Source organism: Amblyomma maculatum, chromosome 3, assembly GCF_055883805.1.
Source record: "Amblyomma maculatum isolate TAMU_Amacu chromosome 3, ASM5588380v1, whole genome shotgun sequence".
NCBI lineage: Eukaryota > Metazoa > Arthropoda > Arachnida > Ixodida > Ixodidae > Amblyomma > Amblyomma maculatum.
In genome coordinates this window covers 196,798,128-196,861,023 of record NC_139346.1, presented here as the reverse complement: position 1 = coordinate 196,861,023, position 62,896 = coordinate 196,798,128, and the positions used below count along the sequence as shown (strand labels likewise).

The following is a 62,896-nucleotide window of genomic DNA, read 5'->3' as shown; positions in this document are numbered from 1 at the left end:
CATCAGCAGACTCGTTGAAATGAAGGCTCCTGTGACCAGGAACCCAAACTATCGATTGAACATGAGGAGGGATGAGAAATTAAAATGTGCGAGCTAACTGCGACTCAATAGACTCAGATAGGGAAGTGCACGTCGATAATGAATCGGTAAGTATTAAAGCCTTTGAATAAGAATTTGGGAGTCTACGCAGGGCAAGAACTACAGCTAATAATTCCGCTAAATAAATTGGGGTGAAATCTGGAAGACGGAGAGAAAATGCCCAACCAAGGGACTGAGAGAAAATGCCCACGCCCGCCTTTTCTTCACTTACCGAGACATCAGTCGTAATTATAACATGTGAGCAAAAGGTCCTCAAGTAGTCCTGTAGTATGCCGTTTACCAAGGGGAAAGGTAGTAATTTGGCATTATGTGGATAAATATCATCTGCTATTATGTTCACTAGGAATGTGATTGGTCCTACCGGAACAATGTCAACCATTCGCACATTTAGTGATCCCAGCAATTGGCTTCAATTAAACAAATTTGAGGAGACTGAAATCGAGACCAACTTACACTAAACAATTCCTCTGGATGAGTAAGGGAAATAAACTTGGTTCGAATTGCATAATTTTAAGAATGTTTGGACTGTCAGAAGGCGAAACCTCGAGGTAAGAGGTGGCACCCGTGCATCAAGGTATAAAATATTGTTGGACACAAACTTAGGGAGTCCCAAACAGAGACGAAGAGCTTCTTTCTCTAAAAGCATATAAGCTGACGCAGTTTATATGCAGCGGCTCCATAAAATAGGACACAGCCAAATTATAAAATAGGGTGAACGTACATTTTGTAAATCATGAAAAGAGCGTGTCTGCGCATACCACACCGGGGGCTGCTAAGCCTAAGCAGCATTCCCACCTCCCTGACTCATTTCGCAGCAACTTGCTCTATATGAGTCTCAGAGAGGCCTCATATGTGACTCAGAGATATTTTATATAACCCACCTGAGGTATCACATTATGCCGGTAAGTTAGTGAAATGTTACCAATTGCTGAGCCTGATTAGAAACGGGGAATACTAATAATGCGCATTTATATACAGCTAGAATCAACATGAAAGGGAACACGGGAGCGCGTGGCTCCCGAGCTTTGCAAAGCGTTGCTACTAACACGCGATCAGAAAGGATGGCATCAAGGGTATGCTCGGAAAGGGGAGCTTACCCTTTCTGTGAGGATACCCACGTTGGCAGCAGTAAATTTTTCTGTCTGTCAGAAATGCTGACATTCATGCGATAAAGCCTAGAACCTGCAGTCTGTGCAGCAGGAGCCCATGCTCAACACTGTCGTACGTTTTATTAATGTCCAGAGTAACTAGTGCAGCATATTGGTGATGTCGGCGGGCTAATCGGACACGGCTTTGTAAATCAGTATGCGCACACCATATTGAGCACCCCGGCCTAAAACAAATTTGGCAGGAACTCAGCATCCTCCTTTCGGTGATTAGGGGCATGACTCAGCCATATATACAGTACACGTTCCACCAATTTTACCAGATTCGAAGTTAAAGAAATTGGTCTAATATTATCTAGGACTAACCCTTCACTTTGCTTTTTAAGAAGAGGGACAACTTTTGATAGACGCCAGGCATCTGGAATCCATGGTGCCCTAATAGAGTAATTTGCAAGCTTCAGTAAATCTCTGGGTGATTCGTCAAAAATTAGTTTAATCATCCCAGAGGTAACCCTGTCAGGGCAAACAGCCAATAGCAGGGTCGTGCATTTTCTTTTCCTTCTTCCTTCAGTCGCAACAACGACAAGATAGATAGATGGATTTATTGAAAGGAAAGGCAGAGAGGTTGGCCGGAATGATTAAAATCTGGCCTGCTACTCTGCACAAGAACAAGGCCAGAGTAAAGTTATCGGTTCTGGCCATGGCTGCCGCTGCGATCCAAGAGATCCCTGCCGACAGGGGACTAATTAAGAGTTAGCGTTGCATGACTCCCTGTGAAATTCTAACTGGTGAGTTATTTCTCTCGCTCTCCAATGATCGAAACCACCCGATGCACCGGCACGCACGCGCATTGAGCCATGCTCATTGAGGGAATATGGGTTTGTTTGCCAGCAGCTTTCAAACGCATTTTCCCTGCAACGCAACGTTTTTCATTAAAGATGAAGCACAAATTCCAGCAATGCAGTGTGCTTATATGATACCACAGTACGTTTTTCAGCTTCGTATTTTGGCACTGTATAAATTTCCCGCCAAGTGTCCTTCATGTTAGCGCAAACATTTCTGGTTGGCAACGCTGCTTTCTATTTTTTCTGTTCTTTTCTTTAATTTTTGGCCACGCCTTTAGCTTTTTTGAAGTTAAACTCGTTAAACCATCATCACATCACCAGCATTATTTGTGGTTTTTGGTTTTAGTTACGTTGTCGCTATTTTTTAAATGATTTTTTTTTTTTAGTCACTGTTGTTCCTGTAGGCAGTCACTTTCACACTTTCACTTCTTGAACCTCCAGACGCCTTAGCAGAGTCCGTAGTGTCCGTAGTAGCATGGTAGCATCGTAGCATATCTAGTGCTGCAAACGCTGTGTAGACTGTAGAGATCTTTTTTTTTTTTTTTTCTCCCCCATACGCGCATACGCATAGAGAGCGCTGTGGGAACCTGCCGTCTGTGCACTGTCACTAATCTGACGTTATCGTCACGCGGGTTGTACCGGCTGTTGTGCACATTTCGTTCTTTTTTAACCTCTGCAGTGTAGTGTGTAGGTGCAGCCCTCCGTCCACACCCCCTGGACAAAAACCGACGCTTGGCGGCCTAAAAGAAGCCTCCACTTCTCATATCGGAGTGCTCTTTCATGATGGCATTAGGTAAAGTAGCGATTCGTATGTTGTGCGCGTGAATTCTGCAGTATTTTGCTGAATTTCTTTTTCCTACATGCGTCTTGCATCTGTGGTTGTGCATTCCTATTCATATTATGTCTTACATTTGCCTGCCTCGCAGAGCGGTCAGCTAACCGCTTTTGATACGTGTGCTAGGAATGGGATTTACATGCCTGTGAAACCCTTATTTTTCGAGAAGTAGACTTCTTGGTTTTGGTGCTCTGTGCAGTACAAAGGCCTACAACTTTGTCTTGCTCTTTGTGGATGCCGAGCCGTGCCGCCTTGTAGCACTTCCTGTGGCCTTATGTTTAAAACCGACCAGCATTTTTTTTCATTCTTCTCTCTTGCGTATCCATGCAGCTGTGGCACCACAAGAACGACAGAAAATACAAGAGCTTCAGCTGTAGAAAACATTTTTCTTTAGTCAGTTTCCGCCAAGTGGCACCTTGGCCTAAATGATTCTATGCTCTCATTTTACAGTTACACACGCCTGTTCATCTAGATTCAGTGATAATGCTGTAACTTTTTTAAAGGTAGATTATGGTAGAAAACTGTCGCATAATGAGCGGTGCACAGTTAACAAGCCCGCTAGAGCTGCAGTCATGATACTGGGCTAACTTTGCTGCAGGTCAAAGTGAAAGAAAATATATAGTTCACGAGATGTTCTCGAGAGTTTAGTTGCAGTGCCTTTATTTGTCCACTGGCTGCGATACTTTTAATGCCTTGCTTTTGTGTTTGTGGCTTGCAAGTGTCTGTTCTATTTTTATATTTTGAAGACTGTGCAACTCATACCTTGGACCGTGCCAAAGATTCGTATGACTTAATGCCGTCCAGTGAAGGTATACGCACTTGTACCATGATTATATGACCATTAACCTGATACTGATCGGGGGCCTGTGTCTGCTGGTTTTCAGGAACTTGCTTCTGGTGGCTAATCGGCAATAAGAAAGCTCTTGCTTATATAAAGGTACCCGGTTGCTAGAATAGCGAGGCAAGAGGGGTTATTTTATGACCATTAGAACAAAGCTGTTCATAAGTAAAGAGTCTACTCTTGATGATGCTAACCTTAGAGATTGAAGTTTTGCTTTAACTGTGTTGACCTTGAAATATAGGGAAGCCTTTTCAATGTTACGTTGTTAACTCGAATGCTGAGTTACTTTAGTTCGGTTTATGATGTTTAACATAAAGCGACTCAGGCTGTGAGAGATGCCACCTTAGGTGTCTGACGAGTTTGAATTACATGAACGGGATTAGATGATTTATGTCTGCAAAACAGCTTATGCATAGCAGAAATTCAACTTGACCAGTAGGTTTGCATAAAGCTTTGTGTACTACAGGCACGGTTTGACTGACAGAGTTTAAAGGGACATTGAGGACAAACTGAAACTGTCCTGTATTGATAGCGTACTACTTTTTAGACGTATTAGAAGCAATCTCGTCAAAAATGGAGCTTTTGCAAGCTAAAAAAGACCAAAAGCTATAAGGTGCTTTTGCAACCACCTGTGCAGTTCGCAAACAAAATGCATGCGTCGGCACTTGTTTTTTTTTTTTTTTTTCTCGCATCTCCGAGACTACAGCTCTATTTGCAATGGAATGATAGTAACTAATTCTTCTCGGTAGGGCCATCATGAGTTTTGAAGATATCTAAGCCAAATTTATTTTTTTGAAAACCAGTGCTTTTGCTACTGAACAGATGTAAACATTCCCGGAAAGAGCCAGAGAATTAATTTTTTGTTGCTAACAGTAATTGGCTAGATTTGTCCTCAGTGTCCTCTTAAAAATTAGTCTGCTTCTGCTTATGTTACTTCGTAAAGTTTTGTTTACGTGTCGTGCTTAAAATCACTTGCAGCACTTAATTGTTACATTCAGCAGCTCACCATGTGAATGCATGTGGAAGTGCGACGTAACTCTACCTAACACAGACTTGTCCAATTGCAAATTCTAGTCATTCTTTAATGCTGTGACATCCTTGGGTGTGCTAATATGTAGGCTTTTTGTTACAAAAATCAATGCATTAGTCACCTCCATTTTATAGAGCACTGGGGTGTGAGTGCCGTCACTGTGGCTTGCAGCTTCTGAAGGACTGTTGATGGAATGTGATTTCATTGTTCTTGCCACTATGCTGCCTTGATTGCACACTACGAGAAAGCCTAAAGGGTGCTCCTTGGTTGTCCAGTTTTGCGTAGGGAGACGCTCGAGAAGTTCCAGAAGGAATTCGAGAAGGACCCCAAGAACCGGCTTGCACAAAATGTGTGCACAAAAATTGACCTCAAGGACCTCTGTCAGAAGCGTACATCAGCTCACTTGAACCATGTTGTGTCGCATAAGGCAAGTTATTGTTATGCTTGCTTGTCTGTTAGCTGCTTGTCTAAAGCGAACTGCATTATCCTTTGAGCCTGCTCTGTCGCAAAACATTGGGATGGGCAACAATCTTGGCTGCGACATCATTGGTTGTGGTTATCACGTACCACCCTGGCTTGTCCAAGATGACCAGGGCAAGCTCATCGGTGAGGAGCACGTGACCGCGCTAGACAACTTGGAAAGCAGATTAATAGGGTCTGCTTTGAACAAATAGGCATAAACAAACTTTTTAAAGAACTAAACTCCACTCTTGTCTAGATCTAACCAGAAGGGAAGCAATCGATTATCATTATTTTTTTAAATTGTTGCCTTGACACAAACTTGCTACAACTGCAATAAACCAATGCGGCTTGCTTTTCTGGCATTGTTATAGTTTTCAACAGGAGTTGTTTGTAGAAAATGTCGATTTTGCAATGTTTCCTCGTGAGGACGTCAACCTCTACATTGAACACTCTTAATGTAAGTGGTAGATAGTAGGGCAATGGTAGGGAAGTGTTTTACCATACGAGCACCTTGCACATCTGCTCGTAGTTGCACAATGATTTGATGCCAGTTTCCATGTTTTCTGTGAAATGCCAGGCTTCATTTTGGAGCTGTGAAAAGGCACAGTTGACAAGGCCATTGAAAAGCTGAGAAACTAATCTGTAGATGTTTTGATTGAAAATCAGGCGTGGCTTCTGGTATGAAACCATGTCAAGGCCGGTTGTCTTCCTTCGGCCAAAGGCTAGTGGAGCTCTCCTGACGACAGGCAGCCATGCGCACTGTCGTGAGGCCAAACTGTTTGGTGCAATCACATTGTTGCAGACGCTTCGCCCCTGTGCTTTTTTTTTACAGGGAAGTAATTGATTACCAGTAATCAGTTACAGAAAAAATAATTGAATTACTCAGAACATTACTGTTTGAAAAAGTAATCAGTTTATTAAAGTTACACAAAAATTGAATTACAAATAATCAGTTACCTACAACTTGTACAACTTTACATGCAATGAATGCAGTATGTATGACTGTCAAGTTCATTATAAGTGAGCTCTACTCTGTCTCTCTCTCTCTCTCTCTCTCTGTGTGTGTGTGTGCGTGCGTGTGTGCGTGTGCGCACGCGTGTGTGTGTGTGTGTGTGTGTGTGTGTGTGTGTGTGTGTGTGTGTGTGTGTTCATGCACTACAGCCATGATCATAACTTTAACTGGTCCAGAGTGTGCATGCACAGATAGCTGATGGGGAAATAGCATTAGCATACACGCACACACTTTTGAAAAATTGCTATTACTTTTTTCACAATTAGCAGGAGAACGTGATGGCACCTCTCCTAGTGAGAGCCGCCCTCTTCAGCTGCATAATCACTCATTGCATTTCTGGTTGGATTTTTTGCCAGTAACCACTGAGTTGAAGTTTTGCGACTGGTATGTTGCCTTTCTCTGTGACTGACCTTGCTTCGACAACTAAGTGCAAGCCATAATTCAATTCACTTTTCGAGGTGCACTCTCTATTCTAGCATACTGAGGACTAATAGGGCCTCTCATTGTCTTAACAAAAATAGTTAAAGCTGCAAAAGTATCTTGTGCATTACACTTCATGTAATATGATTGAAAGTTTTCTTTATCACGAATGAAATTTAGCATTCTTTAAATCAATGGTGCCATTTTTGTTTCACATAATTTTAATTGCCAAGTCACTGCTGGAAAATTTTGCTGCAGAAATAAGGTTGGTTTGGTTTTGTGGGGTTTAACGTCCCAAAGCGACTCAGGCTATGAGAGAAGCCATAGTGGAGGACTCCGGAAATTTCGACTACCTGGGTTTCTTTAACGTGCACTGATATCGCACAGCACATGGGCGCCTTGCCTTTCGCCTCCATCGAAAAGCGGCCGCCGAGGTCGGGATTTAATCCCGCGTCCTTGGGAACAGTAGTCGAGCGCCGCAACCATTGTGCCACCCTGGCAGGGTACTGCAGAAATAAGTGTCACTGTATTAACTGGATGCAAAAGTCTAATAAATGATATATTTGCTAATTAGTGGCAGTGGCAATAATTTAAAAAAGGGTCTTTTGCCACTGTGCAAAGTTGATCGCATTTCTTTTTGGAGCCGTATGCTAAATCACTTTGGAAGCAAGTTGCCTGGGGCATGCTAATGTAATTTTCCTTAGGTTCGCTATTATGCTAATGCTATACTGAATCTATTGTTTGCGCAGTACAGTATCACACATAGGGTTTGTCCAAAGCAGCAGCAGGGGTCTGACAGTTTGCCTAGTGGTGAGGAATTGAATAATTTCAACCATAAGAGCTTTGTTTAGTGACCCCAGACCTGGTATAGACTTGAAAATAAAAAAGCCCACTGCATAGACCTTACTGTTACGGTTGTCTGTTAGACATGCTGGCCTTGTAAGATGGTCTCCCTTTAAAAATTCTGGAGAAAGGGACATTTCATTTGCGAAGGCTTATTGCCCGGACAGCTTAAAGAAATAGAATTAAAGAAGGCTTGGCATGAAGAGAGGGGAAATCAGCTGATGCGGATCGCTAACTCTTTAGTCCCAACAACAACAAAAAAAAATTAGGAGGTTCACATTCCTGATGTGTTTCCTGACAACTGCAGGAATGTAATGTTTCTTATTGTTTTCTTTTCTTTTTTACCTAAGGCTGGTAGGGGCCGTTCAATGTGCTGACATCCCACAGCCAAGGCCGCTCGATGGAAGCACACTAGGTGCGGCCTGCTACATCGCCCGAAACCGGCGGGAGGCGCCTACTTCCAGTCGCCACCACCGCGGCGCCACCGTTCGGGGACAGCCGCGCGCGGAGAGCTGCGCCTGGCTGCGCTTTGAGGGAGGCGTCGGCGTGGTAGAAGCCTTTTATTTTAAGGATATAAGAGCTCCGCTTCACACAATTTGGCAACACAAATTAGTATAACTGTCATGTCTAGTGTGACCATGTCAGCACTTAGCGCTTGCTCGGCAAGGATGTATCCTGGAGTGTACCCCGAAAAACTTATAGTGACGGTGGTTCAAGGTCACTCGATTGGAGAGCTCGCATTACCGTGATGTTGCATTCGGATCCAGTTGTTTGTCACGTGAAAATGTGACCCGGCTGTGAACAATTCGAAGCTTTTCAGCTGCCATGGTAGCCTAATGCATATTTACTCATTCCTGCATACAGCTTTTATACACAAATTGACGTCAACCTGTTCTAAGCTGCCAGCGCTATCAAATTAAAAAATGTCCTACTATGAGCAACCTCTGTGAAAATGCGACATGTAACCAACCTTTCTATCTCATTCTGACAAATATTACGGTGGAAATATGAAGATGTATATTAGGTTAAATCTAGATGATAACCTAGGATCTTCGACTCAGTTGGAGACCTTAAACTTTGTACGCCAGAACGCTATCCGTCATGGCTTCCCGCATTTTGCATGACCGGACAAAGTAAGCGTGCTTGATAGAGCCGGTCTGCCTCAAGGTGCTACGTATATGCGCTGAAAGTTTTTATTACTATTTTTATTGGCTGCTCGCAAACCCATACAATTTTGCTGGTTCGTAATTTTCAATGGAAGAACGCGCATCGAGTGTTCCTGTTGTGAAACTCTTAGCTGCGATCACAAGAATGCTCACGCTTCAGAGCACAACTGCAGCCGAGATTCAGCGAGCAGCAGAGTACGCTTATTTATTGGCCACGCAAAAAAAGGAAGAAAATAACCAATCGCAGAAGGGAAATCTTTATTGACAGAGGTTTATGCCATAGCCATAAACGTCGCTCTACTGTTGAGTTGACATTTCCAGCTTAGCTCGCTATCAGTGGGGGCAGCAACTTAACGATATCTTGCATAGCGCCTTAGCATGGGCACGATCATTGTTTTTATATATTAGCTGCAGGTACTGTGTACAGTGAGAAAACAATGATGAAATCAAAAGTTTACACAGCTTGCTACTTCGCCGGACCTCTTGAGACTTCATCATCGTGTTAATGAAGGTGCTCGTAAGCTGACAAAGCTTGATTACTTCCTTTGCGGGGTACATCAAGCCTCCGTTGTCCTTGGTTTTCATTAACCTGTAACTGGTCCAGTTGACTCATATTTTCTGCAACAGGCTCTTGCACGACTGACATGTCGCCTCAAAACCATTACCAAATATCGCATAAATTAAGCAACAACCTGGTAGTGATAAACAAAACTTGGGGTTCTTAAGTCTCCTTGAGGAGCCTCGTTAGAGTGCCCGCACTTTTCTACCTGCTTATTCACCGTATCCCGTAATTGCTGCCACTGTCGCATATCATTAGGATGCAGCCTTAAGCCACCGCATTATATGAAATAGCACCCTACACATAGCTATGTAAAGCCCCTCTTTGCCGAAGCCGTACGAACGTGCCCTATAGGAGTATACTGTGCCTGACTTGGGATCTAAGGGTCCCGCTTTCAATAATTCCCATTTCATCCTTACATCTTATTGACTCTCTCTGGTTTGGCAGCTCCTGCCGCATTGAACATGTCATGTGTTCTCATTGCTCCAAAGGTGTCTGGCCATATCGCCAACTAAAGTGCCTTTTACCAGAGAGGTTTTTTTCCGATTTTCCGCCGACATAGCGGGCGCCGGATTTTTTGTGGAACATGGCTTTTCATTTTATCGCATCGGCTCAAACAGTCTCAAAAGTATAAACAAATGTTGTATGCACAGGCTCCTTTACTTGCAAGGCCACTCAGACTAGCGCGGCAAAATTTAGAACAAATTGCATGCTTATATAAAAAATACCCTTCGTAGCTTTTTCTGATAAGTCCTCGCAACATAACCTGCGAGAAAAGCTTCTGGTGCTACCTCATCGTAATGGCAAAGCGGGCGAGTTGGTGATACATGGTTTGAAAATAAAACAGCGCAAAACACACAGACGAAAGAATAGAAAGAATAGAATAGTGAGTTTACCTCATCGTGTTCATCTGCTTCACAACACATCGTTAAAAATCCTAGTTCACTAGCCAGCTCCCTGGTAACTAAATAGGTTAAACAACTCTTGGAAGAAGGCAGCAGAGCAGGTAACACCAACACAAAGCACAAGAGGCACGCACACAAGGACAACGCTGCACTGACAACTATATTAACTCATCGTTCGACTCTATTAAGGTTAAACAACGTGACGGGAACACAGGAAAAGAGGCCGACACATCTAGCGCGGTTGTGCAGTCTTCTCCTGTGTTCCCGTCATGTTGTTTGCACGGTTAACCTATAATTAATCACCAACAAGTCCAATCTGCTGTCCCTTGTAGCAAATTTAATGGCAGCTGATGAGGTATTAGGTTTCAGCATCTGGACTTTTTAACCTCAGCGCCGCTTTCATTTCACAGGAAGCGAGTGCATTTCCACTCCTCGCTGCTGCCTTTGCCTGAAGCGAGCTCAGCAGATAAAATTAGAGGGTCTCTTAGATGTCTCTTAAGCGGAGGACGGCGAAAGCCTACCCTTCTCCTATCATTTGCCTCTCATCGTTTCCCACAGTTTGTCATTTCAAGTCGTCGTTTGATATATTGGTCGTTTCCCAGTCATGATGAGTCTGCCTGCGTAGTCATTGTAGCCCTTATCACTCATAACTAAGCAGGTTACTCATTTAGAATCAGCAGTGGTCATTACATGTCGTCGTTTCACATATTGGTCATTTCGTAGTCATTAATGGTAATGATGAGTCATGTCTAGCTGTTATAGTCATTACCACACATCGCTAAGCACTTTTACTCATTTCTAATCAATTGCGGTCATTACATGTCGTAGTTTGATATACTGGCCATTACAAATCATTTTAGTCATTATTAACCATTATTAGTCATTAGCATTAGTCATTACCTCTATCAATGTCTATTTATAACTTTTATTGATTACCTATCACCATAAATCATTTTCATTCTTAATCTCCCTCCTTGCACGTCCGCTTTTGCGACTGACACACCAGTGCACAGATGCGACGCACAGATTACAGGCACAGCTTTTGCGCACAGATTTTCGCTCCATGAGCCTGGAACGGCTTTCGCCTTAAAAAACAAACGCATCCCGTCTCAACGTTAACGTGCTTGCACACGCGCACACAAAAAAAATTTGCGTTTACCACGCAGACGCGAGGCGAACGCGCCCAGAAAGGAAGCAAACCGCGCACTCAGAGCCGGCAACCCCGGCGGTGACGTGTCCCCGAACAGTGGCGCCCTGAGCAGAAATAGCGGGCGCAACTGTAAACTCCCCAAGGACGCGCTTGCCCATTGACGGCGGCGCGACGCAGCAGGCCGCACCCAGTGCGCTTCCATCGAGCGGCCGTGCCACAGCAGACTGTAAGGTAATGGAGGGCAAAAAAGTAAGAAGGATGATCAAGTGTCACCTTAATAGTAAATGCGATAGCATGTTGTCCATTACCCCGCCGCTGCGGTGCAGTGGTTAGGGGGCTCCACTGCTGTGCCCGAGGATGCGGGATCGGATCTGGTCACGGTGGCCACTTTTCAATGGAGGCGAAAAGCAAGGCGCCCGTGTGCTGTGCGATATCAGTGCGCATAAAAGAACCCCAGGCGGTCAAAAATTTTCAGAGCCCTTCACTAAGGACCCTCCATAGCCTCAGTTGCTTTGGGACGTTAAACCCCATACACTGAACCAAACATTTAATATAGCATTTTATTTCTACATGGTTTTTGTTTGTTTGATTTTTATTCAAAGAATGCGCAGCATGTCTCATTCTCACTGGACACCTACACTTACAACTACAATTAATGGCATACAATTGGAGGTACCACCTCGCTTAATACGACTTGCATGTCTCACTCTCAGTGGACACCTACACTTACAACTGCAATTAATGGCATACAATTGGAGGTACCACCTTGCTTAATATGACTTGCAATCAGCGAGCACACAGCCTCAGCATTTTTCAGAAGCGTGGCAGGGCCGATGAAGGAATGCCTGAAAACTAAGTGGAAAGGATTCTGATGTTCCAGCAGCTAGGTGCACCCCCTGCATCGTTTGCGCAGCAAAATCTAAGCTTGTTATTTATCACAGGAGCCGGCATGGTTAGCGTTGCTGAGGTGGTGTGTTATACTCGGGCCGATTGTTTTATCTGAAAAACCAGGTGCTAACAAAATAAACGAAGCAATATCAACATGCGCCTAGCACTCGGAACGCAAATGCCGGCGATGCGATATTGCCTAGTCACTGCCATGAGCAGACAGCACAGGGGAGAACGCCCAATGCTAGAACAGCAAAATTCTTTTGCTTTCGTTTGCAAGCACATTGCTTGTCGCCACCACTGCGCTGCTGAGAAGTGCTCTTACCACGGTGCCTTCAAATCCCTCTCACAAGCTAGCCGCCAACTTGATTAGCAGATGGACACTAAATCTGAATCGAAATGGGTTGAAACCATCCTGAACTCTGCACCAAGACTTGTCACAATTTGAGTGCAAAATCACCTGCATGTTTTTTCAGGCACGTTTTTCGCAATTCTGCAACACGTTTTGCTGAATTCTGGGGTACGAGGTTCGTTTTTCAGCCGAACGAGCCTATACGCTATTTCGTAATATGAAAACAGTAGTTGGCACAGCTAGTGTTTGATAGCATAGCCTCGTAACGCCAACACCTTTTTTCCACATAGGTCTTGGGTGAGAGAAGGCAAACACTGGCATTTGCATTCCTTCTGCAGAAGTTTGTTGGCCGTTTTTTTTACATTATTGGTGTACTTTTTGGGTGCAGGTTGATGTGGAAGGGAGGCCACCTTCCAACCAGAAGGTGACAGGACGATGCTGGCTCTTTGCCTGCCTGAATGCGATCCGGGTGCCAGTGATGAGACACTTCCAGTTGGATGAGCTCGAATTCAGCCCAGCCTACCTGTTCTTCTGGGACAAGGTGAGCTTCCTAGGCAGCGAAATAACGGCATATAATTCGTTAAGTTGAGTCACATATTTTGATATACAACGAAATGACGAATGTGGAAAACAATCTCACGTAAATCATTTTATTTTTCTATCGTTCGACATCGCAAGAAGTGTCTCATGGCACATGCATAGCAGCCGCATGTGATGTGACGCCAGCAGATGCAATTTAGTCGGCTGAGAATTCAGAATGATAAGCAGATGCTGATGGTGGGTATGCTGCCTTGAGAACTGTGCCAGGAGTGAGGCTCCAGTGTTCAAATGTGAAGACTGGGTGGAGCAAGGAACTGAGTGGAATTGCTTTATTTGGTGTACTATTGTTTCGGCTCGTACAACTATGGTGTCGGAAAAAAAATATGTTTCATCACTTTATCCACCATCACTGATGCGAATATTAGACAGTCTAGAAAGGTGACACCGAAAGCTTGAAGTGCAGTATTGAGGGGAAACGTAACTAGTGGGTAACCTGGTATACAGGTTGCATGGTGAAAAGAGAGAACGGGACAAAGACCTTGAAAAGCAGGGAGAGGGGCTCGGTCCAGGGGACCGCAGGAACCTGAGGCTAAAAGAAAGAGGAGGGAATGGCAGTAATTGTGCAATCAGTGAACTGCAGCTTGAAAAACAGATAGAAAAGCCAGTGAGGCAGCAGAAAGACGCTAGCTTGAAGAAATAAAAGAAGCAAAAAAGAAAATAGTAAATGGAGTCTTCATTCCAATGACACTCGTGTGGACGGCACCGCTTACAAAATACAGGGTCCCCGAAACTGTCCCCGTTATCATTTTTTTTTTTTTTTGACCTCATTTGTACTGGTTCGGGCAAGGTGGAACCGGTTCAAACCAGAATAGAATGTTTCCGGAGCCGAAGCCAAACCCATAAGGTATAAACCCGAACCGGACTTGAAAAAATTCCACTTCGACACCCTGTATAAAACAGAGGGTACGGGAGGGCGGTTCATGTGTGCTTAATGACATCAAGTGGGTTCGAGCTAAATGACGTGAAGATGTTGGCTTTTTTGCTGTGCACATTTGCGTTTGACCTGTGCCCTAAGACTACTGCACTATTTGAGAACGCTGGCACAATCTACACAATAAAGCTTTTTGCTTACAAAACATTTGTTTGACCAATATTGGGAATGCACTGCGGCAGTGTGGGATCCCCGGACCGAAACCAACAGGCGTAAAGTAGAAAATGTCTCAACACAAAGCAGCCGGGGTTATCTTTATTACAGTTGGAAAATTCTCCAACAGCCCTACTGCAAACCGCAGGACTTGAACAGCTGGCCATTCATCATCGCGAAAGATTAAAATTCTACTTATTTTATCGCAATAAAACAAAAGTTGAGTTCATATCTCACTGCCCTACACGCGCCTATCATTTAAAAAAAAAGTTGCCACGTTTTTATGTAAAACTCGTGTAGACTTTGTCCATTGCGAATCAGGGAATTTTCTTCAAGTTCTTCATGAAGCATAGGGCTCGCACGCGTCCCTGTTTTGGGCAAAGTTTGATCTTGTCAATTCTCTGCCTTTGTACTCCATGTTGTAATGTGTTTTATGTTCTGGTTTTGACTCTCTTCACTTGGTACTGTTTGAACGTGCTTCTCGTTTTGTCATTATATCTGTGCCCCACTCTTGCCCAATGCCTGTAACGCTTCTGTTAAGTCTTGATGACATTTTTGTCAACAAACCAACATTCTTCTTTAGGTCTAGGAGTGGCTGAATACTAGTCTCTTGAAGTGAAAAGTGAAGCAGTTTTATCATTTACGGTCTCTGCCATAAGTGAAATGAGACAAATAAAATGTCAGATGCCCCATTTATGAACAGCAGGAGGTCTGAAAAAATTCTAGTAACGACGACGAATTCACTCTGAAGTAAGAGGTCGTGCTTTGAAGGGTACCACGGTGTTAGAAACGTTACTTTAGCTTACACAACAGTTGCGCACACTAAACTCCTATTGAGTGCATGTTATTTTGATTTTAAAAGTGTTTGGATTGCAAAGACTCTTATTTGTTGTTGTTTTTCATTGGTTTTTTTCCGAGCAGACGATTTTCTTATACTTTTTTGCTTTTGCCTATGATTTCTCATTCATTAGGCAGAAAATGAAAACCTTGCTATAGCCTCATTAGAACGGCAAGAATTGGTTTGCTACGCTGTTTTCAAAACCTGCTGCCAGAAGGTAGATTTCAGGCCATACTATACGAGCTTACCTTTCATGGCATTAAAGTTGGCCCATTTAGCTGCAGTCTCAAGTTTGTTGGAATGTCTATTTTACTTCACGACCAAAGCGGTAGAAGCCAGGTGGGGTGCTGTGAAGTGAGATATTGAATTGACCTTGCGAGTCTAGCATAGCGAAAGCTTTTCTAAGAGTCAAACCTTTGGTGCACAATGTCCACCTATGATCCAACAGTCACCACTCTGTCCTCCATGGTGGACGTGACTCTTTGACATCAGGCTGCAAGTGCTAGGTGGAAAATAAGGAGAAGCCACTAATCTCGTATGACACTTGTTTTTTCCCAGAGCACCCCGCTGCAATGGTGCAGTGGTTATGGCGCTTGAAATCTGTGCCCAAGGATGCGGGATCGAATCCCGGCATCAACTGCCGGTATTTTTAAAGGCGAAAAGCAAGGCGCCCGTGTGCTGTGCAATGTGGTTAATGGTGTCGTAGGTATCGCATGATTTTCTGCTCTACATACGGCTGTCGTTTATCTCTGATAGACAGTCTGGTTCCTTTGTTGCAGCATTTCATAGTACAAGTAAATTACTACCAAGCTAAATCAAGCTAGACCAAGTAAAACCAAGCTATATATAAAGGGCTTTCGCTTGGCAATTTTCGATTAACCGCGTTTTAATCACTTTTCTTTTTTTTCTTGCCCAGTTGAAATTGAAGTGTTCGACTAAACTGAACTGCGATAGTAGTTGGGTTCGCACGATGATCTGCATTTGACTGCGCAGATTGAGCGTAGCAACTACTTCCTGAACAATGTGGTGGAGATGTGGCGCCGTGGGGAGCCCGTGGAGGGCCGGCTCTTCAGCTTCCTGCTGCGGGAGCCACTGGAGGACGGTGGCCAGTGGCACATGGTGTCGAGCCTCGTGGCCAAGCACGGCCTGGTGCCCAAACAGTGCTACCCCGAGTCCACCAGCTCCGAGGCCTCGCGACGCTTCAACCAGCTGCTCACCAGCAAAGTGCGTATGCAGTTGTGTTGTCGCTGCGCGTTGTCAAATAAGGTCGAAGAAATGTGCCAGTGGATGCAGTCATGTCATGATATCTAAGCGGCATGACATAAATTTAGAACAGTGCAGGTATTCAGTAAACAAAGGAGTAAATGAAACGAAGAATGTGGCAGTTAAGTGAGGTAACCCTCACGCAGAAATTCGTGGGTGTAAGTGTAGTTCTGAAAATAGCATTGCCTTGCTTTCTCTGTAGTGTACGAGTTGAGTGAAGGGGCGCATATCATTATGTGTGTAAGCTGGTGACTGTGATGGAACTGCTGATAAACCTCTGGGATAGCCAGGACGTGAAGGTTTCTTTTGTGACACTCATGCATGGTTTTGCATCAGTGTCCTTGCGTTCAAAAAGTGATTCAACCATGTAACGCTTTTAAGTTTACAAAGCGAATAGCGCCACACTGGCAGACAGTGATTGGTGAGGAATTGTGGTCTCTCCTAGTGTACAGAGGCCTGTCGATGCACTGGCGCTTTTGGCTTCCGAGCAGTTTTGTTTTCTTCTGCGATTGACTGCTACTCAGAGGACAGCAAAAAGTGTGCGGTTGAGATTACAAACTCTTCAAGGATCACGTGGATTCAGCTGGCACAGGACCGGGTTAATTCGAGGGATATCAGAGAGGCCTTTGCCCTCTAATGGGTGTAGTCATGCCAGTTATGACGATTACTACTCGGTGCCCACCTGCTGGTACAGCGTGCATGCCAAGGATACTGACCTTTTTATATGATCAAAAACAGTGCTCTTATGTGTAATTTTCTTTTTTGTTTTGTTTTAACAGGAAAAAAAAATACAAAAACTCTCTTCTGTGGCCACTAGTACCTTGCTTTGCAGCAGCCCTGATGCACGGTTCCTGAATTTCTTTTTATAATCCAAGTTTTGTGAAGGTGCAATTTCTGCTCTGCTCGCTGGTTAGAGCAAAAGTTGTTATACATTTTAGAGCTACCTATGTTGGAACAATGTCCTGAGGTATTCACCCAAGAGAAATTAAAGCATGCAGTACCTCAAATGCGCCTTTTATTTTCATGTAGAGTTTAAGGGAGTACGCTAAAGGTAAAAAACTAGCCTCAATTTAAAGTGCTATAGCAAAAGCATTGCTGGGGAATGTTTTGAAAGTTTTACAAGTATAATGTGCCTTTTTCTTTTCTTTTTTTGAGGGGGTGGGGGGAGAAAATTTTTTTTGTTATTTAAATGCTTTGGTACAATACCACCCTGTGGCTTGGTCCAGAAATAATGCTGACTATTGCTTACTTATCCGTTGTGTGCACGGTGAAAGTGGGCCTCATTTGTCACAAACATAACAGAACTGAATGATAGTGGAGTACTCTAGAAGCTTGATGTAATTAACGCAGAAACTCAAGTTGGCCCTGCTCTAAGTAGTAGACAGCCATTAGGGAATCAGGTCATTGAACTAGAGAAGTCAAGCCCATTTGTGGACCCCATGGTCTTGATTCAATGGCATTAGTGGAAAAAGGTTTGATAGTGAAACACCTTTAGGGCTTATCAGCTGCACTGATCATGTTGCGCGTGGTAAACCGTAGCAGTTTTTTCTTCCATGCAGTAAGCTTTCTTTCGTCACTGTTCACAATTTGTGTGTACTTAAATTGATATTCTTTTTACTAAAGTAAGCTTCCTGACTTCAAAAAAAAAAAAATTTGTATTTCATGTTTGCTGTTGCTGCTGCCTCCTGTGTGTACGTTTGGGGCTAGCCAGGCGACCTTTGCGCAGTGCGCAGTCTAAGCCTCGCATGAAACGTGGATGTGACGTCAGTGTGGACAATGCTTTGAGCAAAACTACTCGAGCAGATTTTGGAAAGTAGCAAAGCAGGCTACTGCAAAACCCTTGCAACGTGACCACTGCCTGTACGTTTGACCGTCCCCTATTGGTATGAATAAACAATAAAGAAATCTTCCGTTGGTCCCACCAGGTTGGCCGCTATGAACAAGAGTACAATATATTGCGTGCATGCCGATAGCTGTGCTGCCTTTCAGCAGTCGCGCAAAGCGCATGCTGGCTACATTTTTGACGCATCTCCCAACCAGTTCCTGTACGTTATTGCATTCACTTGTTTTGACAGCATTATGTTGTGTGTACTGTCATTGGGTCACAAATTTATCTTTGTGAAGGCCTTTGTTAACATGAAGAAACATTTCTCTGTGTAGTTAGTAGCAGCTGCAAAATTATTAATCCAATGTCAGCGCAGTAGTGCAACTGAAACCATACCTGAAGCCAAATACGCCTCAATTACTTTGTGTAGAAACGTACGTAATGCTCCATCCCCCATAGCCTTGGCCGCATAGTCACAGAAAGCAATCCCCAAGTGTAGACCCATCTCCCTACAAGGTGGAGTGTACAGTGCTTCCACTGATTATGGCTGGGTAATGATTAAGTGAAATTTATAGTTCATAAATCAAAATTCACAGAATGATGATTCACACGAAATTCACAGGACTCACTAACCCGCCTTGCTCATTTCCTTCTTGGCTGGATGATTGTGCTTGCTTTAGTCTGTGGACATGTGATTATCCAATTTGCTCATAACGACCTTATTCTTCCTTGCTTTGCAGTTGCGGGAGTTTGCACGCGATCTGTACACGCTGCTTGCAAAGGGATGCTCTGATGCTGACGTTCAGTCTGCAATCGAGCACATGATGGAAACTGTGAGTGGTATCGAAAAATACTACCATGCTCATGCATTTCAACTTTTTTTTCTTTGTGTGTGGTTTAATTGGACTTGTTCATGAAAATATGCATGTGCCAAGGGAAGGGATTGTTCATTACACCGGCCCTTCTCTTCTAAACGTATGTGCTGCCTTTTAAATTATCTCTCCATTAAAGTGAAGTTACATTGTCATTGAAGCTGTTACAGCGTTTAAAACGCCCATGACCACATTTGTGAAACAAGAGTAAAGAAAATTGTATGGGCCATAGCTCGCATGGATCTGGACACACTGGAAACCTAAAAAAAAGTGCTCCAGGGAGTCCCGGGGTTCTGGAGTACTCATATACCATCTAAAACAGGCAAACATAACAAGTGCTTCAAGGAAGCTAACCACTTATTTCTAAAGATGCGCTTCTTGAGATACGGAGACTGCTTCTGCGACACAGTTGTACCAGTGTTGGTGAACGATGTCATGAAAATGGGAATAATGTTAACTAGTAAGCTGAGTAACTAACCAGTGATGGTGATTTGGTGTCATGTGTCGCTTTTACACAATAGTTCTTTGATCTCACTGTGCTGAGAAGCCGTTGCCTTAACTTGGCATCGCGCCAGCAGTCTCTAAACATGTCGGAAAAATTCCCAATTGGCCGTCAGTCATGATGTCGCAGCAACATGACCTCTGGCGGGAATTTGGAGCACTCCATGTTCAAATAAAGCTGATGAATTTAGGGAGGGTCCAAATAAAGCCAAAATTTGAGAGGGGTTCCCTCTAATTGGGGTATTTCAGAAAATAGAAGGAACTCGATAAAATACTAGATTTGCCACCATTGATGTTCGAACCCAGGCTCTCTGCATGCCACGCGGGTAACAAACGCATAGGCCATGAAGGGCCATTAGCACTGGGCCCGTTGGAGGGGTACATAGTGAACATGTTGTGATGTGCACAATAAAAAAAGGGAATAAAAAATGGGGATAATGAAATAATAATTACGAAAATAATGGAACATTTGCCATTGTGTCGGCTCTTAGGCAGAGCATGGGTCTTCCAAGTTTTGAATTTCTATACATAGGCAATAGCACGCTAATGTAGCATGTTGTATAAAGCTAACCCTAACTTGACGTACATAGTACCACATGAATCTCATTGATCTTCGGTGCAGCTTTTTCACTCTATGGGGTTTTAAATAAAAGACCTAACCCAACTAACCTAACCTAGCCTAGCTTAAAGGCTCCCTACTGGCCGCACTGTTTGGCATTCAAATGGGCACTCTATTTGTATGCCCCCCAGTTGCTTCTTTGCCCTAGAGGAAACTCTTTGACACCTTGGCGTATTGCATCCAGGTGTACCGTATCACATCCATCTGCCTGGGCACACCACCGGCTACTTTCACTTGGGAATACTATGACAAGAACAAGGCTTACAACCGGCTGGGGCCGATCACTCCGTTGGAGTTTTACGAGAAGCACGTAAAGCCCCTGTTCAACTTCGATGACAAGGTATTGAATGATTCCATCCACGTGTGTAACGGATTATAATTTGTTTTTCTTTTTAAGCAGGTAGGGGCAGTGATTTCCTAGTGTTCCTATTTTATGTACAGCTGCTGATAATTGATTTCTAATTCATATTCTGTGTTGGTGAAGCTGAATTGCAAGACTGGGGAAAAAAAAAATATCAGCCATGTTGTGCAAGGAAGTACAATGCTCAAACAAAATGAATGACTGAATGTGCAGCATGATACGCGACAAAGGGCAACCTTTATTGGAATGTTTAGAATAAATGAATGAAATAATCCCGATATGTTTATCAAGAGTTCAGCAAATGAGAAAAAAAAATATTTCTCAGATCTGTGTTTGCTTATCAACTTCCTTTATGTTTATTTCCCAAGTAGTTTATGTAGCAGGCCAGTGTATTTTGTATCTCTGGCTGCTCCTGTTAACCATGTGTTTTTTCTTTGCCGCAACATCAATTTGTAGGAAGATAACATTTTACTCTAGTGTGAATGTGCTTTAATGCTTCTACAGCAATATCCTCATATGAATAGCACCTAATATGCTCATATGGCTGTGCTGACTTTCAGTTGTATTTGGCAAGGCAAGCACAGAGCATTGAGATGTTGCTGCTTGTTTGTATTTCGTGTGAAGGAATAAGCCTTGTTGAGAATTCTTGTGGAATCTTTGGGGTTCGTGTCGCCCATGAAGGTGCCTTTCGGCTGGAATAAGTGCTTCGCATATATTACTGCGAAGTCATTTTCAATACCTGCGATTTGTACACCCAAACTAAATCCTCACTGCACATGAAATGTTCATGGCTGATTGTGTAATTACTTAATTGGTGAAAGTGGCCAGCATATCCATATCAGTGTATTTGATTATGCACTGTGCACGCAATTGTGCACATTGGGAATTTTCTGCCTCTTTTGAGAGTGTGCTGCAGCCTGCAGTCGCTCTCTAAACACAATAGATCTCAACTTTTGTGTTCCTGGATTCAGAATTGCTGTGAGCCAGTCCCGTTCCCACTCTTGTGTCGAAACCAATGCAGTTCAAACACATTATCTTGCAATTTCTTGTCATCCCAAGCATTGTGTAAACCATGTTCACGTTTTCATGGTTCTGCTGTTTATCTCAAAACAAGGAGCTTGGTGAAAATCCTTCAACATACTTGGGTAGACGTGCTAGCATCATGTTCCTTTCAAAGAAAACTATACTGTTCTCGGACCTCTCAAGTGCTCATTTGGCATATCCTAGTGTTTCATTGTTACATACTGAAGAAGTTATGCAAAGCGGTGATTGAGAGAGAAAAAGACAGTGCTTTGCGGACAAGCAGACTACGAGCTGGCCCACCACCACCACAAAAAAATTTTTCAAGTATAATAAACACAAGACTGACTTTCATGCTTGAATTCCGATGACTTTTAGTCAGTGTGGATATAAAAAAAGCCTCTTCATCTACCGATCGCCTTGTCAGTCTTGAGAACACTGTTTGGGAAGCGTTCATCCGCAACCAACAGTCTATCGGACTCTTCTTCGACTTGCAGTGGACTTACAATACCACGTGGAGGTTCGGTATCCTCTTTGACCTAGCAGACCTAGGTATCCATGACAGCATGCTGAGCTGTTTGAGTGACTTCCTTGCCAACCGCACATTCAAAGTCCGCCGAAGCGCAACCTTCTGCAATACTTTCACTCTAGAATGGTGGGCTCCAGGGGTGCATCCTGAGCACAGCACTTTTCGTAGCTAAAATGAACTCTGTAGCAAAAGTCATACCTAAGTCCATAATGTACTCGGTTTTCGTTGACTGTCTACAAACAGTGAGCATCTCTTCCAGCATATCTACTTGTGAATGACAGGTGCAAATGACAGTAAATAAACTGGCTACCTGGGCAGATAAAAATTGGTTTAGATTTTCTCCCCAGAAAACTGTAGCGGTCCTGTTCTCTTAGTGACGAGGCCTGCAGGCTGATCCCACACTGTATCTTAACAAAACCACACTATCACTCAGACAAGAACATAAATTTTTAGGCCTCACTTTTGATAAAAAGCTAACATTTTTACTACATGTAAACGGCCTAAAGGAAAAAGTGTCCCAGGCCCTCAATATCCTAACACTACATTCTCGAAAGCCGTTGGGGGTCTGACAGCGCATGCGTATTACATATCTCTTTCTCTCGAAGTTAACCTCGCACTAGCAGTTTCAGAAAACGCACACACCACATGAACCCATATTACAAGAATACCTGACACTAGAGGGAAAATATAGCAATTACTCTGCATTTTATACAGAGTAGAGCTGTGCACGGGCTCAGGCCGGGCTGGGGCCGGACAACCCGATCATGAACGCGATCAGCGTCTAGAATGCGCAGCATTTGCCTGCGTCCTCCCCACGTGAGAGCTTCAGAGTTCTTTCGTGGCGCCGATCCGCCACCTCGCTGCGAACAGATGTTTGGTAGCAGTCAGTGAACGAGCAGAGGGGCCGCTTGTGGGCTATTTAGTTTCGAGTTCAGCATCTCCACTTTGGTAACACCAACGCTGATGTTTAGGTATCCATTTTTTGGATTTGGATTAAGAATAATGAAAGAGCAGATGAACAGCAGAAATGAAAATTGTGAACATGCGACACAGGGATTGCATGAAATTAGTGCACAGCAAGCTAAGAGCCAAGTGGCAGGCTGGTTGGGAAAATGAAACTCTCTGCACTCTATTAAGTCAATATTAGGAGAGTGGAAATTGTGTCAACACTAGGAACACTTCATCGAAGCAGTCTTATGCCATCAAGAATAGGGCACACACATCCTACGCACAATTTTTTATTAGCAAAGAAAGATAAACCTGCGTGTGAATTCTGTGGTGATGAGCTCACTGTAAGTATCATTTTAGTGACACGTGCAAAACTCTAAGACCTGAGGAAAAAATATTTTACTTTATTTTACAGTCAGTGCATCCCATTTCGTCCAGCATTGCTTTTTAGAGAATATGCGCTTGTTCATATTTCACATTTTAACAGTTCTCAAGGAACTGACTGTCCATTTGTTACTATATCGCAAGTTTTAAACTGACTGAGAAGATCGATAAATATCATGTAAAAAATCTCATTACAAATGTTTACTGAGGGCAGTAATTTGATAGCATTTTTTTTTTCCAATGTTTACGCGTATAATAATACAAGGCGTAATTTCGAGGCTAATAAAGTGTTCATTTGCACTACATTTTGCGGTTGACCTGCGAGGTGTACGCACTCCACTCTCACTTCCAATGTCACCTTGAGCCGGGCGTCACAAATAGGGCCGTTCAAGCCAGATGGATTACTTGGAGCAGCAGGAGCAGCAACAGTCATGAAAGTTGGTTGTGTGATACCGCACAAATGGTGCTAAAGAAGGCAAGAATGTTTGCTAAAGGTGACACTAAATTTGACCTTTTGAAAGGGGTATTTAAGGGGGTGCCATATTCAGTTCTTGAGGATGTGGCACTTATCCACTTGTTTTCCCTTTTTCCCCCTCTGCATCAAGGTATGTTTGGTGAATGACACCCGACCGTCAAACCCCTTCGGTGACACCTACACTGTGGACTGCCTAGGCAACGTTGTTGGAGGCATTCCGATAGTCTACAACAACCAGCCGATGGACGTGTTCATGCAGTCTATTGTCGACTCTATCAAGGGCAATGAGGTATGCACTCTAATGAATGCTGGAGGGCTATTTTCATTCCGGATGACATTGCCCATGCTTGTACGGCGCATTTAGGATTTCGAAATCAAGGAAAACCTGGGATCATAATTGATACTGGGAAGCCAAAGGTGATGTAATTGGGCTGATGCTAGACATTTATGGCACTGAGAATCCAGCTAGTCCTTGTAAATGTATAACGCTTAACTAAGTGTTACTACTGCTGTCGCTGAGCAATGCTTTCATACTCTGATAATGTGGACGCGTACTGTATTCTGGATTTTTTTTTTTTTAGGAACTATCACTTGTACATAGTTGTTCTCAGTATATCGGATGCTGTAAGGCATATTTTACACCTTCAGATCGAGTGAAGGAAAGATTGAGTCAAAGCAGCCACAATATTATGACCAACCATCTGCCCTGTTGAAATGCAAGGCTGCCACATTATTATGCTGGTCTGGGTGAAAGAATTCGGAACACTTAACTGAGTCTTCCACAGTCATTCACTCATACCTCGTAGGCACTTTAGGTGGAGGGCTTTACAAGAGGGGTAACCACACCTTGACCGGAGCAGTAATGTCCCAAGTGTGAACGTTGCGTATCAGCCAGGACGGTAATTGCTAAATGAATGCTTGTGCCGCAACACTTCTGCGCTGTGCACTGCAAAGGTTTCGCTTGTGAAACAAGTGTAATGAAACAGAATGGTTAAGTAAAACTGAAGCCTGCATTTGCCTTGGGAGTTGGCGCAGGATATGTAAGTTGTATGTCCACTCATCTTTTGCCTTTCTGTTTCAAAACGAGATTGACATAAGGTTCGCTAATGTTTACTTTTCGTACAATAACCAGCTATGGTAGCTTGCGCTACATCATCTGGACCATGATGTAGTTTCTGTGGCATTGCATTGCGTCAAGAATTCTGCTCAGATATTGCAGAGATCTTTCGGGTTATACAGAACAGCTCAAAAAAAGAAAATCTTCAAGTGAAGTTTTGAGTTGCAGAGGAAACTTGGAAAACTGATCGTGGCTCTTTGTACATAACTGCACAACCAATGAAATTTGGCTAATCAGGCAACCCTCCCTCCTAAAAAAAAATTGGCTGAAACCTGAAGTCTGAAGCAGAATGACGGCAGTAAGGAGAATGAACATAATTTCACTGTATGGCAGGGGCACTCTGAACTTCTCAGCTAGAGGGCCAGATTGTAAAACTTGGTTTGTGAGGTTTAACGTCCCAAAGCAACTTAGGCTATGAGAGACGCCGTAGTGGAGTACTCCTGAAATTTCAACCACCTGGGGTTCTTTAATGTGCACTGACATCGCACAGCACACTGGTGCCTTGCTTTTCGCCTCCATCGAAAAGCTGCCGCCGAGGCCGGGATTCGATCCCGCGTCCTTGGAAGCAGTAGTCACCAACCCCACTTCAAGTGGGGTTGGTAAAAAATTTACTTTGGACTAAAACACTGTTCCCACTTTTGAAGTGTTGATCAGCATGGCCTTGCCATTGGCTTAGTTGTGAGAATGGCTGCCCCAGCCCAGAACAGGTGACTATCCAATGTTTGAGCCCTGAAGCGGGACGAAATTTGTTTTCAGCTCTGGAGTTTTTAGTATTTGGATATGGAGAGGCAACACTGTCTCCTGGCAGATGCCACACTGCTTTGTCTTGTCACTGCTGAAAGCTGCAACTGGCAGCCTGCTGGAGCTGAAGTAGGTGTTTCACTTTCATTATGCCTCGTTGTGAGCAGCTCACAGCGACTTCGTAATTGGATTATTCAAAGCATCTGGATTATCCCTTCATCTTGACTGCAGCAGCAGGTTGTAAAGGTGCCCCATGCTAGGGACATTACAGGAATGATCTCTCTAGCTTTCTTTGTAGCTGCAATAGCCAAACTTAAGTGAATGCCGATAAGTATTCTTTTGCCATAAATCCACTACACATCGGCTGAAACTGGTGGCTTCATTTGCCATTGTGTGGGCTGTGTGCATTTTGGCATTGTGCTCCTTTTTTCTTTTTTTCAGCCTGTTTGGTTTGGCTGTGAAGTCGTGAAGAGGTGCGAGATAAAGCGGGGAGTCTTTGACACGGACTTGTAAGTTGGCCGTTCGCTATTATCTGCAACTAAGTTCTTGTCTTCTGTGTTTGTTGATGTATAAAACAGCCCACATTTCATTTTTTTTTTAATAGTATTTGGTTGGGCACGAGTTCTTCCCTAAAACACACCTTCTAAAGAACATCTTTTTGTTGTGCGCAAAGCAGACACAGCACTGTTTTTTTACTGTGTCTGCATAGAAAAGACGTATAGACTCTCTCATTTTCGGCGGTCTGTTTTCTTCTTTGTATTGATGCACTAGACACTGTACTGTACATGGATCACCATATGGTATTCATCTACAAGTGCGAAATAGTTTAGTTAAATCCCTTCCATCACCCGTTTTAGTTTTGGTTTCAACAACAGCTTTTATACTCCTTTAACCATGGTTTAAAATTTCTTATAATGCTTGTTAAGGATGAGTTCGATAACTATGTGTCAGAGGAGGGAGGTCCTAACAAGGGTTCTAACCGCATGGCTTAAGATGCCAGACTATTGTGCCAGAGTACTCAAGCTTAATCCCGACTGCCGCCGGCTGCATTTCGATGGAGAAGAAACGAAGATGTGTCCGTGTGCTATGTGGTCAGCAACTATATATGATACAATGTCAGAGCTTTATAACAAGTAAAATCATTATCTTTAGTTTAGAACTCGCACTACTGTTCCCTAGTTCGCTGCCATATCGACTCCCTTCGAAAAAAATGTGATTTGTAAATTTATGCAAGTTCTAATAATGGTTCTAACCACACGGCTTGTTTTAAGGGTGCGCAGATATTGAAATTTTCGAGTGCGAATCTAATAAAAATGGTAACGAAATCAATAAATATATTCCTCTTAACATTGCTCCACATTGGACAAGTATGAAAGAAAATTGATTGAAAAGCCTGATAGGCAGATGTTATCCTTACTTTTAGCTGTGTGTTTCTTTGCAACCAAAATAAATAGCACCAAACTAACTTAGTGCTGCTTGATTAGGCACCGTAACCATATGCAGCCTGTAACGTGGTCATGAAAAATTAGTAACAAAATGAAGTCCATCAATTGGAACTAAATACAAGCATGACGGGTAGTCATATTTTATCAATTCTAACTTAAGGGATTGGACGAAATGCATCAATTATATGAACCGTGAGTTGTAACATGCCCTCTGTGCGCACGGAAAAAAAATATATATATCGGACGACGCTACCTCAACAAATCTAGTGTGTCACTGTGGGTGGAGATGGTGCTGGTCAATGCATACCTTGGCCATCATTATGTAACCATTATTTTCCTTTTAGCTTTGATTATGAAGCACTCTTCGGCACCACTTTCACATTAGCCATGTCAAGGGCAGACCGCCTCATCTATGGAGAATCCTGCATGGGCCACGCCATGCTCTTTACAGGAGTGTCCGTTGATGTAAGTGAAAATCATCTCTCAGATCATCACTGTGATCATTTTCTAGAGACAACCGCATTATATCTTCTGCTTCTTATGTAGAGACTGTCTTGACTTGTTAAGGGCATAACTAGGATTGGGCATATTAAAATTAACTAAGATATCTGCTTTGACGGGAGTGCTTGGTGTATTTGGCCATAAAAAAATATATCTGGACTGCTGTCTTTTTGGCTGTTCTGGTTTCAAGGAGTGGAGCATTGTAACATTTATTGTAACATTTGTATTGTAACATTTATTGATGCCTGTGCATTACTAGGCAGGTAATCATTGTTTCTTATGCATATTAGGGTCTGTATCTGGATTCGTTGAGGTTGTTTATTTAGCTTAGGTGCAGTTTGTTTCTTCGTGTAATGGTCACACGAGTTAGAGAAATGGTTTTAAAAATGCCTAATTGTATCATTTAAACTTCTTTGCCCCCTCATATCACTCAGACTAAAACATTGCCCCATTTGTATGGCTCCTGTTAATATGGTATACTCAAATTGTGGACAGTTATTATTTGTGAGTTGGAAGGGGGGGTAAAATTTGTGATAAAAGCAAAATTCTGTGACAAGCTGTCTGACTTGGGATGAAAAGCAGGCATGGTGTCCGTAGAAATACATGGAAGCAAAAGTTTTCAAAGCAGTTTTCTGATTTCACTGTGTGCCTATGATGATGTCCTCTAGAATGGGTTGCAGAATTTTTACTCAAATGTAGAGTTTTTGGCACACTGCAAAGCGTGTGAGGTAAGAATCAGGAGCGCGCCTCTTAACTCTTTTAAAGGAAACTTGCAAAGTATGTTTCTAGTTTCACATTACCAATGGAAGCAGGCGGGCATTAAAAAATGGCGAGTGCTTAAAATAAAAATTTGATAAGGCGTGCTAGGCACTATATCATTTCGAAAGCAATCTATATTTAGAATGTGCCGTTTTCATTGGTGCCTCTGTGAGGCTAGAAAAATATTCTGTCAAGTTTTATTTGGATGAGTTTTGAACAGGTCTTGCTTCCAACTCGCGGCTCCATAGGTTTTGCAATGTCTTAAGAACCCACCCTGAAATCTGAAAACTGTTTTAAAACCTTCAGTTTTCACGCATTCCTCGCTCGCAGTGGACTGTGGCATCTGCAAAAGGCCGCTTTTGTTTGTAAATGCAGTGTTACTTTACATGGAAGCTTGACATCCTGAAAATGAATAATCCGAAAATGGGCACAACTCGTCAGGGCCCACATTTATTCCTTTAGGGATGAGAATATCATCTCTGCTGCTTGCAACAGGATGTTGTTAATCCTCAATTTTGAGAGCTGACACCAGTGAAAGGCAGTGACGAAGCCCCATCATTTTCCATTTGGGAATTGCAGAGAGCTAGGAGAACAGATGAGATGGAGGATTAGATGGCTATGCAGGCTAGAGATTATGAGGACATTATTCTGAGAAAATTCACCGCAGTCTCATGGAGAACTAGACATTTCCAACTCCACTGCGTAGTTTTAAAGATAATGCATTGTCAGCTCACAATATTTTGTCCTAAAGGTATTTTTTTTATCCTAAATCCTTCTAAACCTTTAGTGTGCAGGCATTTTTGGAAGTTTTAATGAAATGCCATAACCTTGTAGACTTGTAGAGTTTGACGCTGAATGCAAAAGTGCGGTTGCCTTTGATGTTAGCATTCAGACACCACTTCACAGATGCATTCTTTATGCTGTTGAGGTTTGTCTTTCATTGTTGTATGTTGCCTTTCTTCCTCTAGGCTGATGGCAAGCCTGTGAAGTTTCGTGTCGAAAACTCTTGGGGAGATGACACAGGGGAGAAAGGTAAGTGTTCAGTTTTATCTTCTTTAAAAACATTTATGCCAAAAGTTATTACATGTCATATGCGCTTACATGCTTTACAGATGGATGATTGCTGCTTTTGCCTGTGTTGTGTTTACTTTCGGTGGCAGCAGGTTTTAAATTTTTAAAGTGATAACGCAGAATTTCCAGTATTCTGCAGGCAGCCTTCTGCATGCATAAAAGGCTGCACACTTCTGTTCAGTGACCTAAAGTAATTGAAAAGTTTGCTTTTTTTCATGGTGGATGAGATCACTATTAATATCTCAAAGACGAAACAATGTAGTATAGCCATGCAGGACACGACATTATGAACCATAACTTTCAATTTTTCTGTGCCGAATCTCGGTCCTGAAGCCTCATTCTCCTGCTCGCAAATATCTACCAAACCGTGACGGACTTTCCTGTTGTTGGCTAATATGTTATTTGAACTGTGCTGGAAAATTTCATTCATAGCTTTCATGCCGTGCATTTCATAAAATTTTAGACGTAATATTTTTTCCTCAAGAAAAGTCTAGTGGAAGCCTGTTCCATATGCAGTTACAAAGAATGTATTTGTTTCCCGTCAAACGCCTTAACTACAAGAAAGTTGTTAGCTGACGGCATCGTGGTGGACTGACGTCTTAGAAGCTTGTGTTCTTGCCGCCAAGCAGAGCTGGCACGCGGAGCCCAGGGGTTTTGGGAAGGGTTGTGCATAAGTTACTGCGTCCGACAGCACACTGAGGGTACTGCTTGACGACAATCAAACGCCGCAAAGACATATAGGGGCAGATGGCAAAGGGTAGGAAGAGTGGCTTGGGGTACAGCAGTGTGCGTGATCTCTACTGCGTGTTTGCCTTGCGTTTCCGCTTTGTTCATATCTCTGTGTGTCTGTTAAAGGCTTAGCAGCTTCGCAGTATGCACTCTGTGCTCAAAAGTAAAGCACCTCGTGAGCACCTACTTACCATTGCCTCCTTCAGTTTTAAAGAAAGGGAATCTGGAAATGTGGTTGACTCAGAGGGGCCGGGGCATTTGTAGGGAACTCGGGCGGTACTATAAGCCGAGCTGTCTTGGAGCCTGTACTACTGTCTGAGCGAGCGCCGTCAACCCATTTGCACAGCGGTTTCAATATTTGAAGTTTTCTTTAGTATCGAGTATCTTAGAAATACACGATACTTTAAAAATGTATTTTCGATGCCAATACTTTGATACTTTCATTTTCAGCATATGATACTTAATTCCGATACACAAAATGTATCTAAAGATAGTATCGAAGATACATGTAGCTTCGATACTGCCCATGACTGATAATTATACCATGCTCCAAAAATTGTTCATTGCTAGTGCCTTTCAATGAATTTTTTTTCCACATTTTTTTTACAGGATTCTTCACAATGACCCGGGATTGGTTCAATGAATTTGTGTTTGAAGTGGTTGTCGACAAAAAGTACTTGCCAGCAGAAGTAATCGCCGCTAATTCAAAGGAAGCTAAGGTGCTGCCTGCCTGGGACCCCATGGGTGCTCTTGCTCACTGATCTTTCAGGAAAACAAAAAAAAAAAAGCCTTTGTGTTCAGAAACAAAATAAACAAGTCGTGCTGTTTTTTTTTATTGCAAATGTTTGTTATCCTTATTTCTCAATTTTTTTCCCTAGATCACCAAAAACCTTTGCCACAGCGCCCCGCCGGGGTGGCGCAGTGGTTACGACGCTCGACTACTGTTCCCAAGGACGCGGGATCGAATCCCGGCCTCGGCGGCCGCTTTTCGATGGAGGCGAAAAGCAAGGCGCCCGCGTGCTGTGCGATGTCAGTGCACGTCAAAGAACCCCAGGTGGTCGAAATTTCCGGAGTCCTCCACTACGGCGTCTCTCATAGCCTCAGTCGCTTTGGGACGTTAAACCCCACAAACCAAACCAAACCAAACCTTTGCCACAGCATAAAAATTGTAGAGGGCACTTTTCATCACTAAAGTGCAATGAGGCGAAAGCCATTATAGCGGGGTGTATCGTAGCCCTCCACTAGGACATCTCTATCGCCCTCTTTTCTTTCACGTCCACCTTCCTCCCGTCCTTTACGGTGTGTTACATGTGTCCGCGGAGAATTGACAGATACTGCGCTTTTTCTATCCTGTAAATCAATTTCAAACGCCGCTGATGCGTGCTGTACTAACGCCTCTTAGACATCTGGGTCTGCTTCTGTTTGCTGTGTGGTGCGGCGTTCGAGGAAGCGGCAAATGAAAGGCCGCACGCACGCCTGTATCGGACGGCCGGTGGGGTCAGCTTCGTATATAGAGCGCATTTCACTATCAGATTTAGCTGGTGGCAGTTGTGGCAACCCTGTACTGCGTAGACGCCGTAATGTTGGCCGGTTCGAAACTAAAAGCAAACGAAAGAATGTTTCCGACGCGTCGGCGCCGGTCTACAGGCCTCCTCCCTGCTGCGCGCCCCTCATTTGTCTAGTATGGGTTCCGGCTCACTCGGGCTCGCGAACCTCGCGAATATGCCCGCGGTTTCGTCGGCCGAGCAGTAAGTACCTCGTTTCCCGTGGGTGCGAGGGAGGGCTTGCTCTCGTCCCATGATATAACCAACACCATACATAACTCGCCATTTTAGCCTGGGAAGGCGCATCTTTCCTTCCCCACATAATTCATTAAACAAGGCCCGGGATACTCTGGCGTCAGCTACAAACCCGATCCTTCCTCTGCCTCAAAGTATATTCATATATATTCAAGAGCAGGTTGAACCCTGGTTAAAGTGCTCGAAGTACTTCCATGCAATAAGGAAAGAAAAAAAAAAAAATTCGGTGGCGCAGTGGTTATACAGCGCTCGACTACTGTTCCCCAGGGCGCGGGATCGAATCCCGGCCTCGGCGGCAGCTTTTCGATGGAGGCGAAAAGCAAGGCGACCGCGTGATGTGCGATATGTCAGTGCACGTTAAAGAACACCAGGTGGTCGAAATTACCGGAGCCCTCCACTACGGCGTCTCATAGCCTGAGTTGCTTTGGGACGTTAAACCCCACAAACCAACCATTTGATTTACATTTATTCAATTTTACAAAACCGTCGCGCAAACGATATGAGAGTCAAATGATAGGAAAGGAAGGGTAGGCCTTTGCCATTCTCCTCTTGAGAGAGATCTAGGGACCCTCTATTTTTTTTTTCAGGTTTTTGTAAACGGTGTGCAAAACAGACCGCTTTCTCTTCGATCCTTTATTTCCCTCTTTACCTCTGCCAAAGTACCCCCCCCCCCCCCCCTCCCTTTCCACCCAGAAAACCATATAATATTCAATGGATATTCAATGAACATCCATAAATAGATATCCGATGTCCATATGATGTTTACAGAAGTTGATATTATGTTGACATAACATCCATGGAATGTCCATTTTGACACTTGTGGACCCCCATATAATGCCCACAGCATGTCCACACACAATATTGATGAGACATTAAATGATATTGTGTGGATATTAACCAATATATTTTTTGGTGCTGTGAGTTGTGCATTAGGAGTACCCTACTTTATAATAAGCGAGTGATTGCTCAATAATGTCCAGCCAAGCACCATATGGCTCCACCTGGGTGGATATTATTGAGCAATTACTGGCTTATTATAAAGTAGGGTTAGTGGACGTTACTGTGCAGCTACTACCATCCTGCAAATATACTTTTCTTCGGGGGCAATGCCCTAAATACATTTAGAGTGCACTAAGTAATTGATTTCATACTTTGCAGCAACTGCTGAAAATCACCAAGAAAAATTATTGTTGTTGTACAGTCATGTTTATTTGGTCATTTATGTTTTATTTTGCCTCTGCGATATCAGGTCCGGGGTGCACATTGATGACCTGCAAATATACAAATGCACATATATAAACACATGACAATAGTAACGGCAGCACATTTATCACAAACATGAAAAAAATAGAATGGTGGGTATGATTCAAATGAAGCATGTTCATTGATGCAGTCTGAGCTTGGTAAAATGAACTCAGCAGCAGTCGGAATGCACTGGCAGTATATCCTAAACAAGCACACTTGTGGAAACAGCACTCTATTCTTCACAAAATATTTTGAAAATCCATGGCAAAAACTCGTATTGTAAACACACTGCAAGAAGTGGTAAAGACAGCCCTTTTAATATAAACAGGAAAAAAAAGTGAAATGGTGGGTATCCTGGAAGGAAACTGTTCATTGGTGTAATTACACCAACAATATACACATACATACAACGTAAACATATGCTGGGCCTCGCAAACAGTGGAAAGGATTTTGATGCAATCTTCCAGTGTTCCCGGGGCAACATTCAGCTTAAATTAAAAAGCAACATGTGTAAGAAAAAACATGCAAGACCACCAGGATCTCACTAAGTATGACAACTTAAATGAAAGGAAATTTCAAGGAATGAACACGAAAATTTTAGATAATGTTAAAAAATGATTAAATTCAGAAAACTGCAGCTGACTCCTAAACAAGAGCAAAACATAGCAAATTTAAAAATAAGAACCTTAATAGCTATCAAAACCCAAGCCCTTGAATGCCTGCTATATATTCGAGAGTAGCAATGAATGATGGGCTCTTGGTAGTCTTTCACCATCACAAGACAAGGCCGGAACTGCCTTCTAGAGCTGCGCTAGGAAGCTGTCCACTTTACTAATAAGAGGTAATGTATATGATAGGCGGCGGGACTGCCCTCCAAAGTGTTTTATTCAAGTTCAGGCTTTTCTAGACACCCAAAATCGCATCTGATTGCCTCTAGCTTGGCTGCCATCCCTATTGAACAAGTCCAACACACATGCTTCTTTCTAGAGGCAAAGAAGCGGCACTGTGTATTTTGCCCACATAGACGGTTCCATCATCCCAGCTCGAACTAAACGTCGTGTATTTTTAGCAATGTATGCCCTCAACCGAAATGATAACCGACTGGTAAAGTCACCGCCACTAAAATTGCACAGTACCAGAAACGAACCCTAACACTTTGTTTGCCAAACAGTAACATCAACACTCACCATTTTAGCTGTTCTCCCGCACAGTCGTCTGGTGCTTGGCTGAATTTGGGCGCGGGACTACGTGAAGCACACAACAAAAAGGCCGCCGTTGCGAGAACAACACAAACACGCGAAAGAAAAAAAAAAAGAAACAAGCGAACGAACCACCACAACAAGCAAACTGAGGCGGCTGCCACAGCAATGCTGGCGGTGGCGCTAGCGGCGCGGCCGGTGGCGATGACCGTGGCTACTAAGCTGCCAGCTCTGTTGTTGGTTCTCGTTTCGGAACTCTGGCGTTTGTGACTGCGCTCGTTTTGGAACTCTGGCGTTTGGGACTGTGAACACAACGTGAGCAGTCTCTACAAAGTTTGGCCTTCCGCACGTGTTGGCATCCATGAGAAAAAAAAATGCGCCAGTCGATAGCCTAAATAATTCCTTCAGAAAAAAAAGGACCAAACATTAAGTAAACATCTCTCCCCTGTATGAGATGACACATGCGCAATATGTTTGTGCTATAACTTCAAGCTAAATATACATCCACTCAAAGCTTTTAAGCACTTTCCCAGATTTCTATACACTGCAAAAACATCCACGAAATAATATCTTTAGAATATCCACTAAATGATTATTTTCATCGAATAATCCTCTCAATATCCACACAATATCGACAAGTGACATTGGACATTAGGACTATTTGTGGACATCCTCTGAATATTCATGGTTATCTGGGCAGCGATGTCAGTGAGAGTGCGCAATAAAACACATCGTATAGGTATTAATTTTTCTTCCAGTAAGCTCAACGAATATGATAAAAAAATAGTTGTGGTTTAGCTCTGGTTAACTCTAGTTGAATTGCGAAAGCAACGGCGGAAGCTTCTTTTGCCATTATTCCCCTACGTGCCTGCGTGTCGTAGTAACGAGTACGCAAACGGTTATTCTGGCAGGCTGATTCTGATATCACCCTCCCGTATGAACGGAGCGACCCGAGTTGGAAGCTGCCCACACTGTGGAGCGGTGTCTTCTGACATCTATCACATGGTGTGGGCCTGCCCCTCGAACTATTCCCCCCATCCCCAACCCAACGCCGGGAGTGCCCCAACCCGCAAGGGCTGGGAGGCAATCCTGGGGCGGCTGCAACCGCCACTGGGGTTCCAACCCTCCACCTAGTGCTTTGAAGGACCGACCCATTATGGGCTGATCCAAACATACCTCCTGGCCAAACATACGTCCTTAATTGTATAGCCAATAAATGTTCTTACCACCACCACCTGCCCGTGGCATACGGCTAACGTGAATTCAAATGTCATGGCAGGCTGAAGGACCACGGGCACGGACACAGCACACAGCGACGAGCAGTTAGACCTGGCGTAGTATTGCTTCCGCAATAAAAAAAAAAAAATACTGCCAGTTCAACCATAGAGAAACATACTACATAAGTATGTTTCTCGGTTCAACAACTGCTTTCTTAAATCTGTACTTAAATTTCCCTCCCTTCTACATTACGACAGCAGCGCTACCAGCGCCTTGTGGATACAGTGCATTCAACTATACCGACTTAATCTTACCATCTTACTTGATAAATAACCCCTAACACTTTATACGACATTGAAATGGAAGTTCAATGAATATTTCTGTTTTTGAAGACGACTTGCGTGCGAGCACGTAATGTAATGACGTAGGGCAGCTGCTGCGGACAACTGAGAAGTGACGGAAAGTGACTGAGTTTTTGGGCACCTGTTGCTTCTTTTCTCAAAAGTTAGTTAGTTGATTTTAACGTTATTTTATGTAGTGATCACCTGAGCAGCTTACTTTCACGGACGCGAGGTACGTTCTGTTTTGTTCCTGTTTATCGATTACGCTTCCACTTGTGCAGTACACTCCGATCGGTCGAAGAGAGCAGCGCGCCTTCCGTTTTGGGACGGCCCCATTTGTTTTACGACCGTCGTCGATGTTTTTACACATTGATAAAGCTGTGAATCGCTATGTGAACATGTTCATGTGCGTGCGGCGTTGTCTGTATACTTTCTGCACTAGTTGATCACATTGTATAACTGTTTCTGTCAGTAGAGTTTACCCTGGCTAAACGAAAGCAGCAGTATGCCATGGGACGCATTAAGAGTAACGTTAAGGTTACTTTGCTGTTAAAAAAAAAAAAAAAAAAAAAATGGCACTTATTGGCCGCGGTTGTGTAGGGACATCCGGATTGCTGAAGGATTTTTCCAACACAGCTAGCTCTCATATGAAGACAAGCTATCTGCCTCTGCGAAAAGTGTCATGATATTTTCGTGTTTTTTGCTCCCGTTATTTTTGTTCTATGAACTGAACCGTTAGTGCGTACATAAACTGGCGTTACCTCACTGTTAAACCATACTTCCGAGGCTTTTTTTTCTTATTTTCCTTAAAGAAAGCTAGGTGCCATATGCATGGTATCGGGCATGCCCTTGTTCTCTTTGGTTTCGTTTTAGGAAGCGAAATATTGCGGCCTTGTATATATATATATATATATATATATATATATATATATATATATATATATCATGCTCTATATACAAGTATATTGTAACACCAAATAAATAGATGCATAAGCACTTTGCACAAGCGGGATAAATTCTTCAGTGGGTTCTCTTTATCCTATATTTTTCACTGTTTTATTTCATACTTGTTGCACAACCTTTCCTTTCATTTCCTTTTTCAGGGGCTCAAGTACACAGTCGACAAATGCTTCACTAGTCGTAACATGGATGCTGCCACAAAATCAGCTCGCTAGCATGTCTGCCTATTAGAGAGGTCGCCATTCAAATCACGTCATTCATGCCTGATAGGCCAGTCATGGCTTACCCAAGGCTCACGGGGCAAGAGGCCACAGAGCTGACACCCGACAGCTGCCAGGACATTCCAATCAGTGCAGTGGGACTCAAATGCCGGTCCATACTTGCCATGCGCCTGGATGTACCTCAGCTGCTTCTAGGACCATCGGGTCACCGAGATTGGCGAGGATTGGCGTTATTAACAGGATTCAGCTGTGATGAGGTGGAGCTTCTAAGGGAGCAGGGCAAGAGCCCTACAGCATCGCTTCTGGACCAGTGGGAGATGCGATCAAACCAGCATTCAGCAACTGTCGGACAGCTTGTGGAGCACCTCATGCACCTGGAGAGATATGACGTTCTCGAGGACACCAGGGCAGAGCTTCGTAAGAAACCTGTGCACTGGCTACTCTTTTATGCACACATATTTTCATATCCTTAATGGCCCCTTGCAGGTAACTGCTGACAGGAACTTTTGGTATATTGGTGTTCTTAAAAGCAAAAGGATGGGTAGGAGCAGAAGCGCAGGCAGGGAGGTTGTTCCTGTCACTGCTAGTACAACAATAGGGGGCTCAAAAAGTTTCGGTACCTAAGCTTTACCTTTAAGGGTGCGACACAACAGCGCGTTAATGGCTTCTGTCTGCAGCGCCCATTGTGGATCCTCGTGCGTGTACATGCACTTTGTTCCTTACTTAACTGTGAATCCCTTAACCTATGCCTCTGTTATCTCACATTTACTCAGCATATAGTCGCAAGCTACCACATTATGTGCAAGTCCACCTGATATAGATACAAAACCCCTCTTTAACCAAGCGTTACAAACATGCCTGCATGGCCTAAGAGTAGTGTATCTTGTTCAGGATCCAATGGTGCCTGAAGCACAACCCCATCTCATCCTGCCAGCTCCTGCCAACTTGGCCATTTCATATAAACTGCTGATCAATCAATCGATGCTTAGTCGTCACCTGCCAACTACCTCCTGCCAGAGGCATTCGCTCATGATATTTCGCTCATAGTGCCGACAAAGCCGGATATTCTGGACAATAGCCTTTAGCACTATTGTTGTTGCATGTTGGATGCATGTTTAGGAAACGGGAGGAGGGTTAGCAGTTGGCACCTTTGTGAGCTGTTGTAGTTGCTGTGCCACGAAATGGAGCAGTTCCACAGGAGACAATGTGGCAGGCGCTTGTGGTTCACAAGGGGTAAGCGAGCTGTGAGCAGGTGATTGAGACGCTGTATGAGGATGATCAAAAGGGCGATGGGACAAGTGTGCAAGCAAGGCTCGTCTTTGGTAGAGACGTTGAACCTGCTTCTGCAGAGCTTTAAGCTGTGTGTCCAATTCGACAATTTCGTCTGTAAATTCTTTTGCGAGGTCTGAGTTTTGGGGCCTTTTCGCGGAGCGTGCTTTGCCACGCCGCGTGCTTGATCAGATATGTTCGTGTTGGAGAGGAACCTTCATTTACTGCAGGTTTTGCGGTGGTCTCATCTTCGTTAAGGTGGAGCAGTGAAAACCAGTTCGATGTTGACAAGGGATCATTTGGTGACTGTGGTATTTATTAGCTTCACGCGATGACCCTGGGAGCGCATGCGACGTTTCTCCATGGCGCGGCGCTTTAGTGGGCAGTCTTTGGACATAATGTAATGATCGTCTTGGCAGCAAAGGCCACAGCGATATTCTTTGGAATCAGAGTCCTTCATAGAGGTGGGTGCTGGATATGGGTAGGAAGCTCTCGTGTGGTCTGGGCGGAAGCACTGATAACAATGCACCACTCCGGGTTTGTATAGGCGGTGCTGCAAGATTCTCCCATAAAGTGAGATGCGAGCCAGAGGAGACAGGCCCTTGCAGCGTAACCAGACATGTACTCACGCCCTTTGCCCATGTAGAGTGCCTCTACCACCTTGTGTGTTGAACAGCCCAATACGAAATACCCGATAATGTGGAAGGTCCGATCCAGATGCCAGATAAGCTTGTACTGTCAACCAGGTTGTATCGGGTGAATCAGAGGTAGGCAGAGTTTTCAATTCCCGAAGCCGATCAACGTTGGAAAGGGAGCGCACCCAGACGGTTATACTGTTAGTGGGGCGGGTGAATAGTAAAGCATTGAAATCCCATGGTTCCAAGGCATTTTTCAAGGGTTGGTTGGAGAAGACAATGTGACAATGCGACCAAATTGGGACATCAAAGCACTCACGCGGTTTCACCACCACCACCACCTTATAAAGCGGTGACTGTTCAGGCTGAGAAGAAAGACGCCCTTTTTTCTGGGCAGTACCTTGGAAGCATGTTTCAGACTCGGCTGTCATTTGGGCAGCTCACTTGATGGTAGACGTGGTGCCTGGAGGACGAAGGCGCTCCATCATACTTCTTGTTCGCTGCGCTTGGGGAGCAGTGAGGTTCCCCCTTGCCTCAGTGAAGGACGACAACTATCACCGGTGTGACTTGGAGAGCAGGTGGCTGCTTATCAGCGCATGCAGCAAAGCTGCTGTGATGGCACTTCAGAAAATCATTTGTAAAATGTATAAAACTGATGGAGCGCATTGGAAACACGTCTGATTCAGGCAGCACTTCACCTTCGATAAAATGAGTTTTACAGCAGAAGGAAACTTTACCGTTTAGTTGGATGCCATTGTAAGATGATCTGTGAGTAGACGCCAGAGGTCATTTTTGTAAACTAGATTAGCACTGGGATTATCAGAGTACAGGCTTGAAACAAAATATTAGCAACATTAGTAAAAGTTGAAAGGTCAATTGTTTGTTTTTCTCTGCAAGAAATGATGGTTGTAGGAGAACAACTGCAAGATAAATATGACATGATTTTGTGTACCTGTCTGTAATGTCTTGAGATAAAATCATTATTGGTAGACTAAACCACAGGAGCAGCACTGCGTAGTCAAGAGCATGCAAATGATTTGCAAAGTAACCTATATACATTTCAGAAATGGAAAACGATATATTTTGTCATAGATGTTATGTGTTTGCTTACATTTTGGTCTGTCTTATTGACAGTCCTTAAAGTATTGTCCAGTCCTTAGTGAATTATGAGGAGCTTGCTCGTGTAGCTGCTTCTTCCATTGTAATATTGTGCTCTTTTTACACATCCTCTTCAAGCTTGCTCACATTAATTGCCCCATAAATGTAGCTATATTTCTGGGGTCTCTATTTATTTCTTGTGATGGGTCTTTTTGTTTTACTCCATTGTAGCATACGCGAGTTTAGTGGAAATTGTGTGTATTTGCTGAAGTATGTGAAACATATCATGAAGAAAGTGTGGGAATGTTGCCCACTTGTTTTCTTGCTTCAGGTTCAATATGGTTGCCCTAAGTTAAAGTTTGTGTAAACTACAGATCTTTTTTTCATTACAGCGTCAGTAAAGTGCGTGCTTGTCCACTGTGCTTCTTGAATTACCATACGAAGACAGGCCGTGATATAACGTAAATATGGTAATCGATCCTAATAGTTATCTTGGGCATAACTCATGACACTGAAAATGTCTTCACTTTGGCCGCGGTTCTGAAAGTTCACTGCAAATAATCAATTGCCATGTTTAGCTGAGAAACAGGTGAAACAAAGTTGTGAGATAGTGTATTAGTATTAGAGATTAAGTTTCCAGAAATTCATCTAGCTTAATAATTAGGTGTTAGGAGTGGCCTCTAAAATTTTGTGCATCTAATTGGCAAGAATCATTGAATCGTTTCTTGGCTTAGTAAACTTGTGTTGCTTTGTGCAGCTGTGGATCTTACTTCAGTAAGTCCATGAATACCTTGTTTGCATCACCTTAATTGGTTTCTTTACATTATGACTTTTTCAGGGCAAGACATAGAATTCTACCGAAAAAAACTGTTGGGTGAACCCGCAGGTTTGTGGACAAATTTTGTGTGATTTCAGCCGCATTTCGTTCAGACTGAGAGATATTATTACGAAAACTTTGGCTTGAGATTTGTGTACAGATTAATTTAGTATTGTGAGTCGCATATTGTTTTACATCTTTTTAGTGCTTCTGTAAGAGTGTTGCAGTAATTGCTAAGCATCCTATTTTTATTTGCTATAATCTTGTAGAATGGAAAAAGGTGGAACTTTTTTGATTGCAAGCTTTTAGTTTTCTGCTCAAGAAAAGTTTATGGCTTGTTAGATGCTGTGCTATTCAGTCTGGTTTTTGCTATTTACTATCATTTGTTTGCCAAGAAAAATTAGGTCCAACTTATCGAACCTTTGATGATTTCCAGATGTCATTCAGGAGCCCAGGTCATCAATCAGTAAGTGAAGCTGCAGTATAAGTGGCTAAGTCTGCGTCCATTATGGGCTCTAATACTTACCAACTTTAAATTCAGGGAAACCTATATATGATGCATTCGTCTGCTACACTTCGAAGGACTGGACAACTGTCAAGGAGCTCGTTGACCGGCTGGAATCTTTGGGCTTCCGTCTTTTCTTACCTAAGAGGGATCTGAAGGCGGGTGTGCTTCAATACTCCACATTCTATGAACTCATGGAAAAATGGTATGTGCCTGTGAGCTGGCTTAGGAGCTTTGTGCTATTTTGGAGAAGCTATCGCATGGTGGACAAACGTGTTCAGAATAAATCACACCACTGGGGAGTCTAGTCTTAGTAAGGGAAGGTAGACAGGAGGAAAATTATGATGCCTCTTTGCAGATGTCTGCATTCAGTAGCGACACTTAATAGCATGCATAGTTTGCAGTCAAGAGTGGCTCTTTGCATTCTGAGCTACATGCCTGTTAATTAGACATCTTGTGTTCAGTCAGCCGAGGCACGAATTATTGTTGAGATTGCTGTCAGTTCTGTTTGCTGCACACCTTTACACTTCTCAGCGGTCGTTCTTCTAGTGATGACTGTACTTCTACAGTCTTCTTGTCGAAACATTGGCTAAATAATTTAGTTTCTTACTTGACCCTTATTTTTCTTTGTACTGCCAGTACTATAGCAACATTGTAGATGCAGTGCATGAGTTTCCTTAATGTTCGAGGCAATTATGTGTTTGCTGGCCGTGGCAGGATTAATTTGTGATTATAGCATCAACCATGCACAAATTGCTTAAAAGTACTGGTTTTGACCATTACTAGCTACAGCCAAAAGAGCTCTACCAGCACCAGCTTATTTCTGGTTTATTACTGGCTTCAATGGTGTACAGTTATTTCTGAAAGGTTGGTTAATCGTAATCAGTCAAGCAATTTTCATACTATAATTGAAACATTTAAGAACAGCCAAATTACATCTGTTGTGAATTCTTCAGTTCTACTTGGTTGATATGTTCCATTGGGCTGCCTTTTGGATTTGATCTGTATTCTTTAACTTGTATGCGATTCTTTCAGGTGCAGGAAAACCATCATTGTATTTTCACCAGAATTTCTTCAGTCAGAAGAGTGTCGTGTACAGCAGAGGTTTATTGAAAGCATAAACATTGGTAAGTCGGGCACTATAAGAGCACCACTGGCAAGGTTTTTCCTACCAATTTCCTTAGATTCTAACACTGTGTTGCCAGCTAAAAAGCTAGGTAGTACTCTCAATAATTTAACTCTAAAGGGGCAGAACCTTTGTTCCAATTTTACATAATTTGAAATTTGTTGAATACATTCTATGTGGACAGGTAAAAAAACAGTCATTTTGAAATAAATAGAAAAGTAAAAGTAACAATTAAGAGTTTACTGCTCTGCTGGGCCTAGTGTGAAAGGAAACAGGGCATTTGTGCGGACAGATTAACTCTTTTATCTCTTCAATGGTAATGGTTATTATATGTGTAATGTGTGTTAATATGTGTTATTATATGTGTATTATATGTGTAGTGATTGTACCTCCAGAGGAAAAGCACTTGGAAAAGAGCAAAAAATGTATGTCATATGCCTACTTTTATAGAGTACTCATTGTTTGAATGTTTATTCTGTCTCATTTTGCATTGTCTGTGCATATTAATTTATTTGCTAGGTGCTGGTAGGTTTCTGCCATATGCTGTATTCATCATTGGCCTCTCTTGAGGCTGTTCAAACAGTTGTGACTTACTTAAGACAGTGTATACGAGGCTATAAAATCAGCACCAACATGAGTAATCATGATGGGAAGAATCACAGAAAGCACCGCAAGCAGTGAGAAACAGCACCTCTACGATTTTAATTTCTTCCTGTGAGGATTGTTTATATTAATGGTGTGCTTGCATCATATTGCATAAGCAACCATCAAAACCGTGTTCATTTTTGTGCACACATCCAGCAGTCAATTTTGAGATATTCTTTTGATTTCACTTACGTAACAAAGGCCACCTTGATGCAACAGTAAATGTGAAGAATTGCTTAAGGCTGAAAGGCAGCAAAATGTTGATGTAAGCATTTCAGGGCCCCTTTGGATTCTAAATCTCATATTTTACGTGGAATTTATGAGATGAAAAAGAGTGTTACAGCTTTGCAGTTGTTCACATGCAGTTCTGCTGTCTTCCCTGTACAGAGCAAAGGCAACAAAAACTGATTCCCGTCATCATCAAGCCGTGCAAGCTGGATGGCACGACACGCATGTTCTCCAAGATCAGTCTCTGCGATGACAGGATAGCTGAATGGGGCTGGAATAAGCTTATTGAATCCATCAGGTGCCGCAGTAACTCTCTGTTCGTCGGTGCACCTTCGTGTATCCTGCCTCCTGCTCCTCCTTCGGCACTGGTGGTCCCACCTTCACTGGTCGTGCCGCCAGAAGTCATGCCTAGGAAGCCAGATGCCAATCGGCGAAAGACTCGCCCGGACGATCAGGCAGTGAACAAAAGCGGTGTGTTTGGCAGGTTGTTTTCCCACGTGTTTGGCCGGAAGAAGGCCAACAGTGTGTCTAGTGCCTCGAGTGGATTTCAAAGCATGGCTTCACCGGAGTGATTTGCCAGTGGTGTGGTGACAAGTGCAATGCGGTGTTTGCTATAGCAGGCCATCCTCGTGCTACCCGTACTTCCATGTGCCAAGTGGAGTTCGTTTCGACAGATTTTTATTTTGCGGAATTCGTTGTGATGCAATCCATGGATTCCAAAAAAATGTTTATGTGCCTTTCCACTCAGTGAAATATAAGTTGAAGATGTTTGCTATAATGCTTTCTTTATTTTTGCATGTGACTGGAGAGTTCATGCATATAACACGAAAGCTTCCTCTCTAAGTGAACAGAAAGAATTATACAACATTAGTAACATGCCGTGCTTATTAAAGGGCCACTGTCCAGGGAAGGCCCTTTTAAGCAAAGGAGCCCAGTGTTTCGATCAGGTACCGGAGATAGTCTATGCAAAATGCTACAGTGATGCGTGCCGCAAAGCATCGAAAATACAATCCAAAGCTCTCTCATGCTCTTCTTTGGGAAGCCAGCTTCCCCGTTTCCTGCGCTGGCCCGACGGGCCACAGTAATGACGTACGTGCCGCGAACGACGTCCATTGGTCCGTCTCGCTGACTAACGGGAGAAGGATGGGTGTCTACCGCTCGCTGCGCGCTTTTCCCTCGCCACGGCCAGACTGAATCCAGCGGCGCGCGCCCCCTCCCCCTCTGCCGTTTTTTTTTTTCGCGCTCTCGGAGTGCCACGCCCCACCTCCTGCCAAACGCGGAGGAGGAAGGGGAATTTGTCTTGCGGAGGCTAGACGACCTCGGGCAGGAGAGTGAAAAACCTTTGCGAGGGAACGGAAGGAGAGAAGCATGACAGAATCGGGTGATTGCGGTGGCTGTAACTGCGTTATTAGTTACTCTTTTCAAAGACATTTTGCGGCCTTGCGTTCTAGGGGCGAAGTCTCACAGTCACCGGGGAAGAAAATATTTTCGACTGGAGGGTGGACAGTGGGCCTTTAAACCATGAGAGCCTTCCTTCCTCCAGCCCTGTCGAACAGCTGTAATTGGACTCTAATAAATGCATCCACAGTACAAGTTTAAGAAAGCAATACAAACTGCTCTCTTAATATCTCAAATTAACGCAAAATCCTATATTTGGAACCACAATTGTCCATCAAGCCCCAGTGCACCAAGTTTCATGCCAAGTGTTTTTCTGAAAAGCTTACCTATCTAGGGCCACTCATAAATTTCCTTTTAACATACAATAGTATGACTAGGTTTTAATTAGCTTGTGCTATGGCCGTATGACTGACATAATGAGCACGGTACTCGTTCAAAGTATTTGATGGCGACAGATGTATGAAGGTTCTTCAAGATAGTCATACATTCATGGAAGGGTCTCCGGTCTCCACGGGTTTCCAAGCATGATTTGTAATGGTAAATGTGACAAGCCTCATAGATGGAAGTGCACTTGTTGCAGCTGGGAGCAAGCACAAATCACTGTTAACGAGGTGTCGTTAGCCCACTTGCAGAATCCAATGCAAACACTGTCATTTGCTTCCGACGAACTGCCAGTGTAATTGCATGAATCAACTTTGCTGCCTGCCATATGCTCTGTGTGCAGCCTTTTGTGGACAGAGTAGAACACCAACTTACCTTATACAGTTGAATGGTGTTCACTAGCTTTTATATTGCATGAACAGCAAAGGGTGAAAGTTTTTTTTTATTCATTGTCTGATGTTCGCAACGAACCTGTGATAATTAATCTGTAATGAATTATGATTGCAAAACTATGAGATGTCAAAATTAGAGGTGTGCGAATATGCAAAATTCCACATATATGACACATATGAACCAGACATGTTTGTTATTCGATTCGTATTCGAAGAACTGATATTCGTAATGTTCCAATCATTTGAAAATTACCACGTAAACCAAACATTTTCCAATTCACCAATGTTACATGCCCAAAAAGAAATTGTTTGGAGCACTTCACGAAACCTGTAAAAACCATCGTTCTCACTTCGGTTTCATCTGGGTTGCACACAACCATCCTAGAGGTGTTCAACAGATGAAAAGAATTACTGTGATGCAGCAAATAGTCCTTGGCAGCTTTTTCAGGCCTGTTCGATAACACGAGCTTTTGGTTAATTTGGACATTTTCCTGGTCCCTAGAAGGATGAATGAGAGTTTACTGTACTTGGCAGTAATATGACAGCTCCATCCGGTTTCATGGAGGTCCTTTCTTCACACACACAAAAAAAAGTGGAATTCTGTGTAAACTGTATACTGGATTTTGAGTAGTTTATACAATTCTGTGCAATTATATTAGTTTTATTTGCAAATACTATGTAATTGCCAGATAAACATGACAAACAATGTTTGCTATTTTTAAATTTTTTTTCTGCACCGATGGGATATTTAATATTCGAAGGCATTCTTTTCCCCATTTTCACATTAGAAAATTTGAGCCTTCGCACACCTCTAACAAAGTATATTATGCACTACCCTTTCGTGCATTGACGTGAGACAGTATCGGAAGCATTCGTCTCATTTTCTTCCCAGATGAAAGAAGAAAAAATAAGCTCTCTTGTATGTGTTGTTCCTCTCTGCCTATGTTTGCCAGCAGCCATTACCCATACTCTTTCAATTACTCGTGACATCACAGGGGTTACACTAATAACGAGATCTTTCAAGTAGACGGCTAGCACACACTGGCTCATAATTAGCTTGTAAACAAATTTTCCCTGTCCTGCTCAATTTCGTCCTTCTTGTATGTCTGCCCATTCCGCTGTACACACTTTCTTTCCATCGTTATTCTTCCAGGAGGTTGTACAGAAAAGGCAGTAATTGCATAAATATACAGAAACCACCACGTAAATTTTCAGTTTACTAGAATGGAATGCACGTAACGCGAAGATTTGTGGCACAGTCTAACTCCAATTGCAAACTCTGCTTGGTTATTTTTCTGCCTGCCTAAGAGAGGAACAGCTTTGGGAATAAAAACCACACTGTGAAGTATATGTTACGGCGAACAATTGAGCATGCTTACTACGCCAAGTGCGAATTAGGTACACTAGCATTTCAATTTTGGGTCGCACACACTCATTATAGTGTATGGTCATAAACTATCACATTATGCGAAAGATCACCCCACATAGATATCAAGCCCCATTTAACCAAACCGTGCAAACGTGCCTGCATGACTTATGAGTAGAATTCCAGACTCTGGAGTCGCGGTGGATTCAATTCCCATCTTGGAAGTGCTGGCTAAATTGGTAGCTCCTGCCAGTTCAGCCACGACAGGTAACCTCAAAGGTTTGCATTTGGATGCCACCCGCATATATTTTGAAATTGATTCAATATTCAGAGGAATATCGGAGGAGGAATGTGTACTACTTTACATGGTTTCCTTGTAAGCACATTAACAAATGGAAGGACGGGTAAAGGAATGTTCTGGGCGTCCCCTTTGAAATGGAATGGTGACTGATGTAATCGAGCTAAATTTTTTTCTACCTTTAAGCAACATCATCTTATGGCAGAGAGCAATTTTATGAGAACAGGAAAACAACGGAATATGCTCATTCTGGCTCAACCATTTTTAAAACCAGAACTATACAGCACACAAGTCATCTTCGACCTACAGTGCTGGTGTAGATGTTATCTCAGAAATGCTTTTGATCCAAAATCACCAATTACAAATTGGCAAGACTGAGCTGCGATGCCAAACCAGAAATTTGTCCTGCACCCTCGGTGAATGTATTGCACCACCGTTTCTTTAGTTGTGGTAAAGGAATGTTTAGGGCATCCCCTTTGAAATGGGATGGTGACTGATGTAACCAAGCTCAATTTTTTTCTACCTTTAAGCACCATCATCTTATGGCAGAGAGCAATTTTATGAGATCAGGGAAACAACGGAATATGCTCATTCTGGCTCGGAACCATTTTTAAAACCAGAACTATAACAGCACACAAGTCATCTTCGACCTGCAGTGCTGGTGTGGATGTTATTCAACAGATGCTTTTGATCCAAAATTACCAATTACAAATTGGCAAGACTGAGCTGCGATGCCTAACCAGAAATTTGTCCTGCACCCTCAGTGAATGTATTGCACCACCGTTTTTTTAGCTGTTCAGTTATCGATAATGGAATGTACTGTCATGAGGAGTTTGAGAGGGAAGAAAGTTTGAGCATTCATTTATTGATTACTCCGTAACTGTGTGTGACAAGCACAAAGTTATGCACTCAATTCTAATATGCCATTTATATTTATTATTCGCCATTTTGTGCAAAACGTTTGTTTCCAGTCATATTGGTTGGATGTTTTTTCATTCAAGTGATGCGATAGAGATTGGTATACATGGGTCAACATGGTACCCCTTGTGCCTAATAACCTTGTATACTGGATTTCTTCGGTGATGTTTTGATTAAAGAGCTTTTGTATATCACAAGAAAAGTGCACACTTGGACACTGATTTTATTTTCTATACATTAGATCTTGGCAATAAAACTTGTTGCCAGACAAATGTCCCCGAGAGAGCCAGAAGATTTATTTTCAGAACAATATTTGGATGCAATTGTCCACGGTCCTCTTATAATTAAGCCTGCTTCAAGAGCAGGAACCAACAAATTGCATACTGGCGATGTTTTTTTGCGTACCATAAACGCTTTTCGCAAGCCACAGCCATCATTCGGCAGTTGAAACTGAAACTGCATAGATATTCTGCAATTATTTAGCAGTCAGAATTGAATACCACTTTGCAGTTCAGGTACTCCACATTATAGGAGAAAATGTGAGACTAAAATTGAATGTGTGGAACAAACTTATGACAGCTAGCAACTTGCAAAGTTGTGCACTGAATTCTGTATTTACACCTCGTGTCTTTAATAAGGGTTGTGTGTGTGTGTGTAACCCTTTGAACACATGAAGAGGTGCAACGGATTATAACAGCACAAAGGCCAATTTCTACATTGGCACAAACATAATGTGAACAAACGCTCTCACCATTCAGTCTTCAAAGCATCAATGATGCATTAATAGTTCCCTTCAGCCCCATTACCGTCCTGAAACGTGCGAGGCCATGACAGACGCCGTAGTGGAGGGCTCCGGAAATTTCGACCACCTGGCGTTATTTAACGTGCACTGACATAGAACAGCGCACTGGCACCTGGTTTTTCACCTCCATCGAAAAGCGGCCGTCATGGCTGCAATTCAATTCCGCATCCTTGGGCACAGTCTAGCACCCCTAACCACCGCACCACCATGGTGGGGCTGTAGGGATGGGCATGCAACATATATTGGAGTTGGTCTCTCCATCCGGATTTTAAGACTTGCCAAATATGAGAGTTTGGTTTGTGGGGTTTAATGTCCCAAAGCGACTCGGGCTATGAGAGACGTAGTGGAGGACTCCTGAAATTTCAACCACCTGGTGTTCCTTAATGTGCACCGACATCGCACAGCACATGGGCGCCTTGCTTTTCGCTTCCATCAAAAAGCAGCCACCGAGGTCGGGATTAGATCCTGCATCCATGGGCACAGTAGTTGAGCACCCCTAACCACTGCACAACCACGGAGAGGCTGTAGTGATGAGCATGCAACATATCTCTTCATCCAGATTTCAAGACTTGCCAAATATAAGACCTGGTGCTTAAGGAGAGCTTTTGAATGGTATCCAATATTGACAAGCTTTCAGCTATATAGCTCAATGAGAAATTGATATAACATTTTGCAGTAAGTAAACTACAGACTATTAAAGTCATTAGTAAGCCAGAATTGGTAAATTATAAGCAAGTGCCATTCAGCAGGGCAGCGATTCTTGATGCACCTTGCTAAATTGTGGCACTGCAGGAAAAATGGGAATGCGAGTATTCATAAAACTTTTATTTCTGCAAAGTATGTGTAAAAAGTATCGCAGAAGAAAAAGGTCCCTAAAAGAAGATGCAATACATGTCTTAAATAGGTCAGAAGTAAACATATGAAGTTGCCCAAGTGACAGGCAAGGGACACTTGCCCTCAGTAGAAGTTGTCAAATAGTTATTGGTTTGGTACACTCGAGAGTGCCCCATTTATAAATGTTGCATAGAAAACATGCAAGCTGAACACATAACTAAAAGAAACTGTGGAGCTTTTGCGTAGATAACTACAATGCTTGTGTGGGAGATGCAGCACGGTACAGGCAAGTAGAAGCAGAAAAAAAAAGGAGAGAGAAGCACTTCAGACATAAAAACCAGCATGGCTGCTTTTCCATGCCATATAAACCAACATATATAAGCCACCAGGAAAAATTTGACGTCACCGAGTAAATGCATCAAAACGTTTTCTCTTGCTCCTTTCAATCAACACACTGCATTCCGGCCGAGTCGTCAAACACGCAAGCATAAACGAAGCAAGCCCCAAATCTGTTGTAAGGACACTTGATGCAAAAATAAATAACACTGGCTTCCAACAAGCAAGAGCCGTCTTGCTGCATTCCAAATGCTGCCCCAAGTTCACAACTGCCGTGAGTGGGCTGCAAGAAGTTGAAAAGGCTTGCAAGGCATCTGAGCAGTCTTTGGTATTCACTCACAACTCGCACTGGGGCACAACACCTCTTTCTCTCCATGCAGGAGAGGAAACTACAAACTTCAGAACTGGATGTGGCAGCCTATGCACATTACGCTAGCTAAAATAGGCGGAAATAAAAAAAGGGGATGTGAAGACTCCTGGCACAACGACGGCCAGTACCTGCACCCTATTCAAACGTCTACCAAAGACTTCCCATTATCGAGAGTGACCTTTTACCTAATCCTGAAGCATGCATGCATTTTTTTTATTCTTTTACTCCTGCGCATCTTTGTTGTAGAACAGCTGTAGAAAGTACTGGTGCGCATCTCAAAAAATAAAAAAAAGCAGCACAGGACAGAGCAGAATGACTAGTAGAAAGTCCAGATAGTGAAACTACGCATCCGCAACAGAAACGGCAGCAGCCAGATCGTCGGCAGCAACAGCAGCAGACTTTGCAGCCTCGTCACATTCGACGTGGCTTCCACTGCTCATGGTAATGGCCTCACTCTCGACCGGAGAGACTTCTTTGTTGTCCTTCTCTTCCAGAGTGCCTTTCTCTTCCGGCGTCCCATTGTGGTTAGCAGATGGCTCACTTTTGCTTTTGTCCTCAGCGGCAGTGGCGGCAACTGCTTTCTTTGCAGCGCCAACTTTTGGTACAGCTCTAACAGTAGAATACTTGCTCGTTGGTGGTGCTGCCTTTGCTCCAGCAGCAGCCGATTTCGCATTGCTCCCAGCAGCAGTCTTGGTGGCAGTGGTTCTTGATGATGCGTCCACTTTCCGCGTACCGGCCAGCTGCATGTTGGTGCTGTCCTTGCTGAGCTTGGCGTCCCGTGCCGCTGGTACTCTAGCGGTTGCTGCCTTTGTAGGAGCAGGCGCTGCCTTCTTAGCATTAGCAGCAGCAGCAGTAGCAGTAGCAGGGTTGCTGCTACTAGGCCGAGACATTGCTGTGGCTCGGGAAGTTGCTGCTGGGCGACCAGCTGCAGATGCACTTGACCCTACCTTTGAGCTGCTCACAGGTTGAGCTGGCTTCGTTACAGTCCTGGAAGGAAGTGGCTTTGCTGGTGTTGGTTTTGACGGCAGCTTCTTCTCAGCTGCATCTGGCTTGGGTGCAGCTGTGGCCCCAGGTGCTCGTGTCCTAGGCACTGTGGACGCAGGAGCTGGTGCTTTTGCTTTCGTCAGTGGTGCCGCATTCTTGTCTGCTGGCTTAGAGGCAGCAGGAGCAGGCCTCGAAGGGGGTCTTGATGCTGGAGCCGGTTTTTTGGCTGCCGCTTCCGCAGAACCAGCAGCGGCTCTTGGCTTGAGAGGCTCGCTCCTGCGGGCTGTACCGGTTTCCTTCTTTGCTGCCGTGCTTGGTGGCATACCACTTGCTTTGGGTGTAGAAGCTGCTGATGCAGGTTTGCTAGCGATGGGAGTCTTTTTCACGGGAGATTTTGCAGTGGTGGCGGCAGTTTTGGCAGAGGCCTCGGTCTTTGCGGCAGTCTTTGATGGTGGCTTGTCTGTGGAAGACACTCTTGGTTTAAGGGCAGGGGACGCTCTGCCGGCTGGCTTGGTTTTTGGGGCAGCTGAAGAGGGTTTCACAGAGGCAGCAGCTTTTGGTGTGCTGACCTTCTGTTCAGGCAAAATATCCGGCTTCTGTTCAATGGCAACCTCGTGTTTTGTCTCTGGTAACGAGACCGGCACAAGATTGGCAACGCTGTCAGTCTTTTGTTCAGAGGCACTGGCTACATCTAGGACAGGGCTTGCTGGCTGGTCTGTGGAGGACGCCTCCTTTGGTGCCAACTGGATAGTCTCATCAGCATGTGAACCGAGGCTGGAAACTGCATCGGGTTCCTCTTTCGTCAGCACCCCAGAGGAAGGAGAAATTTCAGGCTCTACAGGTTTTACAAACCGCCACCCACTGTCCTTTTCAGAGTCTGAGTCTTCAGTGACTCCATCCGCCTCTGGAATGTTCTCTGGAATAGCACCTATGTCAACCACACGAGCCGGAGTTTCGTCAACTGCTGCCTTGACACTGTCACTCACATGCTGCACATCCATTAGAGTGGCTGAGCTTTCTTCTAGAAGTTCCTCAATTGCACGGCTCTGCTGGGGGTGAAGGAGGGAATCCCCAACAGAGTCTGGGATAGCATGCTCCAACTCTTTGCAGGGCTTGCTTAAGTCAATTGGAGATGAAGGACTATCTCCACTCTGCGGATCAACGTCAACAGAAAGCAAGGAAGGCTCTTGGCACACATATTGTTCACATGCTGGCAGGCTTTCAGAAGCTACCGGAACAGTGCAGGGCTCCTGAATAGAGCACTGGGAAAGGCTGCTGTCCACCTCCACATTTTCCACAACATATCCAGCATCCGACAGAGCTTGTTCCATTTCAGACCCTGCAACCAGTTCTTGTTGCTCAACGGGAATGTTGTAGCCAAGGCCATCAACATTTTGCTTACTGAAGCTGGCCAGCTGGTCTTCAAGAATCGTCTCGGGGTTATCAACCGGTGGGGCTTCTTTGAGCTCGCAGAAGATGACAGAACTGTCTTTTTGCTCAGGTTCTGCTGCCACCTTCTCTACAACTGACTCTGCAGAGCCACCCAAAGAGTTGTCTTCAGCATCATCGACGCCGAGACTTTCCAATGCCTCTCCAGCAGGCTGGTCACGACTCTCCACGACATCTTCTGCATGAAATCCTACGCTTGTTTCTTTGCAAGGCTCCAGATCAGTGCCACTATTGAGTGTTAAACTTTCATCGTGTGCAAAATGGGGCGTACCTGTTCCAGCCAAGGACTGCACTCCGGAGCTGTTGAGGTCAATTGATACAAGGTCCTCTGACTGGACACTAAGAGGTTGGCTAAAGCTATGGCTCGTGGCCAATGCTTCGGGCTCATCACCAACATCCTTGAAGTGGTCAGGCGAGAGATACTCTGGCAGGGCAAGCTGTGTTGGCTGAAAATCTTTGTGAAGGTGTTCCTCCTGTTCATCGAGCAATGTGGCATCACCGTGCACAGCAAACTCAGGCTCAACATGCACTGGCTGGATTTTTTCGTGAAAGTGATCCTGCTGGTCTGTGTGCAATGCTGTATTATCATATGTTGTAAGTTCTGTTTCAAGCCCAGTCTCAACAACCTCCGATGAATCTAATGATGACACAGCAGGTGTGGTAACATGCAAATCTTGCTGGTCTTCAGGCAGAGCAGCGGGCTCCTCCTCGTGGCTGATCAACTGTGTGTCAGGCTTCTCCTTTGCTTGAGAAGCAGCCTCAAGCTCGTGGACATCTTCGGGCAGGGTGCTCAAGTCAACTCCTTCATCCGGAAGTTCAACTTCCCTCACTTCGGATCCAGCAGCAGGAAGCTGCTCAGGAGCAGCCAGCAATAGCCTCTCTGGCTCCATGCATGGACTAGCAGGTGATAGCTGTCCGACATCCACCGCCAGGTCAGAGGCATCACTAAAATCGCCACGCTTCGGCGTTACATCTGGTGCAGTCATAAATGTCTGTTCATGCGTCAGCTGCTCAGCTTGGCAGCTGACGGTGTTGTCGACTTCGGAGAAAGAAGGAAAATGATCGGCACAGCCAGCGTCGCCCTGTTCATGCGCTGCCACAACATTTGCTGGACAGCTCGGCAGATACTCCGACGTCTCGAGGTCGTGGCAGTAACCCTCATCATCAAATGGGTTCTGGCGACCACCGTGATGCTGCTGTGGTATGCCATCACCATACCCATTGGCGGAGAGAGGCACCCCATCTGGCTGGTCAAACTTGCTCTCAAGGCCATCATCAGCTGGGACAGCACCGTGGAACTGCTCAGCCAAGTCTGGAAACTTGCTACCCTCCTTCTCCGTGTGGAGAAGATGTACTTGATCGACAATCTGGCCTGCAGTGATGACGTCATCGTTGACCCGGTGCAAAGCTGCCTCAATTGTATCTTGAACGACACCAGAAGCCAGCTGAACAATTTCGTTTTCATTGCTGCAATCGTAAATGTGGGAGTTCACGGCATCTACATTGAAGATGTGGTCACCAAATCCATTGCTGTTAAACTTCGCCGCATCGAATTCGCTGCCACTGAATGCCTCCCTTACATCTTCGATAGGAGGGGTAGGAAGTTCACTAGCCACCGTTTTCTCTGGAGCCAAGGCTGCCGTGATGTCGATGATCGACGGATCAAAGTCTCGGGGATCACGAAGGAAGACCACTACGGCCGTAATGTTGTCTGAAGAACCAAGATCTCTGGCTCCTTGCACAAGCGTGTGCGACACGTAGGGCGCACTCTCGGGATCATCAAGGACTGCGTGGTAAACCCTTGCAGCCACATCCTGAGGGCTCAGCTGATCCCAGAGCCCATCACAGCCCAGGACAAGGAAGTCCTCTGTGCCATCAAGGTCCAAGCTGATCACATCTGGGTCACTTGTCACATAAGGCTTGTGTTCAGCATCTCCTGCATTAAATCGGTGGAAGAGAACAGAAGTAGGTTTGAATACAGTATGTGGACTTGTGAGGGCCACAGGTAACAAGGAGACTCTGGCAGATAAATGCCTGCATTAATACAGCATCAGATATAATGCATTCTACTGGCAACTTCTACAACTGAAGAGACATCAAGAATGAAGGGACTGAGAGGATAAAATGAAGTTTGTCTTTACAAACAAATTACCATGGTCTGGTGATAAGTGGAGCGTTTATAAGCTAGAAAAAGACAAATAAAGTATCATCACTGTCACCAGCCACCTTCAAAAGCAAGTAGCAGTCTCACAGGATCTCCACTGGCATTCACTTCCAAGCGGTGATCACGGGGTCCTTTTTGGTGTCAAATAAAGCTCAAGTAAAGAAACAGGAAAGAGTTCAATTTTATAATCAAATTTTCACAGCAAAAGACTCGCTGTCAAACACCCGCACACCCAGGAAGAACCAAACATATATTCAAACATACTCAAACATCTATGGTGTTACCCTTTGTCCCTTTAAGCAACTGCAACAACACATATTGAACTAAAATAAACACAAATTAAGAGGCAAACTGCATGCACACAGACAAATTCTTAGTTCTCATGAGTGGGGTCATTTAAATTACTCACCGATCGCTCTAGAGACGCCAAGTGTGCCGTTCACTCTCCAGATGCCCATCAGCAGCACAAGACCCCCTAGATCCTCTATCCTTTTCCTTTCATCCTGAAAGAAATAACACTGCAGTCAGTAAGCGATCACATACTCCTCCAATAGAGTGCCAGGAATCTGTCTAGACAAGTTTCTCAGCGGAGTTGACTATTAAAAAAATATTAAATGAATCTGCTTACAGATTTGACCAGCGTTATTTGACCCATTCCAATCTGTTGGGTTTTGCAAAGGCTTATAAAAATAAAATTACAAGGATTCAACGCTGCTGAACCAAATATTGAGCAAAAGCTTTAGCTGCGGGTGACCGAGCGTTTTCTTTTTCTTCTTCCTCAGCCCACATATAAAGCCCCGCTTTAACCAAGTCGTATGAATGTGCCTTAGAGGCCTATAGGGTAACGTGAATGCCAGGGTCCTAGCAGGCTGATTCTGACATAACCGTCCCATGTGAAATGAGAGACCCAAGTTGGCAGCTCCTGCCAGCCCACACCCTAGTGTTACGTGGGGTGTGACGTCACAGCATCAGGTGGGTGAGACGTGGCTACCGGCCGCGCTACGCTGAAGGCTCGAAACCTAGAGTAGTATTGCTTTCGCAATAAAAATTAGCTGGTGGTTTAACTTTTGTTAACCTGGGAGGGAAGCGAAAGCTTCATGTACATGGCTACGCTCATTTCCAACCTTGGATTAAACACATTATGCGTGTCTCCAAACGTAAAGCCCATTCTTCATTGGTCTCTTCGGCACGCCGCCTTTTCAGGGCTTCATTCTGACATGCCTTCTTCGCGTTCCGACGTGCTACTGTAGCAGGGTGTTCGTCCTCCATCTCGTGCAGTGTTGTAACCCTAGGCAGGAGCCGGGAGGCTCTTATTTATACACGTATCGCCCCTTGAGTGCCCTCTACTTCCACTTCAAACTGAAGTCACCTCACGTGACCTTTCTTGACAGTGGTCACGGGCCACTTTGTGGACTATGTGACTATGCTCCAAAGGCACAGGCGTCCATCAAGCTTAACACAGAAGTGACCTGTAAATCTCCCTTGGGGTGAAAAGAATGCATAACCATCGGCACCTCACGTGACCTTGACCCTGACAGTGGTCACGGGCCACTTGGTGGACTATGTGACTATGCCTCAAAGGCACATGGCGCCCATCAGGCTTAACACAGAAGTTTGGCCTCTAAACCTCCTTCGAAGTGAAAACCGAGCATACCTGACGCTCAAACCTGACATAGTGAAGCTCTTGCTTCAAAATGGGCAGATAACTGCAATACTCGGTTACTCACAGCACTTACACTGGGTTACCAAGCATGGTGCACAGCAAATATAAATTCACCACTCCACTGATAACATGAATGCATGGCCCATGAAATATGTGGCAAAGAAAGTTACGGCTCACCTTCAATTTTGTTTTCAATACGTAAGCATTTTTGGGCCTCTCACACACGCCCGTAATGTAACCATAACCCTCATATGTAAAAAGTGCTACATGACATAGGAGATAAAAGAAATAAAAGTAATTACTACTTAATTAACCTTAGTTAATCAGTTATACATAATAAGCCAACGTTTCTTTACCACCCATCCATACCATGTGGCTGCCAGCTGCAAATCGTACAAGTAATAATACAAATGAAAGTAACTGTACTTGAAAATCACGAGAAAAAGATGAGCTACTGGAAGAATGCTTATATACATGCATTAACAATTCCCTCCAAATTTCTGCACATTTGTGCGTATGTATTTAGCGCACTGCAGTTGCTCTCCACAAATACGTACACCTCTCATGTAACACACCCCACGATGCTTTCACCAATATCTAGTAGCTGTACACGAACCCAGTCTTCGAAATTTACTCAGGTGACAAAGTAATTTGGCTACTGTTTTATACACTGTGAGCAAACTTGCCTCTCTTTCGGGCTTGTGCGGTACGACCAACTGCATCGGCACCCCTTTCCTGACGAGGATGGCTTGAGAGTCACCCAGCCAGCCCACAATCAGCTGCCTCTGCTCGCGCACCAGGCAACACACAGCTGTGCAGCCACTCTTGAGACCCTGGGACAAATTTCAGATGTCAATCAATCAGTTTTGACAGCCTAAGCACTCAAAATATTTAAATTTAGTGGCGCTAGATTGTTAAGTGCAAGCCTTCAGAACCCCCATTTAAACACCAAATTGCTGATACCCGCAATTTCCGAAAATTTCTGAACGGAAAATCCCCGCACAACTTTTATTTGAGATATCTAAACTCTGCAGGCCACATATTCAAAACATATACGGTCATGGTGCATTTACTGCCTTCAAGAAAAGGGAGGCAGAAAGGCTACAGCCGTGAAAAAAAAAAAAAGTGCTAGCCGAGTTAGTTACCTCTTTTGAAGACCTTTGTAGGAAATTTCGATCTGTCAATTTGAAGCCTTCACGCATGGCGTTCACTGGGTCAGTCACGAAGTCTGGTTGAGCAGCAATGTTTCTATGAAGGTGCGCTGTGGCATAGTCGGCTGCTTCAACACCAGCATGGCCATCAAAGACTGCATAGTAACTGCACTGCGGAAGTCCCTGCATGCAGCAAGTAAAAAAAAACATTAACTTAAGACTAATTCAAGTGCACTTTAAAAGAACCATAACACACCAATAAGCTTCAAAGCAAGCCTGTGAATGCAGCCAGCAGAAAAATATCTCTCCTGCGATTAAAATAACCATGAAATATTTAAGGAAGGCTAGCTGACACCATGCTGGCAACTGGGACTAAAGGCCTATGGGCATCACAAATGCACCTCATTTGAGAGTGCGTCACAATAAAATTTTGTCACTTTCAAGCCGTAATGATAACCTTGTTATTGAGAGCATCATAGAAGCAGGTTTTAAACACACTTACCTCATGTGCTGCCACAAACCATGCATGGAAAGCTACTTATGTGTGTACAATAAAAGTCCTAGTAGTCAAAACACTTCATTTGTTGTGACAAGAAAAATATGCAAGACCATCTGCAAGTGGCTAACATAAATAAACATCCTTAGTACCCATTGCTGCCTGCAGCAGGACTATGCTGAACACCCTTCTCTGACGCGTAGCACTGCGATATATCAGCAAGGTTTCACAGCAATGTCAATGGCCATCTGAGAATTGGACATTGAGGCAAAAAGTGCACCAAAGACATTGCAGCATATGTTCCGGTTATCGATGGAAAAGGGTGGAATCCGCAGCAACGTGAGCACAGTGAACTGCTTTTACATACCTGGATGTGCAGAGTTTTACTGTTTGCTTGGATGAAATGTACAGTGCTTGAAAGTTACTCCAAAGGGTGGGGCTGTTTCGTCAGATGAGAATAACTTTCTGGGGGAACAAATGAAGCGCTTTGTAGTGTGCTTTTAAAAACTCTTTAAATGTATGTGGTTCATTTTTGACACTGTACAAAAGTGATACCAAGTATCATGAAATTGAGCAAATTAAGATAAACACAAGTTTAAGTCATGTCTTGTCCACTTCAACTTCCTTCATGACCTATTATTTCACTATGCTCTTTACAGCAAGAGAAGCGCTCCTTAATGGCCACCAGGTTTACAATTTCCGAGTGCAGTCAAGAACTACAACAAATATTCACTGCCTGCCTACTATGAGAAGATTTAAGTATTTGGCACAAAGCAGCACATCTGGCAGACAATCACATAGCCTACACACTGTAGAGATAACCTGAATAGTTTCTAAAGGGACAGAACATTGGCCAAAATATGTCACGAAATTATGGTGGAAATGAAAAGATCTTCCCTCATAAACAGTACAAATCGAACACTACAATATCAAGGAAACGAGGCTTTACAATTTCAATTTGCCACTGAAACTCATAAAAACAGCTGAGGTGATATCCTGCGAAGAACTGTTGCTGCCACTGATTTTCATAAGTGCACACTGTTCTTTTTTTGTTCCAGGAGTGCTCGTTATGTTTTGTTGTGCGCTGTAGGATAAAAACCACCCCACCTTTGCATCGCCAATAGCATGCTTTCAGCTTTTGTCACCAGCTGGTGCCCCAGTGTCTTGAAATCCTTGGATGAAAGGGTGACTAGGGCCCACTAAAACTTTCGTTCACGAGGAGAGGCATACCTTCTTGTGCCTTAGCAGCTTTCAGTGTGGAAATTGAAGCTGATGCTTAATTACTGTCTGGTGGGTGAAATTTAATAAAAACGGGTGCATGCAATGATCGAAAAATTCCAGGCAAGAATTTTTCACACCGTTTTTGTGGCGTTTTTTGGCGAGTTTCAGTAAACCAAGAGTCCACCACCAGAGCTCCAAGCAGCAGCGCATGTGCCGAGAGCACAGCCTCATCTCCTGTGAACATACCTGTGTATCTTCCTAGTGTCTCTCCAATAAACGAGCGTAACAGATGCATGTAACAGTTTCTACTAAAAGTGCTATGGAATCGAACACTTAAGACAGGAATCTTTCTATCATACCAAAAAAAACTGATGCCTAAATTCCAGTGTTCAGTCCTTGTAAGGCCTTCATGTCTTGTCTTCCATCTAGTATGTAGTACATCACAGAACTGAAATCTGTCACTGTGCTAGACTGTACACAGTTTGCTTTTAATTCAGCTCTGCTTGTGTAAAATCCTCGTTTTTGTTCTTAGGGCTGTGCCTCGACTCATAAGTATGGTTTGGTATGGTTTCACATTGTATGCGCATGGTTATGCATCAGAGTCACTTTATCGAAGACCTTTAAGGCAAAAAAAAATCATAATTGTGATACGATACCAACCGCACAAATAAGCCTGCCATTTGCAAACTGGACTCTGTGACATCCTCTGTGTATACAAGCAACCTCAAGGAACAGTGGCAGACTGCAAGTGATATGAGGCACCTATGGAGCGTGTTTTCCAGAAACCTACATGAAGAACTTATTCACGGCTAAACTGATCCTCTAACCTGGAGGCCAAGTGCAAAGTTGAGGTCTGGTAGTGCCAGGTGGCGGTCCTCCATCTTGCGCCGGTTGTTGCGAACTCCATGTGCCGATACGGGCAGGGAAGCTGCGGGGGTGTGTGGCAATTCCTGGGCCAGTTCAGGCCGCTCCCTCCATAGGGTGCATTGCTCAGCCAGCGCTTCCAGCGTAGCTGTTCGAAGTCGCCCGACAGCCAAGTCTGGGAGGGCAGCAAAAGAACTTCCCTTTAAAAAACAACTGCAGATTTCATGCAAAGGTAGACCTATGAAGCTAGACACATGTTTCAAACAACTGCATTGCTGATGAAAGCAAAATGCTCAAAAGACACAGCGTACCTTCTTCTGTGTAACCCCCAGCCTTTAGCTTCAGGGATGTGTTCATCTGGTGTGCCACAGTCTTTGCCAAGACAGTGCTCAGACTTAGGGGCCATTGCCTGCACAGAACAGAGAAACATGCCTTCAGCACAGATGTCACCAGCCTGCAAGCTAGCAACCATCAATGTTTCAAAAGAGTCCACCCTTAAATCTGCATTAATTCTGCACTAGCCATATGAAGTGACAATTTTGGATAAAATCTCAGAGTTTGCAGCATTCCGTTGCTAGCTAGCCACAAAGAAAGCAACAACTATATTGGATTTATTAAGCAAAACATTGCATCATATGAAAATTGCCAAATCTGGCCAATTTCTAAATGCTGGAAACAGCGCAGCTCACACACTAACATATACCAGTAGTGAAATTCCAAGAGCATTCCATCGCGTGGATGTAAGAGTACAGTAGAACCCTGCTATAGTAAAGTCGGATATAGTAAAGTGAAACTGAAGTCCCAGTTCATCTTCTATAGACAACTGTACACTTTTCTCCCTTTATAGCAAATACGTTTTCTGTAAAAATCTGTTATAGTAAAGTGCGCCTGGCCACGGCGACGGCTCCCACGACATGACATCGCCGCCCGCGCACTATTGAGAATCGCGAGGGAAAGATTTTATTTGTATTCGAAAACAAATAACTCCGAGTGTCCTTTTAGGTGCCTTTACCACTAGGCTTAGCAGCATGTAGGAGAAGCCTACTTTACGGAGACCTTGGAGTCGTGAGGAAAAGCACGCAGCGCGTAGGGGAAAAAAAAAAAGAAAAAAAGTAAAGCTGTCTACAAACATGGAAAGGAGGCGCCGCGGTCCTTTCAGTAAGTAAGGAAGAGTAAAAGTGCAGCAAGAAATGGGAAAGGGGAAGAAATGGGCAAACATTCACAGCACTGTGCAGCACAAAGCATGAGGCAGCGGAGGCAAGAAGTGGAGGTGCAGCGTGTGTGGTCTTGCAGCACTTGACTGCTATGCATATTTATCATTTATTGCTTTTAAAAGACAGAAACAGCAAAAAGTGACACCTCGTTCATTCAAGGCTTTGATTTTCACATGAAATCAAACTTAGTTTTATTCATAGCCACGTCCTTGTGCTTAAGAGGTACTGCTTCCACAAGTAAAAAAAAAATTGCACGAAGAGATGACAACAGAGAGATTGAAGCTATTTAAATGTTTTTTTTTTTTTTTTTTTTTTTTCATTAAGCAACAAGACGTGTTCAGCAGCATCTTCAGAACCATGTCATCACCAACAACTGATATCGTAAAGATTTTTGCTGGTCCCAGTGACTTTACTATAAAGGGTTGATATTTTGTTAATATTTATTGATACTGTCAGCACTATGACAGGCATGGAAGCAAACAAAAGAAGTGCAAGACCAAATAATGCATCTCAATGCATATCCTTACGTGCCTGCTTAAAGGCAGCTTGTACAATGCTGCAAGGATTTCCGCGCTTGCAAGGAAAGACCAAAATCAAGATGAAATAGATGAAGGTAGCTAGGCTTTGCTTTTATTTGTATCACTATGGAGGAGCCTGTTAACGTCAAGCATGTGTGTGCGTTCAAAAAGGAATGTGTGCGTTTTAGGCTTCATGGCACATAAATAACCAAGGCATGCGCCAAGAGGCGGGTGAAAAAGATTGTCGGAAAAGGAAAAGGGATGTGTTAAAAATCTAGTTTGTTTAGAAAGTCCTTTCAGGAAACTAAAAACACTTGTTAAGTCTACTATTGCACTTACTCTTAAAAGTTAAAGCTGGGGTGAAATGGGATATGGCATGATTGTAGAAGATGGTAAAATGCTTCCTCCATAGTGTCTCGAGTTTTGGGCATGCAATTAGGATGTGGTTGACTGTGAGCACTTCTCCACATTCTTCACACAAACGCTTATGTTTCAATTAGGTGTAGGATGTGTGTGTGGGCGTGCGATACGAAGACTGCCTACTATTGCTTCCATGAAATGTTGCTGATGTAGGAA

General features: G+C 43.8%; 3 protein-coding genes across 3 annotated transcripts in view; 2 read left to right on the top strand and 1 right to left on the bottom strand.

Annotated features, from left to right (window-relative positions):
* Window positions 1-2,583: 2,583 nt before the first annotated feature.
* On the top strand, window positions 2,584-31,029 carry LOC146197361 (bleomycin hydrolase). Its single transcript, XM_084599172.1, has 11 exons — window positions 2,584-2,843; window positions 5,032-5,183; window positions 12,902-13,054; window positions 16,029-16,259; window positions 18,864-18,956; window positions 20,300-20,455; window positions 23,963-24,121; window positions 26,132-26,199; window positions 27,480-27,600; window positions 29,364-29,427; window positions 30,805-31,029. The coding sequence occupies exons 1-11, from the start codon at window positions 2,831-2,833 to the stop codon at window positions 30,954-30,956; spliced, it is 1,362 nt and encodes a 453-aa protein (XP_084455298.1). The 5' UTR covers window positions 2,584-2,830; the 3' UTR covers window positions 30,957-31,029.
* A 4,918-nt stretch (window positions 31,030-35,947) lies between these two features.
* Window positions 35,948-44,279, top strand: Myd88 (myeloid differentiation primary response protein MyD88). Its single transcript, XM_084599173.1, has 7 exons — window positions 35,948-36,229; window positions 37,101-37,595; window positions 41,019-41,066; window positions 41,434-41,463; window positions 41,539-41,707; window positions 42,538-42,629; window positions 43,661-44,279. Exons 2-7 carry the CDS (start codon window positions 37,217-37,219, stop codon window positions 44,071-44,073), a joined length of 1,131 nt encoding a protein of 376 aa, XP_084455299.1. The 5' UTR covers window positions 35,948-36,229; window positions 37,101-37,216; the 3' UTR covers window positions 44,074-44,279.
* Window positions 44,280-49,866: 5,587 nt separating this feature from the next.
* The window catches only part of LOC146197358 (uncharacterized), a 93,396-nt gene continuing 80,366 nt past the window's right edge, over window positions 49,867-62,896 (bottom strand). The window contains exons 2-7 of the mRNA XM_084599171.1: window positions 60,900-60,997; window positions 60,552-60,763; window positions 58,002-58,190; window positions 57,543-57,689; window positions 55,603-55,696; window positions 49,867-54,965 (exon numbers count right to left, since the gene is read on the bottom strand). Of these exons, the coding sequence (XP_084455297.1) occupies window positions 50,938-54,965; window positions 55,603-55,696; window positions 57,543-57,689; window positions 58,002-58,190; window positions 60,552-60,763; window positions 60,900-60,997 (4,768 nt within the window). The 3' untranslated portion in view covers window positions 49,867-50,937. The remainder of the gene's footprint in view (window positions 54,966-55,602; window positions 55,697-57,542; window positions 57,690-58,001; window positions 58,191-60,551; window positions 60,764-60,899; window positions 60,998-62,896) is intronic.

Bases quoted from the DNA above. Each gene is read 5' to 3' on its own strand.
- LOC146197361 (XM_084599172.1), top strand. The intron at 13,055-16,028 runs GTGAGCTTCCTA...TTGACTGCGCAG, and splicing joins ACCTGTTCTTCTGGGACAAG to ATTGAGCGTAGCAACTACTT. The intron at 24,122-26,131 runs GTATGCACTCTA...TCTTTTTTTCAG, and splicing joins ACTCTATCAAGGGCAATGAG to CCTGTTTGGTTTGGCTGTGA.
- Myd88 (XM_084599173.1), top strand. From the start codon at position 37,217: ATGCCTGATAGGCCAGTCATGGCTTACCCAAGGCTCACGGGGCAAGAG. The intron at 41,464-41,538 runs GTAAGTGAAGCT...CTTTAAATTCAG, and splicing joins GGAGCCCAGGTCATCAATCA to GGAAACCTATATATGATGCA. The intron at 41,708-42,537 runs GTATGTGCCTGT...CGATTCTTTCAG, and splicing joins TATGAACTCATGGAAAAATG to GTGCAGGAAAACCATCATTG.